The sequence below is a fragment of the Ailuropoda melanoleuca genome, chromosome 7, assembly GCF_002007445.2.
Source record: "Ailuropoda melanoleuca isolate Jingjing chromosome 7, ASM200744v2, whole genome shotgun sequence".
NCBI lineage: Eukaryota > Metazoa > Chordata > Mammalia > Carnivora > Ursidae > Ailuropoda > Ailuropoda melanoleuca.
Genome location: NC_048224.1, coordinates 82984366 through 83056454, shown reverse-complemented (window position 1 = coordinate 83056454; position 72089 = coordinate 82984366). Strand labels below are relative to the sequence as shown.

The 72089-nt window shown below is 39.4% G+C and overlaps 1 protein-coding gene across 1 annotated transcript; it reads left to right on the top strand.

The window, feature by feature from the left end:
- The first annotated feature begins 15797 nt into the window (after window positions 1-15797).
- CDADC1 (cytidine and dCMP deaminase domain containing 1) lies at window positions 15798-63602 on the top strand. The gene is made up of 10 exons (XM_002919118.4): window positions 15798-15928; window positions 16651-16748; window positions 23161-23235; window positions 34283-34460; window positions 41130-41699; window positions 46817-46866; window positions 50272-50441; window positions 52064-52253; window positions 55752-55812; window positions 57739-63602. The coding sequence occupies exons 1-10, from the start codon at window positions 15847-15849 to the stop codon at window positions 57807-57809; spliced, it is 1545 nt and encodes a 514-aa protein (XP_002919164.2). The 5' UTR covers window positions 15798-15846; the 3' UTR covers window positions 57810-63602.
- Window positions 63603-72089: the final 8487 nt, after the last annotated feature.

Below are 72089 nucleotides of genomic sequence, written 5' to 3'. Positions count from 1 at the left end.
TCAGACACAACTGAAGGGCTTCCTACAATACAGATTGCTGGGGCCCACTCCACAAGACTGGACTCTGTAGAACTGAGTTGGAGCCTGAGAATGTGCATTTCTGTCCAGTTTCCAGGTGCTGGTGCTGCCGCTCATCTGGCATCATCCTTTGGGAACCACTGATCTGAGTGATAAGAATAGATGATGTCCTCACCAAAGAGAAAGCTTACAGAGATCAAAAGAGAGGCCTGGGGATACTACTAATGGTCCCATCGCAGGCTCCAGAAGTCACTGAACCAGGCAGAAGGAGAGGAAAAAGAAAAAGGGACAAATGTGAGACAACACAAAAAGAGAGTTTTGAGGAGGATTGGAGACCATAGGGTCACACACCACAGAGGACACAAAGCGAATAAAGTAGGGTTGTCAGATGAGATACAGGACCCCCAGTTCAATCTGAATTTTGGATGAACAACAATTTTTTTTAGTATAAGTTTAATAAGTATGATGTACTTATACTAAAAATATCATTCATTATTTATCTGAAATTCAAATTTAACTGGACACTGTTATTTTGATTTGTTAAATCTGGTGATTCTAGAATGATGGCAATGGAAAGGCCACAGGATATGGCAAAAGGAAAGAACCCGGAGAGCCTTTCAACAGAGCATTGGGGCAGGATCCAGACAATGGTAAGTTACACAGAAAACAGTTGCTGAGCAACAGGGTTTAGGGGGGTCCGGCATGGGGTAATCCTCAGTCAGCGTAAACTCACATTATTGTCCTCAGTTCATATCCTACTAGCTTCCACTTGTTAGAATCAGTCTTTCTCCCTGTCCACCCAGTGTGTGGTGGCCTCCACATACACACATGGCAGAGGCTGCTTATGGAGCAGGGATGCGGTCAGGCATGGGGAGTTTCCTCCCCAAATCAAAGCCCCGTGAACCAGACTTTTAGAGAATGTTCCTAAGGTATCAACACACTCAGATCTTCTTGGAAAGTCAGGCTTTACTGTCTGTTGTGTTGAGAACAACTGGGCAAGACTGTTCTTTTTTCTCCAACAATCACTGCAACTGCTTTCCGGATTTGACAATGTCGTGTCTGCCTTTTTTCAGAGAAGTGAAGAAAGGTAGCATCATGGAAGGAAATGGGCCTTCCTCAAGAGGCAGGCAGATAGGATACTTTTGAAATTTAAGTGGCGCTCCTGTAAGCATTTGTTTTATATAGAGACAGTATGAAGAATGACACACATGCTGGAAGGAGTAGCTTTATGGCAGGTCAAGCATTGGGCTCTCAGTACATTAACGGATTTCTATTGCATTGGTTTCATTTGTCATTCTTAAACATGTCCTACCTTAACAAGAGCGCTTGGGGGAAAAAACCCAACAGCAAACATCTGGCATCTTCACGGCAGCCAGCAGCTTGACTATGGCGTCACATTCACGAGTGAACTGATGGAAAATAGTGAATTTTATTATGATTTTCAGTTTGAGGATGCCACAAATATGGCGATGAAACATGAAATTCAATAAAACTTTCTGAGAAGTTCTACAGGACTTGCTAAGTTAACCTAGAATCTTAAGTCACCTTTGAGGTTATTCTAAACACTCAAGTGTTCTCACAGTGGAAGACATGGGATCACCGCCTCAACGGGTCAGAGAAACACCACGTGGACACGTAGAAAGTGACTTACTCTCCGTGGAGCTTCATTGCCTCAGGCTCCAGGGCAAACAGAGGGAAAGAGAAAGAGCTTCTGTCCACCATTTATGGTGTTCTATAGCTACCTGTTATTTATATATTTTCCCTAATGTTTCTATTCTGCTTAAGGTCCTGTGGATTCTTCCCAGGATAAAGACTGAGGAGCATGGATGTAAGCATCACAAAACATACCCCAAACATGGACTGAACAGAGATCAAGTCTTGCGATCTTATGGGTGTAACTCAATACAAAACATGACCTGGATTTCATGATAGACACACAAAAATGTGTTAGAGTTTCCTAAAGCTAATTCAGAAATCACTGAAAATATCTGAGAATGTTTTAGGATGCCTTTTGTCAGTTATTAGCAGGTAAAGCTGTAAGATACATCCAGGCCCTTTAGTCATTGAAGACAAATTTGCCTACAGGCCTCCCACTAACCTGTTAGTCACTGAGCGCTCACCTGTAAATGGCCATGGTCTGAACGCACATATGGCCTGTGTTCTCCAGGATGACAGTATTAAAAATGCAGAGTTTCATTTCTGTGTGATTTCTGCGGGGGGCACAATGGAGGGGTTGAAATCATTTGGGGCCTGACATTTACTATCGTTGATCTAATGACCAGGATTTGAGTCATCAGTTTTTGGAAGAAAAAAATGTTGAGGGTGTAGGGGGTAAAATGGGGGGAAAATAATTTATAAAATGCAATGAAGCGTCTGAATTCAATGCAAGTACAGTGTGTTTTAAGTATATTGTTAAAAATCTGTAATGGTTGGGGCGCCTGGGTGGCACAGCGGTTAGGCGTCTGCCTTCAGCTCAGGGCGTGATCCCGGCGTTATGGGATCGAGCCCCACATCAGGCTCTTCCGCTGTGAGCCTGCTTCTTCCTCTCCCACTCCCCCTGCTTGTGTTCCCTCTCTCGCTGGCTGTCTCTAGCTCTGTCAAATGAATAAATAAAATCTTTTTAAAAAAAAATCTGTAATGGTTGTTTATATAGCGTCAGAAACCGTGCGCTCACCTAAGGAGGATTTCAGTGTAGATTATGTCTTCATCAACGGGATGTAAACAGATAAATTACTTTTACTGTAAATGGAAGAATGAGCCATTGTTGCCCCCCGCATGTTGCTGCTGAGTGTGTTCTGTTACCATGCCCACACCCTAACTGGGCCCTCAGCTTTTTAGCAGATGTGCGGTAAGCACTAATTTCCAAGCACAACAGAATCTGTGTCCACAGACACTGATAACTGATTTGTCTGGTTTTCCTTATCTTCTTTTTTGACCAACATCTATCACATCATCTTGATTTATATACATAACCAGGAAAACGGGTCTTATTGCAAAAATTAAGTTTTGTGGTTTATCTAGGAATAATACAGAAAATATTGCTTTTAGGTGAGGACATTTTTCACAGTTTATTTCAATCTAATAAAATGTGAATTTTGTTTGGAAAACAAAACAAAAAAGAAATACTGCAGAGTAACTGTCTAGGTTATTTAGATCCCTTTAGATGAGATATGTGTGATATACATACCAACTAAGAACAGACAACTTTTGTCATAGGATGGAGGATGTAAATGTGAGTATATTACATTTAGGTTGTTGTCAAGGACATCATATGTATTGTTTTCTGAGTATGCAAATATTAGCTTCATTTCCTCTTCCTTCTCAAGGAACATTAAACTAAAGAATCCTCCAATCTGAACATACTCTTTATTTAAATAAATTTGTATTCCAAAAAGAACATAAGGCAATTTACAAAAATGCGCAAAATAAGATAAAAATTAAGTTAATGGGGAAAGTAGGAAATAAATACAAATGAGGGTAGATAAAATAAGATTATACCAGGGAGAAAGTGAGGACACAAAACTCATTCCCGGTGTCTGGTTAGGAAGGTTACATGATTCACAGCAGACAGGAGAATTTATCCTGTGGGTACTCCAAGATGACATCCTGTAAGCTAGAAAACTATGTCTTCAACAAAATCTTTACAGCAAACAGTACTCAACTTCATGGGGCTTTTTCTCATAATGCCAATGAGAAAAATTACTCCACATCTGGAAAATGATAAAATGAGGATTACTTCTCACATTTTTTTTAAAATTAATGGCACATACTTGATAGAAGTAGTGACAATTTATAGCCCTGAAGGTGAGAAGTTATCTTGTGGAAACTGATAAAGGATTAGGATTTTATAGCCCAGTGGAAGAGGTGTTAGAGTCAGCCTGAAGAAAGTTAACCAGGAATATTGTATTGAGGGGGGTCAGAAGACTCTGTCCCAGAATGTGCTACTTTGGCATGCAGATTACTTTGAGCTGAAGATAATCAAGGCCCAGCAGTCTCAGGAAAAGCTTTTTACCTCCTTCTTAACTGCCTAAAAAAATTAGAAAGGGGGCCCATACCAGGAAGAGAGCTATAACCAGAGAAAGCTTTTTCATCTGAGCGACTTACCTGCATGGCAGAGCAAACATTTGCTTACCAAACATTTGCTCCTCACATCTTCCCGTGAATTGTCTTCCTCCCCTTTGAAGCTCCAGCCCCTAACCTTTTCCTTAGCTCAGGATAGTACACAAGTCCCCATTGCCTTGCTGGCTTTGAGTCTCGTATCTTTGTGGGGCTCCCTTATATACATAATTAAAATTGTTTGTTTTTCTTGTTAATCTGTCTTTTATTATAGGGGTGAGAGGGTTCTCAGCCAAGAACCTAGAAGGGTAGAGAAAAATTGTTTTTCCTCTCCTACAGTATTACTTATTTTACTTAAGAGTCCCTTCCTCTCCAAGTGTTTAAATATCTGCTCTTCAAATGCATGCTGAACTGCTCTCAGTGAGATCACCGGAGGTTCTCTGCTATAAGCCAACTGAAGGGGTGAGTTAGAGTTATACCTGTCATTCCTATTGCCTGTGGCTGCTTTCACGACATATGACAGAGACTGAATGGTCCCCAAAGCCTGAAATATTTACTCTCTGGGCCTTTAAAAAAGTATGTCAACCCCAAGCCAAAGAAAACTTTGATACTTATGCCTTAAGCAGTATGCAAATTTTGCTTCTTAACATCAGCTAATGTTGGTAGATAATGTGATACCAAAAAGCACTTTGCAAAAGCAATTCTACAGAGAGCCAAAATACTACTGCTAAACACCAGAGACTCGGAATCTCTAGCGGCTGGCCCCGGGAATCGGGGTTTTAACGTACTCTCTGGGTGACATTTACACATGTGCAAGTGTGAGACCTGCTGGAGCCCTCTGGTCCTGGCCAGTGGTTCTGTCCGGCTTCTGGTTCCATAGGTCTGAAGTGGGGCCCACGATTCTGCCTTTCTAACAAGCTCCTGAGTGGCACTGATGTTGGTGGTCCGACGGCCTTAGCTTCCTCATCTGTAAAATGCAGGGGACAAAAGTCTGAATCACAGAATTGCTGGGAGTATTAAATGAGGGAGTGTACATTTATATCCTGCTCCTACATCTTTTAAGCTATACTGCTTGGGGAAGTTACTCCATGTCTTGGTTCCTCTAAGTAGCGATAATAATAATGATACCCACTTCACAAGGCTGCTGGAAGGCGTCTGGAAGGTGTAAATAATATGTGTAAAGTACCTAGAACAGAATATAGTAAATAGTAAGATACTACTGCTACTGTTATCAGTACTGTTACATAAGGTGTCTGATACATAGCCGATACTCCATCAGCTCCTTCTCTACTCCCTCCCCTTTTGTCCCTCTAATGTCTTCTGTTAATTTCTAACATGTCTAATTACAGAACCTCTTCAGGGGTGCTGATTGAGAAACACTCAAACCAGTCCAGAGGGTGCCACACACATGGGGACCCAAAAGTGGCTTGGATATGGCCTGTGGTGCCCAGGCTCACCTGCCCAGGCTCTGGTGGGTGGCCTTGTGGCAGGGGGCCTCAGGGCAGTATGGGAAGTGGGCTTGCCAGTCCTTCCCACCTCATGGAAGGGTTCCTGGACAGTCTTACTTTGTAGCACATTAATCTACGTGGCATCAAGTTTACTTTTCTGAGGACACCATTTGGGACAACATATGGTAAGCCTGAGATGTCATTTCTCTCTGGCAGCACTGCCCTCCGTAACAAAGCAAATGTTCTGTGAAGGGCATCTGGATTTTGTTTCAGGCTTCTCTTTGCTTCCTTGGGGTTTAAGTGCTGCCAGGAACTGCCTTCTGAGAATTGTTTAGGAAACCTTAATTTCTGGATTCAGGGTGGTGTTGACGGTTACATCTTTGACTGAAATGACCAAATTAGGGCCACTCCTGTCCACTAGGTGCACTGGCCACCAGCAGTCTCTAGCAGTCCTGTGGCCACCTTATCTCCAGGCCTGCAGAAGATAGTCACTGGTTATGATGTGCCTTCCATGTCGGACAGCAAGGTTGAGTGTGAGGTACATTTTCTTCTACAGGTAGGGTACGTGGTCTCGGCCAACACCAACAGTATCACAAACCCAGTACAAATACCTCGTCTTTATGATCGGCTCCATGGAACCCCAGCTCGTTTTGCTGTGAGAAGATTCTGTCCAAATAAACACACCGCTAATGTTTATATTCCCAACACAGGACCTAGGATAAAAGGAGAAGTTTCAGGTTTTCTAGAGAGAATAAACAAATGAAAGACAAAAAAAAGGGAAGGACAATAATTAATGATACTGAGCATCTATTCTTTGCCAAGCACTGTGCTACTTGGGATCCTTTAGTCTTCAAGAAAATTTGTGACTTTTAAAAAAAATTTTATTTGTTTATTTGTCAGAGAGTGAGAGAGAGAATGCACAAGCTAGGGGATTGGCAGGCAGGGGAAGAAGCATGCTCCGCACGGAGCAGGGAGCCCAATGCGGGGCTCAATCCCAGGACCCTGAGATCACGACCTGAGCCAAAGGCAGACGCTTAACCAACTGAGACCCCCAGGAGTCCCTAGTCTTCAGGAAAATTTGTGATAAACGTATTATCACCGTACTTCCCTCCCTCCTCCCCTTCCTGTCTTCTTTCCTCCCTCACTGAATAATTCAGTCAAAAAGCCATTTTACAGCCTCCCCTTTCCTCCCTTCCTTTCCTTTGGAGGCCAAAGGGGCTATGGAGGCAGCAGCAACAGGGGTGGGGCATTCAAGGAGGCAACCAGTGTGCTAGGGAAATTAGATTAGGGGACTTGGGGCAGGGGAAAAGGAAAGGAAAAGAGAAATAATGGGTGGCAGATTTCTTGCTGTTTGAGAAGAGATTTACAAATACAACAAAGGGAGAGGCTAGAATTAACCCTGATGTGCTGGACTTTGGAACTGATGGTGTCGATGTGAACTCTGAGAGAGGTAGATAGCTACTAAAAGAGATACATGAGTATGTGTGTATATGTATATAGATATTCATATATTTTCTAGATCTAGCTTCTCAGAGGTCTAGTAGTAATGACATAGCACACTTAACTGCCTAGATCTTAGTTTTTAAACACTAAGAGGAACCAGGGCTCCTTGGGGAAATGATCAGCTCTACTTCTGGCACAGGGAATGTAGAAAATGCGTCTGGAACATCTTGTTGCCCTAGAATGTAAGGAAGTGCTCAAAGACTTATGGGGATGTGTCAAAAGGATAAAAGAGGATTTCATAAAATATGGGACAATTTGAGCACTAAAATAAATGGTAACAGATTACAGCTCATTGAATAAAATAGGAAAGACAAGTCCATACAGACATAAATGAACGAACAAATGAATGAATGAATGGGGAAGAGGGAAAAACTCTTATTTTAGAACAACAACTATATGTAGGAGGAATGATGGAAATAAGAAATCACCACCGGACAGCCATCACAATGGTGGTTAACTCATGTGGGAATCACTAACAGATGCTAAAGTTGATACGTGGAGGTTTAATGGGTATAGGACATTGGCATAATTTGGGAGATTTCTCTCCACAAAATACTGACCAATTACAGAGGGAAAAATAATGACTTTGCTGGTGACTTCAGAAACCTGATAGGCGCTAACTTGCCAGATAAACAAGGTTGGCGTCACCATTTCTGGGACATGTGAACACTGAGTTGCCCCCTGATGTGATCCATGGAAAAGAGCACAGTATCACTTCTGTAGCATTCCTACCAAGAATGGATGGCCTGAGTCTGGTGGTGAGGAAGCATCAGAATGATCCCGGTGGAAAGGAATCTTACAGAATGAAAAGCCTAGATCCTTTAAAACTGTTAATGTTGTGAGACAGAGGGAAGGACGAAGGAAATGTTCCTTGAAGGAAAATAGTGAGGGTCAAAACTCAGCGAATCTGGATGGGAGCTGAACTAGAATGGAAATGACAGGTGTTGAAACACTTTTCAAAATTTGAATGGCGTCTGTGGATCACCTGGTAGGGACCCATCAACACTGATTTTGTTTTGGGCTGTTGGATGAGCATGTGTTAGAGTGTCCTTGTTTTGGAGAAACGCATACTGGAATTTTTGGCGGGGTTGGGCACAGTGTCTGTAGCCTGCTCCCAAAGACTCAGAAAAAGAATGGGGTGGGGGTGGGGAGGTGCGCAAATGTAACAGAAAGAATTTTTTTAAAAAAAGGTACAAATGTAAAATGTTGAAAACAGAATCTGGAAAGGGGGATATGGAGTTCTTTGTTCTGACCAGACGTGAAGTAACAGGCAAAGGATCCATGATTAGTAAAGGCAATTTACTGATATTGCATTATTGTCGGGGTATCTGCTGTACCTGCCTTTTCAGCATGTCCCTGAAACAGGATCATGCATCCCATCTCAGGGGTGTCTGGCTCAACACGAGACTCGCTCTCAGAGTCATCATGTAGTTCTACCACCTGTTTTCCTTCTCCCAGGAGAAAAGAAGATCCAAAGCCTGCTTCTTTAGCCTGGATCTCCGAGCCAATCCACGGGAACAGTGCTATCACATGTAATGTGAGCCAGAAGGAAACCTTTGTTGTGGCAAGCCACTGAGATTTGGTGGATATTTGTTACCCACAGCTAACAGAGTCCCAGCTAATTCACAGTTCACTAGCAAAGAGCATGGGTGGTTAGAGACATCAGTTTATCTATCTGACATCAAAGTCCATGTTCTTTCCACAGATTATCTATTGATTTTTAAAACCTTTTATTGATTAAGCTAGCCTTTGTTGTGCTCACCTGAACTGAGCTTGTCCATTTCTTAGCACTTAGGTAGCATTTGTCTTATATTCCTTTTTAGCCCTTATTCTTCTTTGCAGCAGAACTATTATTTCCAGTAATACTGTAGATAAGATACCCCAAACAAATTTGTTACAAAGCACCCAAAAATGCTAGATAAAATATGGCTGCACCAGCAAGAAATTAAAGAAAATAGAGTATTTAAAGAGTTCTGAAATACTACAGGACTGAAAATGGAATGAAAACAGCAATCCAAAAAGAAGGAAGGGAGTGACAAAGCTAATGGTTGTTCTAAAGGTAGATTTTACTCACACAGATTAAAGACAATTAATATATTATAATATTAAATATATAATCATATATATACACATATATAAGATACAGATACTGATATCTTTTTATTTTGAAAGAATTTAAAATTCAAACAAGATGCAGAAATAATAGAGAGCTCCTATGTATCTTTCTCCAAGTTTCTGCAAATGATATCTTACATTATCATAGTACGTTGGGAAAACCAGGAAGTGACATTGGTACAGTACTATTGATTCAGGTATAGACCTTACTGGGATTTCAGTAATTCTTAATGCACTATTTTTGGTTTTAGGTGTATGCTCTATGAAATTTTATCACATGTGTAGGTCTGAGTAACTATCAACACAAAGAAACTCCCTTGTGTTACCTCTTTTTTTGTGTGTAAGTAATCTCTACTGCCCAATGTGGGGCTTGAACTCACCACCCGAGATCAAGACTCACAGGCTCTGCCCCCTGAGCCAGCCAGAGACCCTCTTTGTGTTACCTCGTAATAGTGGTACCCTTCTCCCAACCATAACACTTGGCAACCACTGATCTGTTCTCCATCACTAATATTTTCACTTTGAGAATGGCATAGAAATATAATCATACAGTGCATAACCCTTTAAGATTGTTTCTTCTTCTCACTCAACACAATGTCTTGGAGATTTACCCAAGTTGACACATGTATCCTTCCTTTTTATTGAGTAGTATTCCACAGCAAGGATGTTCCCCAGTTTGTTGTCTGTTCACTCACTGAAAGTTATCTGGCTTGTTTCCAGTTTTTGGCTATTACAAATAAAGCTCCTATGAAACTCATGTACAGAATTTTGTGTGAACCTAAGTTTTCATTTTTCAAGTATAAATACTCAGAAGTGTGATTGCTGGGTGATACAATAGGCACATGTTTATAAGAAATTGTCAAACTGTTCCAGAGTGGCTGTGCCAATTTATATTCCCCCGAAATCCATCAAAATTCTAGAGGAGAACATAGGCAACAACTTCTATGACATCGGCCAGAGCAACCTTTTTCACGACCACATCTCCAAAGGCAAGAGAAACAAAAGATAAAATGAACTTATGGGACTTTATCAGGATAAAGAGCTTCTGCACAGCCAAGGAAACAGTCAAAAAAACTAAGAGACAGCCCACGGAATGGGAGAATATATTTGCAAAGGACACCACAGATAAAGGACTGGTATCCAAGATCTACAAAGAACTTCTCAAACTCAATACACGAGAAACAAATAAACAAATCATAAAATGGGCAGAAGATATGAACAGACACTTTTCCAATGAAGACATACAAATGGCTAACAGACACATGAAAAAATGTTCAAAATCATTAGCCATCAGGGAAATTCAAATCAAAACCACACTGAGATACCACCTTACGCCAGTTAGAATGGCAAAGATAGACAAGGCAAGAAACAACAATTGTTGGAGAGGATGTGGAGAAAGGGGATCCCTCCTACATTGTTGGTGGGAATGCAAGTTGGTACAGCCACTCTGGAAAACAGTGTGGAGGTCCCTTAAAAAGTTAAAAATTGAACTACCCTATGACCCAGCCATTGCACTACTGGGTGTTTACCCCAAAGATACAGACGTAGTAAAGAGAAGGGCCATATGCACCCCAATGTTCATAGCTGCATTGTCCACAATAGCCAAATCATGGAAGGAGCCGAGATGCCCTTCAACAGATGACTGGATTAAGAAGCTGTGGTCCATATATACAATGGAATATTACTCAGCTATCAGAAAGAACGAATTCTCAACATTTGCTGCAACATGGACGGCACTGGAGGAGATAATGCTAAGTGAAATAAGTCAAGCAGAGAAAGACAATTATCATATGATTTCTCTCATCTATGGAACATAAGAACTAGGAGGATCGGTAGGGGAAGAAAGGGATAAAGAAAAGGGGGGTAATCAGAAGGGGGAATGAAACATGAGAGACTATGGACTATGAGAAACAAACTGAAGACTTCAGAGGGGAGGGGGTGGGGGAATGGGATAGACTGGTGATGGGTAGTAAGGAGGGCACGTATTGCATGGTGCACTGGGTGTTATACGCAACTAATGAAGCATCGAACTTTGCATTGGAATCCGGGAATGTACTGTATGGTGACTAACATAATATAATAATAAAATTTTTAAAAATGTAAAAAAAAAATTTATATTCCCCCAACCAATATAAGAGATATACAGCTGTCCGCATGCTTGCCAACATCTGGTTCTGTCTGTACCTTTTATTTTAGCCATTCTAATACATATGCAGCCATATCTCATTATGGTTTTTTTCATTATGGTTTTAATTTTTACTTCCATAATGGCTAATGATGGTGAACATTTTTTTCATGTGCTTGTCATTTTATACCTTCTTTGATGAAATGACTATTCAAGTCTTTTGCCCATTTTCTAATTGGATTGTTTACTTATTTTTGAGTTCAGAAAGTTCTTGAAATTAAGATAGTGAGAGAACATTTCATAAATTTGTACATTTAGAAAAATTATTTTATTATAAAGTTTATAAATTTATGCCAATCAATTTTAAAACTTATATAAAATGAACAAAATTCAAGAAAAATATAGCTTACCAAAAACTGGCTGAGAAAAGATAGTCTGAACAGTCCCTTAACCCATAAAGGAATTGAATTAGTAGTGAAGTGTCTTTCCACCTTACAAAGCACTAGGCCCAAATGGCTTTTCCAAGTAAGTTTTAATAAACATTCAAGGAACGAATAAATTCAACCTTATACAAATTCTTCCTGAGAAAAGAAAAATGGGAAACACTACCTAATTCATTTATGTGGGTAGCCTAATCAAGACATCAAAACCAAACAAAAAGACCATGATAAATTATACACTAAACTCACTCATGAACATAGATTAAAAAATCTTAAATTAAAATATTAGCAAATTTAATCCCGCAGTGAATAAGAAAGCAGCACACAATGACCATGATGAGTCTACCAAAGGAAGACAAAGTGGATTTAAAATCAAGCAATCGGGGCGCCTGGGTGACACAGCGGTTAGGCGTCTGCCTTCAGCTCAGGGCGTGATCCCGGCGTTATGGGATCGAGCCCCACATCAGGCTCTTCCGCTATGAGCCTGCTTCTTCCTCTCCCACTCCCCCTGCTTGTGTTCCCTCTCTCCCTGGCTGTCTCTGTCTCTGTCGAATAAATAAAAATCTTTAAAAAAAAAAATCAAGCAATCAATTAGTATAATTCACCACATTAACTGACAGAGGGAGAGGAACTATAGGATCATCTTAACAGACATAAGATATGTTTGATAAAACTCAACGTCCATTCATAATAATTCTCAGCAAGCCAGTAGAGAAAGAACTTTCTCAAGGTGATACAAGGCACCTACCGTGAGCATTTAATAAAGTTCAACGTCTGATTAAAAAACAAAACAGAAATAGAAGGGAATTTGCATAATTTGAAAAAAGTACAGCGAAAAAGCCTACAGCAACACCATACTTTAAAGTTTAAATTTAAAATCATTTCCTGGGGCGCCTGGGTGGCTCAGTCAGTTACGCGACTGCCTTCTGCTCAGGTCATGATCCCAGGGTCCTGGGATTGAATCCCACATTGGGCTCCTTGCTCAGCGGAAAGCCTACTTTTCCCTTTGCCTGCTGCTCTCTTGTGCTTGTGCGCACTCTCTCTCTCTTTCTGACAGATAAATAAATAAAATCCTTTAAAAAATTATTTTAAATCATTTCCTTTTAAATCAGGAACAAGAAAGGATGCCTGTTACCATAACTTCTATTCAATATTTCCCTGACATCTTAGAGTGCAGTAAGACAATAAAATGATATAAAAGGTTAATATTAGAAAGCTATAAATAAAATTGTCATTATTTATAGATGATATCGTTTCCATCTAGAAAACAAAAGAAACTAAAAATAAATAGTATTAGAATTAATAAGAAATTTTAGCGAGATGGCTCAATATAAGATAAATATATAAAAATTACTGGCATTTCTATTTATTAGCCACATTTACTTACGAATATAATTTTTTAAAAAGATTTCATTTACAGGGTGCCTTGCTGTCTCAGTAGGTAGAGCATGTGACTCTTGATCTTGAGGTTGTGAACTCAAGCCCCAAGTTGCAGGTAGAGTTTATAAAAAAAAAAAAAATTCCATTTACAATACCAACAAAAAACCCTAGAATTAAATCATAAAATATATGTAAAATCTTTGTGGAAAAATCATAAATCCTTTTGAAACCTTTTGAAAACCCAATCTACCATGTTCACACGCATATGCTATGTTCAGGAACAGGAAGCCTATATATCTCAAATTGATCTATAAATTCAGTGCACTTCCAATCAATATTCCAGTGGGATATTTGAGGAATGTGACAATATGATTCTAAATTTACATAGGAGATTAAAGGGCCAAGAAATTCTTGAAGAAAATAAGGTCTTTTTTGGGGGGAGGGAGGTAAATAAACAAATGATATGCAGTACAAAGCCCCAAAACAGACTCAAATAAACAAATGATATGCAGTACAAAGCCCCAAAACAGACTCAAATAAACAAATGATATGCAATACAAAGCCCAAAAACAGACTCAAAAAACAAATGATATACAAGGCCCCGAAACAGACTCATGTGTATGGAAATTTGATATATGACACAGGCGACATTGCATATCAATGAGGAAATAGTGCTGGTAGTGACTGCCCAAATGGAAAATGAAATTGGACCCCTTCCCCACACCATGCACAAAATGAATTCTACATGCATGTGGATGTAAATGTCAAAGGAAAAACTTGTGATATTCAGAGGAAATATAAAAGAATATTTTTATAACCTTGGGTGGGAAAGACATCTTGTAAAGATACTAAGACATAAAACCCATGAAAGAGAATTACCGGTAGGTTTGGCACTTTAAAATAAATAACTGTGCACTGAAAGATATAATAAAGTAAGTGAAAAGCAAGTGGCAAATGGGAGAAGATAATTATCATACACACTCCCAACTGAGAATGAATATCCAGAATATATAAAGAATGCTTACGAATGAGTAAGAAACAAGAAACAACCGAAGAGAAAAATGGTTAACAGGTATTTCATAGAGGACACACATATGGCCAACCAACATACAAGATGTTCAACCAAAGTGGAAATCAGGGAGAATCAAAACCACAGGATATCATTTTCTTTTCTTTTTTTTTTTTAAAAAGATTTTATTTATTTATTTGACAGAGATAGAGACAGCCAGCGAGACAGGGAACACAAGCAGGGGGAGTGGGAGAGGAAGAAGCAGGCTCACAGCAGAGGAGCCTGATGTGGGGCTCGAACCCATAACGCGGGGATCACGCCCTGAGCCGAAGGCAGATGCTTAACCGCTGTGCCACCCAGGCGCCCCAGGATATCATTTTCTGCCAACCAGATTGGCAAACATTAAAAGTTGACAATACCAAGAATTAGTGGTGATGTAGAACTATATAAATTGGCTCAATTTCTTTGTAAAAATTTTCAGCATTATCTGGTAAACTTGCCAATAACAACCCAACAATTCTACTCCTAAGCATAGTCCCTAAACATTTTGTTTATAGCAGTATTATTTGCAATAGCAAAGAATTGGAGATGGTCCAAATGTTTCCTGGCTCAATCATGGATAAATAAATTGTGGTATATAGTTACAGTTAAATACTATATAGTAGTGAAAATTAAGGAACTATAAGCCATACCCATTATCACTGAAATTTATCATTATCACTGAAGATTACCACTTCAGTCCTTTACAAAATGATGAATTTTAATAACGTTCCACTTTTGCTTTCGAAAAGCTGTTTTAATGTCTTGGTATTTGTCAGTATTTCAAGTTGTGATAACAGAAGGGGTTGGTGAGGGAAACTGGGCTCTGAGTCACTGGGGAGGAGATTCATTTTGAGTCATGCCTGAGACACTCACAAAATAATCAAATAAAATTAAGTGGGCACAAACCTACAATGTCAATATGGCACTCCCCATACTTTCCAGGGGCCACTTGCTACTTCCTCCTACCCCCACCTTTCTCATATTCACATTTGGACTTTTTTTAAAAAGACTTTATTTATTTGTCTGTTTGTTTGATAGTATCTGAAACAGACTCCACGTTGAGCACAGAGTCCGACAGGGGGCTTGATCCCACAACCACGAGATCATGACCTGAGCTGAAACCAAGAGTCCGACTGAGCCACCCAGGTGCCCCTACAGTTGGACCTCTTGAGGTCATAGGTTTGAAGAGAAGTAGAACGTCCCTGTGGTAGTCCCAGGCACTGAGTTCCTAAGTACTGGCCAATCTCTGATAACACCTACCCGGACCGCCCAGCTCCCACATCCCTAACCCCTCCTCCCCCTTCTCTAAGATCTCCACCGTGACAGACAGCTGGGAGAGCGTTCCATTTCAATTCCCCTTCACACTCTCAAGTCTGCGCAGGCCTCACCACTCTATCAGAGTGTGCACAACCTGGGACTTCCAAGCCAAAACATCGACAGCTACAGTCAGGCCTCAAAGGATTCACTGCACAAAGGTCCTTACCTATGCAGCCGCCCCTGGAGGGGTAGCCCTCCGCCACCGCGTCCACGCCTCCCTAATACGACACACGAGGCGCCCGGAAGTGGCCGTCGGGCTCGTACGTCACTGGCTGCGCCGAGTTGGCGGTTGCCGTAGAGTTGCTGGGTGGAGGCGGGAGGTGGAGCTGCTGGGGCCAAGATCATGCCAGACAGCGAGAGGTATTCTGGGCAGCAGAGGCCGCTAGGTTTGGGATGAAAGAAGCAGGGCAGATGCAAAATCTGGAGAGCGCGGGGGCCGGGCGGTCAGTCAGCACCCAGACTGGCAGCATGACCGGTGAGTGCCTCGGACCCTGCTGCTGCCACCCCAGCCTTTCGCTCTGCCCTGAGCCTCTGCCTCCTTGTAACTCCGCTTTCCCTGCCTGCCCCTCTTCGCCCGTGCTTCTGCCCCGGGATGTCTCATTCCCGCCCTAGGCGCCTTCTCGCCTCGGTCACCAGGAACCCCTGGCCTGGCAGTACCTGCTTTTGAAGTCGCGCTCATTCCCTCTTACTCCCACCCCCGCCCTTTACTTTTCCTCCCAGGACCTAGAGCTAGGATCTCGGATATTGAGTCAGTGTTTCTGACTTGATTTCCAAATTAACCACACACGACGCTTTCCTGTATTTCAACTGCCTTCCCCGCGAAGGTCACCGCACTGCCCTTCTTGCAACACCACAATTTAAAGAAAAGCTTGCCCCACGATGACATCAGACGCAAGGAATTTTCATAACTTCCTTTGGATTGTTCCCATAGTTACATGTATCAGATGTACCATTTTTTCCCCTTGCCCTGTGAGGGCTGGAGAAAGGGCCCAACTTTGAAAAGTGCCGGAGGAGGTCACCGAAAGTGAGGTTGTAGCCAGGCTCCTGCCCTTTGATTCTCTTGTCCTCTCCTCCTTTTTCACTGCCTCCTACTAAAGCAGCCGAGTTAAGGCTGCAGCATCCAAATGGCATTGAGGATGAGTTCCTGTTTTCATCATTAGTAAAAATTTTAAAGTGTCTGCCCTCCCTTTTGTACAGGTCAAATACCAAGGCTTTCTAAAGTCAACCTTTTCACCCTGCTCAGTCTCTGGATGGAGCTCTTCCCAGCAGTAAAAGCCCAAAGACAAAAATCTCAGGTATATTTTGTTTCCTTAGTTTTTCCCACTTAGCAATGGTTTAAATTTGATTTTTCCAGTTTCTGTCACACTTAAAGAGCAAACTAAAAACCTAAAAATTTGCAAAATACTTCTGTGGCTTAGTGTGATATCTGTAACTCATAGCTGTAATAGCTCATCTTTCTAATCTAAAAATAGAATTGTTACCCTCTTAGACTGTGCCGTGTTTATCAGGTATTAATGGTATTTATATGTTGGTTTGGACAATTAGATGCATAGTTCATGCCCCAGTTGTATACTATTGATGTTTCCTGTGGGTAGTTTCCTCCTTCTTCTACTGAACTGTAAATTACATGAAGATGGAGATCATGTCTTATTTTACCTTATTTTTATTACTGTGTCTTATTTTACCATGTCTTATTTATACTCCTTTAGCATCTAGTTTTGTAATAAGTAATCTGTGAATGCTAATTGGTTTCTTGTTCCATGTAAATAGTCTCTTTTTTGAATCTGAAAGAGGTGATCAAAACAGATTAGGAATATATAGAAATAATAATCATAAAAGTCTACATCTTCACTTTCTCCAACCCTTGGGCAGCAGGGTGCTACCTTCTCATCTTTTTCCTCCATGGCATGGTGCTAGGTTCTCACCATTTGGTTTGGTTTGGTAGATTAGGAAGTTTAGAATGTTTTAGGGGGCCAGGGCTAGATATGGAAAATAGTATTAGGTTGTTTAAGCATTTAAGACATTTTTTTTAAAAAGGAAAGGGGGAAAAATTACCCATGGTTTCTCACCAATCTAACAACATCACTTTTAACATTTTTAACATTTTGGTACTTTCCTTCAGTCTTTTTTTAAATGCAGGATTTTTGCTTGTTTTTCTCTTACAAAATCGTGCTTGTATTCTGCATATGCTTATGGAAGTTTCCAACTTGCCAGTGATTGTGCTGAAAGATTGCTTCACATTTTCCACAAAATGACTTTTTGTAAATCCTTAAATACAATAGTACTCTTATGAGGTCATTCATAACCATTCTCTTTTTTTCTTTTTGATGTCTTCGTTATGGTGGATAAGGTTGTGTGCTTGGCAATGGAGATACATAAAGAAAGATTTGGTTCTTATTTTCTAATGGAGACAAAAATTAGGTATTTAAACAAGATGTGATTAGATGGCAGAGTCCAGTACCCAGTATAAGCAGAGATGGTACCAAGACTGAAGACTGCAGGCCAGGCTCTGCATGGGGAAGTGAGGGAAGGATGCACAGGGAAAGCTACATTTGCACTGAGACATGAAGAATGAGTAGATATTTACCAAGCCAAGGGACCCTATATGGAAAAGCGTGGAGGAGTGAGAGAACTTGTGATCCTCATGGGGGAGGGTGAAGTTGGGTGAAGAGAAGAGACCGAAGATGAGCTTGGAAAGGTATATAAGAATCAGAAAATAAAAAATATTGTATGCCTTGTAAGGGAGTTTAGATTTTTATAACGACTACACTGACGAATTTTAACAGGGAATTAAAGATTTAACTTTTTAATGATTAGGACTTTATCTTTTTAAAGCACTTATAGGTTCACAGCAAAATTTCCGGGAAAGTACACGGATTTCCTGTATACTCCCTGCTCCCCCCTACATGAATAGCCTCCACCATTAACCACATCCTCTCCAGAGTGGTACATTTGCTGCAGTTGATGAACCTACATTGACACATCGTGATCACCTTGGTGCTGTATATCCTGTATACATCAAATGTATAATGACATGTATCCATCATTATGGTATCATACAGAATAGCTTCATTGCCCTAAAAATTCTGTGTGATTCACCTATTTATCTTTCCCCCACCATCCCCAACCATGGCAACCACTGATTTTTTTTTTTAACTGTCTCCATAATTTTGTGTTTTCCCAGAGCATCATATAGTTGGAATCATACAGTAGGATGTAGCCTTTTAGTTGGTTTCTCTCACTTAGCAATATGAATTTAAGGTTCTTCTGTGTCCTTTCATGGCTCAATCACTCACTTCTTTTTATTGCTGAGTAAGATCCATTGCCTAGATATACCACACATAATTTATCCATTCACCTGCTGAAGGATATCTTGGTTGCTTCCAAGTTTTTGCAATTATGAATGAAGCTGCTAAAAATATCTGTATGCAGATTTTTGTGTGGATGTGAGTTTTCAACTCCTTTGGGTAAATACCAAGGAGCACGATTGCTAGATTATATGATAAAGAGTGTTGTCAGAAACTAATAGACGGTCTTCCAGAGTGGCTGTAGCATTTTGCATTCCCGCCAGCAATGAATGAGAGTTCCTGTTGCTTCACATCCTCTCCAGTATTTGGTGGTGTCAGTGTTCTGGGGCATTCTCATAGGCATGTAGTAGTATCTTGTTTTAATTTGCATTTCCCTCATGACATGTGATATGCAGCATTTTTTCATATGCTTATTTGTCATCTGTGTATCTTCTTTGGTGAGGTGTCTGTTAGGGTCTTTGGACCATATTTTAGTCAGGTTATTATTTTTAAGTTTTTAGAGTTCTTTGTATATTTTGGATAACAGTCTTTTCAATTTTAATAAAGTCCAGTTTATCACTGATTTCTTTCATGGATCGTTCCTTTGTATATCAACATCACCATCGCCATCCCCAATGTTATCTAGGTTTTATCCTATGCTATTTTTTGTGGAGTATTTTAGTTTCATGTTTTACATTTGGGTCTGTGATCCATTTTGAGTTGATTTTTGTGAAGGGTGCAAAGTCTGTGTGTATATAGGGAATTCTCTTTTCCTGATAAAATGCTAGATCTCGGAGTAGTTTTCTCCTCCAATTACTATGTGAAATGTTTAAAAAATAGCAAAGCATTTTGCATTTTTACTCCCTATTAATCACTCCCTTAACCCCCACCCTGGCTCCATATATTATTAATGACTTTGAGAAAGTCTTCATTTCCTTCATGATTTTGAAGTCTTTTATTCTTTCTGCCTCTTAGTAGCTTAATATTATTTTATCAAAGTGGAAGATTTTCAAACTGTTTGGGTTTTTTGCAGGTAAAATTGTCTTGAAGAGACAGATTAGAACAAATGCTTAGAGATTTAAGATTTTTTATTTTTTTAAAGATTTTATTTATTTGAGAGAGAGAGTGTGCATGTATGTGAGCAGTTGGGGGGGTGGGCAGAGGTAGAAGGATAGAGAATCTCAAGCAAGCTCCCCACTGAGCATGAAGCCTGTCACATGGCTCTACTTGGGGTGGATATGAGGCTCGATCTCACCTGTGATCATGACCTGATCCAAAATCAAGAGTCAGTTGCTTAACTGACTGAGCCACCCAAGTACCCCGAGATTTAAGACTTTTTAAAAGTGCATTTAAAAAGCTGGGCTTCTTAGAGATTTGAAGACTAATTTTGAAGACACCTTTTTTTAAAATATGAAGATCAGATCTTATTTTAATTCATATATATATACACACACACATATATTTATACACACACACACAAACATATTATATATAAAGAATAAATCCTCTGCTGAAATTAAGTTCTTTTCAACAGGAATATGTATTAAATAAATTCAGTATTAATTGCACATTATGGTCATAGGGTTGAGTAAGATCTTTTTCCTATTAAGAGAAGAAAAATGTTCTTTAAGCTAAAATAATAAGTTTGTTTCACTTAAATTCTTTATTCTGCTTCTGCTATACAAAGTAAGTCACAGAAACTCTAAGATGCAATTTGACATGTAATTATATTGGAAGTACTGCCTTTGACATTTTACCAACCTTTTGTCTTCTTTAAATATTTTTATTTGTTACCAAAGTAATGTATGTTTATTGTTTATAAAATGGACTGAAGAAAAAAATTTTTTCATAGTTTGACTATCTAGCGACTACTGACATTGTTGTGCTGTTTTTCAATCTTTTCTCTTTCTCTCTCTCTTTAAGTTATTTGAGATCATTTACTCTGGATCCAGTCTTTTTCACTTAAAATAGGAAAATGCTTATGCTGTAATACTGTTATCCACACTGGAGCAGCAACTTAGTATAATGGTTTAAGAGTAGCCAGTGGTTTTGTAGTTAGCCTGTCTGGGTTCAAATCTGGACTCCACCTCATACTAGTTATGTAATCTTGAGTAAGTTCCTTTCCCTCTCTCAACTTCCTCATTCCATAAAATGGAATGTAACTGGTACGTACTGGTACATAGTACAGGGGGCTTTTATGAAAAGTGGACGAGTTAGTATTTGTAAAGCTCTTAGATAGTGCCTGGCACAAACTTTGTACTATATGTGTTCGTTAGTATCCTTTTAATGTTGGCTTAACAGTCCATTGTGTTGATGTACCGTGTGTATTCCCTTAGTACTGGACATTTAGATTGTCATTCATTTTTACCAGCCTCAGTGTATTTTAACTTACATCCACTTCTAAATATGACTGATACCTGAGATTTTCTATGTTGTCAAATATTTACACTGAATGGATGCTCTTTGAGGATTGTTCAGCAAAGTTTACATTAAGTATAAAATCCAATAATTTTTAAGACTCCAGCCCAAAACTAGATAAATGAGTGGGAGAGAAACTAATTGTTTATGAGACTTCTTGGTAAAAGCACAGTTAACTAAAAGTTTTAGAATAAAAATTAGCACCGCTGAAAATGGCCGTCATTTTAAAATAATAATCTCTCCTATTGGTTCATAGTTTTTCATTTTAGTTAAGTTAAAAATATCTAAATTGCCTGAATGTTACTGTAGTATAAGAATTAGAATAAGTGTATTGTTGCCTTGTTTTTTACACATCATTTCTGTCCCTCTCTCCCAATTCTTCCCATTGTTTACTTACTGTACTTTTCCAGAACAGTAACAGGGTAGCATTAATGGTTAAGACAATGGACTTGGACTCAGGTCCTGGCTTTCCCATTGACTAGCTATGGAGTTATTTAATCTCTTTCAGCCACAATTTCTTCATTTCTAAAATGGAAACAATAGGGACTACTTTGTAAAGTTATGAGGATTAAATGAGATAGTTTAGAGCCTCGAGCTTGGGAAACACTGTTAGGTACTTTATTATTATCACTCATATAATCATCACCACTACTGCCGTCTCACTCCCACCATTCCACTACCAAGATCACTTCTTCCACTTCTGTTGTGCAGGAATAGAAACGTGATTCCCAGGACATGGCTTTTCTTGTCAACTTTTTAGAGGTTATTCCCTTTCTAGCATCCAGCATTTGTTTCATAAGACTGAATTCAACATTCACCAAGTTTGCCATTCCCACTTTCAAACTTTCTCCAATTTATTACATATCCCTCCTACCTTGGGGCTCACAGAATCCTGCTATATCATTCTGTCTTAATTATCTACTCTTTTCATAGTCACTTTCCTGTGTCGTAAGCTCTATAAGGGCTGCATCCTGAGCAACTAGGTCTGTGGCTGGCGCATAGCATGGATTCAGTAAATATTTGTTGAATTAATAAATGAAGGAGTCTAGCCCCTGGCTCAAAACTTTCTACTTCCAAGTTTTACTTTTAGAAGAGACTTGTGGACATCCATATGTTAGTGTCCTATTGCTTCTGTAACAAATTACCACGAAGTTGGTGGCTTAAAACACATATTATATGTAGTTATTATCCTACAGTTCTGGAAGTCAGTACCCCGAAATGGGTCTCACTAGACTAAAATCAAAGTGTCAGCAGGGCTGTTTTCCTTCTGGAGGCTCAGGGGAGATTCCATTTCCTTGCCTTTTCCAGTTTCTCAAGGCTGCCCACTTGCCTTGAACCATGAGCCTCTTCTTCCATCTTTAAAGCCAGCAGTGGCAGACTGAGCCTCATGTTGCATCACACTGGCACTGATTTGCCTCTCTTTCACTTAAAAGGACCATTGTGATTACATTGGGTCCACCCAGAAAATCCTCCATCTCAAGGTTATGATGATTAGCAGCCTTAATTCCGTCTACAATCTTGCCATAGTAACAAGTGCCATAACCACAGTCTTCAGGGAGTGGGACAGGCAAGTCTCTGGGGGACCATTATTCTGCCTATCACAGTCCACATCTAATGCCTTTGCTGCATAGTTCCTTATTTTCCCACTTCCAGTTAATTTACCCCTACTCCCCTTTAGCCCTTTTTAGCTATGGCCACACTCTGGACTATTCCTTAAAACTGCCCAACTCCAAAATCTTAAACTACAGAATTCTATTTTCTGACCACAACTTTCAGTCCTTCTGTAGTTTGGAAAAGTATGTAGGGGCCTGATTGTAAAGGCCTTATTTACTAAGTTAAGTAGGCTGAACTTGAACCTGAACAAATCGTGAAGTTATTGCAGAGTTTCATCAGGAAAAAAAAAATGAATGATCCCAAAGCAAGAAAACCAGCCTTCAAATATTGAACTAATTCTATGTTTTGTGCACTAATCCTTTTTTCCCCTTAATCTGCTTTTAATTAGGAAAAGGAAGAGGGAAAGCATGGACCCTTAGAAGATAATGAAGAGATGGCCAGGATATCTACTGACAAAAAACAGGTGAATTTTTATGATTTTTTAAAAAGATGTGTTTGTAATAACAAAGCAAAAGCAATGGTATAAAGTAGAATAAAAGTCCTTCTTATACTCAAGTTTCCCATTTCCACTTCTAAGGCAGGTTCTTATATACCCTTCATGTCCTTCTAAAAGTTTTCTCTGCATTTACAAGACTATACATGTCTCTCCTTAAAAAAAAAAAACAAAAAAAAACCACCCCAGATTATTTTATAATACGTTCCTACATCTTTTTTTTTTAATTTTCAAATTTGACTCTTGATACATTTCCATATTTGTTTGCATAAATGTGTTGAGAAACACTCTTACGCTGTTCTTTTACACGGTTCTCTCGTACTCCAGCACATCTTGCTGGTTTAAAGAATGCAAGGCCCCAACTGCTCTTTATCTAGGCCATTTCTCAGAGCTGTGTTTGCAGCAAGCAACCTTGAGGGTTGAGCTCATGTCTCCCTCTGGGACAGAGAGGAGGTTTGCTTACTGTCTGTGATAAAACAGCAATCCCCAGGTTCAGTGTTCCTTTCCTATAACACAACCCACTTCCTGTTCAGGAATCCATCTGGGCCATCTGCATGAGCCCTGTGGGACTTGTGGGCAAAGGAAACATCACAAATATGGTGCTATATTGCTTGCTGTGCTGTGAATGATCAAATTTTCTCTGACCCCGGAGTTTCACGTGTTGTGCCAGGATCCATGAAGCAGTAGTGGGCTAATTTACTAGCTTGTAAGAAGGGTAAAATCAAACCCAGACCTGAAAAGATGAACTTTTTTTCTTTTTAATATTGCATACTGTTTCCTTGTTATTTTAATCTTTTGAATTTTCCAGAGAGATTCTGATTTATTGGGTATCTAGTGGACACAAAACATGTATATTTTGAAAAAAGTTACCTTAATGATTCTGATGTGCATTTCTGGAGATCTCCTGATAAGTTCTGAGAGTGAATCTCTAAAATGCCCAACAAGAATATAGAAATAATTTGTCTCTGAATATTTAGATGTTTTTAATTCTAAGAAAGGAGAAGGCAAAAAAAATAGTGATTCGCCACTTAATATACTAGTTTGTTTACCAAAACGTAGACTGTCCTCTTTTGCTTACATTTTAATGTAAAACCCTGTGACTAAGATAATACAGAGGCCTTGCCAAGATGTTAGCGAAGTGAAGCAGGATCCAGAACAGTGATTCACTAAGAAGATTTAGTCTCCTGGGAGTTGCAGTGAGTGGAAGTGCAAATGGAATGCAACTTAGGCTTTTATTTGCTTGTTTTGCTTTAAGTTTGGGATGGAAACATTTTGGCCTGAGCTAAAAACAAAATGAAAGATAAAAGGTATTTTCTGAGGTGAAGAGGACTCTAGACAAAAAAGTGTTAAATAAACTTAGCCTAAAAGGTTGTTCGTTTGTTGTTGTTGTTGTGGTTTGTTTGTCTCTGCGCCTATGCTAAGGGGTGGGGGAGGGATAAAAGATGGTTCTGATCATAAATTGATGAGTATGCTCCTGCTTATTAGGAATAGTTTTGGGGGTTTTTTAGGAATAGTTTTTTGGGTTTTTTTTAAGGTTTTATTTATTTATTTGACAGAGAGGGAGCTGCAGAGGCAGAGGGAGAAGCTGACTCCCTCCTGAGTGGGGAGCGCAATGTGAGACTCGATCCCAGGATACCCCCATCCCAGATCATGACCTCAGCCAAAGGCAGATGCTTAACCGACTGAGCCACCCAGGCGCCCTAGGAATAATTTTTTGAAAAGTCTTTTGTGGCCAAGGTTTCTGGCTTTATTTCTGTCTACTTAACTACTGAGAAACTATCTAAAGCTAAAATCATTTAATTGCAGCCGTTTGCGTTTGTCACAATTGGTTCATTTTTATTTTATTATTTTATTTTATCTTATTTTATCTTATCTTACTTTATTTTATCTTATTTTATTTTATCTTATTTTTTAAATATTTAATTTTTTAAAAGTAGTGTCTACACCCAGTTTGGGGCTTGAACCCACAACCCCAAGATCAAGAGCTGCATGCTCTACCAAATGAGCCAGCCAGGTGCCCCGCAATTGGTTCATTTTAATAAAATGAGCTCTAGCATGCTGAGATTTCTTGATAAGACCTTATCAGTTCTTTTCCAAAGTTATAATTGAAAAAGAAAAACTTACCGGAACTATTCAGAAGCAGATACTAACGTATACTTTGTATTTGGGGAACATAAAACTCTTAAGAAATTTTGGAATTGGAAGGGGAAAGGGCTCATAAATTCATGGTAAATTTAAAGCTTGTTTTAAGAGCCAATATAGATCCTTCATGTTTTAGATATATTTTTGGAAGTATATTTTGTAAAGGAAAGATTTCTGTATTCCTTTTAAATGTCCTTATAGTTTAGGAAATTGTTGGTTCACTCAGAAAAGGAATTCTATAAAATTTTCTCATTCTTCCTTTTTAGGCATTTTACAAAATATCATTCTCCATAGTTGCAAACATTTATACTCATAACTGAAACTGAAATTTGTCTGTTTTAGTTAATAAAGCTCTGGTCTGATCTATAAAGTAATTTCAAGATGTGTCCTGTTGGGGATAACTGCAGAGTAAATCCCTTTGAAAGGGAGTAGGGAATAACAGGTACCCTATTCTCAGCCCAAGTTCTGCACATACTGTAACAGTCAGTCCCAAACCCAGAGATCGGGTTTACATTCCTTAACTCAGAGTCCTTTCCTGTGAAAACAGCATAGACTATTTTGTGCCTTACATAGAACTGATTTTTAACTTGGTCTGTTTTATCTGATATTAATACTGTCACACCAACTTTTTCGATTAGTATCTGTGTAAGTAAGGACACTTTAGGTTTAAAGTAACACCTCTTTAGAATCCCAGCCTGTCCTGAGTCTCCAGGGCTTAGACACAGAGTCCGCCCAGTCCCTGACCGCTCTGGCTTTGAGTTCTCTTCGTTTTAACACCTGAGTGGGTGTCTTTCTTTTGAGCTTGACTATGCATTTAAAACTTTTTTTTTTTGGTAAATAATCTATATATTTGTAGGAGGTGGGACCTAACCACATTAGTCTAGACTGCCATAGTACGAAAAATTGGGAGAGCCAGTTTTTAGAGGGAAGTTGAGAATTACCTTTATTGAGTCAGTATTTCAAATTTTTTTAATGTTTTTTTATTATATTATGTTAGTCACCATACAGTACATCCCTGGTTTTTGATGTAAAGTTCGATGATTCATTAGTTGCGTATAACACCCAGTGCACCATGCAATATGTGCCCTCCTTACTACCCATCACCGGTCTATCCCATTCCCCCACCCCCCTCCCCTCTGAAGCCCTCAGTTTGTTTCTCATAGTCCATAGTCTCTCATGCTTCATTCCCCCTTCTGATTACCCCCCCCTTTCTTTATCCCTTTCTTCCCCTACCGATCTTCCTAGTTCTTATGTTCCGTAGATGAGAGAAATCATATGATAATTGTCTTTCTCTGCTTGACTTATTTCACTTAGCATTATCTCCTCCATTGCCATCCGTGTTGCAGCAAATGTTGAGAACTCGTTCTTTCAGATAGCTGAGTAATATTCCATTGTATATATGGACCACAACTTCTTAATCCAGTCATCTGTTGAAGGGCATCTCGGTTCCTTCCACAATTTAGCTATTGTGGACAATGCTGCTATGAATATTTCAAATATTTTTAAATTTAAGATGACCTCTGCTTTAGTTCTGCCTTTTACCATCTGTGGCTCTTTCAGAAAGTCACAATCTCTTTGGGCTTCACTTATCCATGTATAAAACCACAGGGTTTTCTACATTTTTCTTATTACCACATAGAAGCTTGATACCAAATAGTTAGAGACTGGATGCTTTAAGAAACAAATCAAATCAACTTGGTTCTCGCCCTTTCCTAGGTTAAAGTGTATTTATTTTTCAGTTGGACAAATTAATGAATAATTAAACACTTCATTGTTCAGTTAAGAATACCTAGATTTAGAAAATTTCTGGTATAAAGCCAACATTAAACTTTCAGAAAAGTTTTTGGACCTAATGAGAAATGTTCAAACTGTGTTCAGATAAAGAACTAAATAAAACTTTCATTTTATTAATAAATCAAGTATAATCTATGATATAATCATTAGATAATGTTAAAAAAACAAAGTTCAACTGAGTAAGTTTAAATATCTGATTGCTTTATTCAGCGATTCATGAAACAAGCAGCATCCCATCTAGTGAAGAGAGAGGAGCTCTGAATCACTGCAAAAAGGGGAGACTTCTACAGGCAGAAGGGGCGGGAAAAGGAAGTTGCTAGCAAATAGTGGATTGTTTCAGGCAAAGTTACTTTCGTTTGGGGGACTGCAGGAGTTGATCACGTGAATTTCCTCACTAGCTAAGTAGGAAATTCCAGTCTGACTGGGTAAGATTATATTCCTGGGAGAGGCCAAAACCTCAGTTAGGTTGGGCATTAAGTCTCAGTGTGATGATGTGGGCTTGGCATGAATGACTCCATTTGGGGCCTGTTGTCGGTTGCTTGGACCCCTCCACCTGAGAAATGTGATCAAAACTTAAGGCATTAGCACCATTCCTGGTGGTTGCTCTGAAATTCTTACAGCTTTTGCTGATCCTCTGTGGTGATATTCACAGGTCATGAGTTTTGGTTTTGGTTTTGGTGTTTTTTTGCTGAATCTTTGTGGTATTCTCAGACCATGACTTCAGGTTCACATTTTTAAAGTTGGTCATTCTCTTCATTGCTTTTCTGATATTCCAGTCTTAGGGAGATGATTTGGTGGTTAGTGACTGTGAACACACATTGCAAGCTGTATTTGAGAGAATACAGCGTGCCAGAGAGACCACTATGATTATTATTACAAACAGGGCAATCCCCAGTATCTAGAGTGTGTTTGGAACTGTGGTCCCCAACACCCAAACCAATCAAAATTAAGTAAGTTAAAGGAAGACCCTGCTGAAGGAGTCACTTTCTTAAGCCAAGTGGCTCGTTCAGTGGTTTTATAGCTGAGTTTCAACTTTCCCACAAGCAGTAAGTGGTGTTGGTCACAGCACAGACACCTCCTTGTTCAGCCAAAAAATAAGGCCCATGCTGTTACTGAGAACAACTTTGGCCAGAGGGTCTAAGGATTTTGTTGGGCAGCTGTTTTTTTAAGCTATTTTTTTTAAAGATTCTGTAATACTTTAAAGAGTTAAGGAGAGTTTCCTGATCATAGCCTCATTCATACTCACTCCTAACCAGGGAATTACAGATCTGCCCCAGGGAGCTAATTTTTAATCACGTATACCTCCTGTAATTACTTTTTGAGTCTGAGGCTCAGAATTGGAAAGGTGACAGCCATGGAAGCCAGGAAAATTTAAGGGTCTGTAGACTGTACGAGCAGTTTTTATTCTGGTTACTCTTGCTTCATGTCCCTCTCTTTGTGCAGAGCTTGGATGCAAGTTTCCCTGGGTTTGGGATTGTTAACAAGAGACAGGGTTTGTTCCGGAGAAGCTGAGGCATTGGAAATCAGGGAGAAGTTTGTGATGGGCAGAACTGCAGAATTACCAGCATCAAGGCAAGTCCAACAATCATTTGGAAGTTGGATTAACCCCTTTGTAACGGCCTGAAATACTATTATCTTTCAAGGCCAGAGCAAGGCAAAATGTGGACAAAATCATAAAGACCTTCATGCTGTAAGAATTAGGAGAAAGGGGGGCGCCTGGGTGGCGCAGTCATTAAGCGTCTGCCTTCGGCTCAGGGCGTGATCCCGGCGTTCTGGGATCAAGCCCCACATCAGGCTCCTCTGCTAAGAGCCTGCTTCTTCCTTTCCCACTCCCCCTGCTTGTGTTCCCTCTCTCGCTGGCTGTCTCTCTCTGTCAAATAAATAAAATCTTAAAAAAAAAAAAAAAGAATTAGGAGAAAGGATGGTCAGAGAGGGAAGGAGGAATGGAAAGAAATATTCTTGATCCCACATCTTGGGAGAGAAAGCAGTGTGCCTCAATGTTGGCTCCTCTTCCTAGTGAATTTGATTTTGAGGTCTCCAACTTTGTCAAAAATATCAAAAGGTTTTAAAACACTTGGTCAGATAAGATCATAGGTCACTGTGAAACAATACTTAGTTATCTACTTTAACCATAGTGACAATTAAAGACTTCAAAGGCAAATACATAAAGTTAAATTGTTATAAAAAAAATAGCTCTTTTAATAGCAAAGAATCCGGTTTTTTAAGTAATCAAAGACCTGATGAAGACAACATGAAACACATAAGATTATTTTGAGAAGGCACAAAATCTTTGTTTTATGGGCAGATTACTTAAAAGGTAAAGAAAAACCTTTTACAATCTCTTATCAAGAACAGACCAATAGTCCAAGAAAGCTTTATCCTTTTAACAAAGAGAAAACCAAATTTTAATTTTGTACCAGCTTACTTTTGCTATTAAAATACATTGATTTAAGTACTACATAGTGGCTAACTGAACATAATTTAAAAAAATACATTCATTAAAAAAAAAAACTTAATCTAATTCTAATCTTAGCCAGCTTGATCACACACAATATTCCTTTCCAAGGACTCCTTTTCTACAAATCTTCTACAACCCTTTTAGTATCCCTTCAGATTTTGTCCTATGTCCTTCCTCTTTCCCATTCTGAAATAACCAGTCTCACTTTAGGACAAAATTACTTTCTTTTCCCTCAAAAAAAAAATGCATTCCTAATGCCTTCTTTTACTGAAAACACACATCCTACTTTCCTTGCATATGGAGGGTTTTTTATTATTATTTCTAGTAGCTTTAATTAAATAAATTAGAATGTTTAACCCTTAAGAGCCTTAATTTCTAATAAAAATAAGTAAATAATTGTGAATTATCTTTTACATTAGCATTCTGTGGCTTGGCAAATTTATAAATACTTCTCATAATTTCTAGAAACATATGCCTTCTTGTAGTAAATTTTTCAGTGTGGCACAAAACATGTTTAATAACAAACCCTAAAATGTTTAGTTCCTCTGTAAAAGGAAGCCAAAAAGTATATAAACCTATGTTCAGGAATTAATGTTTCAGTCTTTCATGTTATTGGAAATAATCTAGACATTCAGTGACTAACCATCATTTAATTTAACTTAGCAAAACTTTAAGGTTTCAGGTTACCAAAAAGATTAGGGAAAATTATTTAAAAAGTTTGCCCAAGAACTTTTATCTCACATCTATTTAGTTCACTTATTTTGAACAATTATATTTAGATTGGTTATGAAATTTCATCATTCCAAGTTATTTCTCTACTTGACAGATTTGGTAACAGAGATAACATGAACTTTTTTGGCTAGTAAAGCCAGGTAGAATAAAATTGTATGACTCCATTATATTCAGTGTTGATAACTCTAAAGACATGTCTATTTTAATTAAACCGACAAACTTAAATTAGCCTTAATACTGAATATTTTTCTAGATCCTGTGAACCTGAAACACATTTGTGTTAGTTTCTATTATATTTTGGAGAATTTTATGAGTAATCCATTTAAGTCCTTAATTTTCTTTAAGCCAATTAAATGGAACTTTGTTACAAATTAATTTTGACAATACTATTCGGAGGTAGAAAGTACCACACATCTACAACACATTTACATAGATGTACATAAACATACAGAGAGATGCAAACAGAGACCTTAGAGCTTTCATTTGAAGATTTTAGCCATGAAAATAAATAAATAAATAAGAATCTAAAAACAAATTTTAGCCATGAGACAAGTATGATAATGCAAAACTCACTGGCTTATAAAAGAACAGTTGGAATAAGTTAAATTTACCTGTTCAGATGGCTAAGGCTTTTTCTATACTATTTGTGAAGAAGACATTTAAGATTTGTATTTGTCCTTGACAAGCATTTCATGAAAGCTGTGAACTAAATTTTGGGCAAGGGAGCTTCTGTAGCAGTTTGTATTTATAAAAAGCCCCTGCCCTCCTCCCCCACCACACACTTCTTTTCTTCAGTCTTAGGAATTGGGGATGGTTTAGATTAGAGTTCCTGGGGAAGACCTGGTAAAACATGTACGTCTCAAAGGCACAGGGAAAGAACGTTAAGTTCCCCCAAACTACTTATAAGCCTTTGGAGATAAATATGGGAGGTTTGGGGTTGGTAAAAAGAATTGGTTGACTTTGAATTGTTTCTAGGGCTGTATTTCTGGTTTTGCAAAGATCTGTAAGATAAGAAGAGTTGCTTTTAATTTCTCAAGGAATTGGATTGTAATTTAAATGACCTCATAGGTTGATCTATCCATCCAACCACATTATCTTCAATTTGCTCTTTTATATCAGGGAAAATATTTGCAACTAAGATGGAAGTCAAAAGATTTCTGTGTTCCGGATTTAGAGCTGTTTGTCATTGTAATATTTTAGTGAATCCTTCCACAAAAGCGTGAAAAGGGTTTTTTCTTTTCCTCTCGGCTCATCTCATCGTTTTTATTTTAGCTTAGGGGAGAATGCGAAGAAAAACTCCAGTCAGGCTTTGAATATCAGCTTTTAATCTGGCCAACTTCTGACCACAGGACAAGCTACTTAAAAAACATCCTTTTAAGTAACGTGTCAATTTTCAGCTGAGACAAACAGTAAATATTCCTGGCAGTATTAAATAACTCCTTGGACTCAAAAACATCCACAAAAAGGGTTCAAAAGATTCTCTCTCTCTCTCTCTCTACCGGTTACCGTAGACAGAGATCCAGGAGAGCTGACTCTGGTAAGAGTTCTCACCCTTAGCCAGCCTCGGCCAGTTTTTCCTAGGATCCCATCTGCAAACTCCTGGTGAGGTATCAAGTAGGGTGTAGCTGTGGTATCTACCAAAATTTGGCAAGGTTTTCCATTCATTTTAATTTTAGTTTCCCTTGGCTGTATAAGGGAATAAGGTAGCAATTTACCTGACACTCCCTTGGAGCCCTGTCAGCCCTCCTTCAAGGATAGATATGGGGGTGTCTGTAAGGCCACTAACTTGGTGGACTTTTGTTTATGGTCTTGTAGTCTCCTCAGAATGGAAAGAAGATTCAGCCAGAGGATTACTAGAATGAATACTCAATTAAAGGAGGGTAGAGGATAACGATAGGAGTTACCTCAGTTTTATAGTCCTGTTTTATGTACCTCTTGTGTCTTTAATTTTTCATGGGTGATTTGAAACAAATCTTTCAATGAAGGTATTTTGGAATTTTTGAAGCCTTTTGGAAAGGCTTCTACATGCCAGTTAAAACAGGTATATACCATTCTGTTTGTTTGATTTGGGAACCTTTGCTTTTTGAATGATCTTATCTAATTGGACCATTCCTCATGATGTCCATTGCATTCTAGGCTGTTATTTACCTGAGGGCTTATCGCAGTTTGGTAGGGCCCTAGCCAGAAAGGGAGCTTAACCCATATTTTCTGTCCGGCTGTAGCTAATGGTAAATAAGGTGCAACCCACATTTCTGTCCGGCCATATTTTGGGGCCTAATGGTTGTTACCAACCTAATGATTGTTACCAAGCCAACTTCTTAGGATACAAAAGAGCTTGGTAAGATTTTGTCATTTTGTAGATATTTATAGCTTCCAGGATTATAATTTTTAGACTTAAAATAAGTAAGTGTGCCAGAAGGTGGTATGCTTTGCAATTTAAGGATCTATCTCTCTCTCTCTTTTTTTTATGATTTTATTTATTTATTCTAGAGAGAAAGAGAGAGCAGGGGGGGGAGCAGAGGGAGAGGGACAAGCAGACTCCACACTCAACAGGGACCCCAATGCAGGGCTTGATCTCAGGACCCTGAGATCATGACCTGAGCTGAAACCAAGAGTCACATGCTCAACTGACTGAGCCACCCAGGTGTCCCTTTATCTATCTATCTATCTCTATCTATCTATCTATCATCTATCTAACTAACTAATTTATGCAAACAAGCTAAGTGGGTTTCTCAGAGCCAAACTAATAGCTAAGAGGGACGTGCTGCTGGGTTGGGGTTGGGAGTTGTGTGGTGTTTTACCCTGTACCTAGTTGCATCAAAATTTTCTTGAGGTTGGTGGGTGACCTAGTGTCAGTCTAATCCATTCTGTGACTAACTTATCCTAACACAGGAGTCTTGGAGTCTTAGAGTTAGGTGGCGATCGCTCTAAGAGCTTTAAGTGCTCTACCCATGTCCACCAATTTTGCAGCTTTTGGTCTCCCAAGATTCCAATTAGCAATAGCCTTTAGACAGACATGTTTACCTTAACACACCAGCAGTAATCAAGAGATGTGACCTTAGCCTGGCCAAGGGAAGGCCCTGTGCACACCACTACCAATTCTCAACATGGAATCTGGGACTGGGAAAGGACTGAACTAGCAGACCTCAACAAACAGGGACTATAGCCTGGGATTCCACACAATGGGGAGCTGTAGACTGAACCACCAGGAGTTCCTAGTGTGGAATCTGGGGGCTAAATCAAGGGATGGGGATTCTAATCAAATGGGGGATTTTGGACTAGAAAACCAATCAGATTAGGAGCCCAGTGCAAAGACAGCAGAGCTCAGAACCAAGAAGAACTTACCCATGGCCCTTAGATATGGCAAAAAGGACAGAGAGCTCAAAGGGCTCACGGGTACCATGCTTGTGTTTCTTGTTGTCCCTGAAGCCATCAGGAGTTTTCCTTTGGATCCAAATGCTGCTACCAAATCTATTAAAAACCAAAATTCAACTGAGTAAACTTAAAGATGTAATTGCTTTATTCAGTGATTGATGAATCACACAGCATCTAGTAAATAGGGAGGGGCTCTGAAGGGCTGCAAAAAGGGGAGGCTTCTACAGGCAGAAGGGACAGGAAAAGGAAGTATCTAGCAAATAATGGATTGTTTCAAGCAAGGTCACCTTCCTTTGGGGGACTGCAGGAGTTTATTAGGAAGATTTCCTTACTAGCTGACCAGGAAATTTCAGTCTGACTGGTTAAGGTTATATTCCTGGGAGAGGCCAAAACTGCAGTTAGGTATTAAGTCTCAGACTGATAAGGTGGACTTAGCACAAGTGACTCCATTTGGGGCCTGTTTCTTTTTTAATAGATGTTATAACTAATACATTATTATTTTGTATTTTAATGTAGGTGAAGAGAACTGGTCTTGTGGTGGTGAAAAACACGAAAATTGTTGGTCTCCACTGTTCTAGTGAAGATTTACATGCTGGGAAAATCGCTCTTATAAAACATGGGTCAAGGCTGAAAAACTGTGATCTTTATTTTTCCAGAAAACCCTGTTCTGCTTGTTTGAAAATGATTGTAAATGGTAAGTGTAGATAAGGCTTGGTTGGTGATTAATAGTATTTAAGAATAACCAAGATAAATTGCCTAAACACCACTGAAATCACGCAGAAATATAAATACATATCAGAATATAGTTTGATACACTGCTAGTGTCAAAAAACATGGATTCTGGTCTCAGCCCTGTCACTAACTATGTAGCTGACCCTTTGTGTATTAGTAGACTAATGCCATCTACTATAACAAACACCAAAATTTCAGTGGCTTAATATACTAGACCTTTATCACCCACGTAATAGTCCAACCTAGGTGTTGCTGAACAGCAGACGGTTTTTCTCCATGTGGCTGTTTCATGGGTGTGGGCATCTTCTGTCCTATTGCTGCTGTCGTCTTCTCGAGCCTGAGTGTTCTGCACCCAGTGGCAGACTGAGACAGAGAAGGCACACTGCTCCTAACAACGCTGGCCTGGAAGTCCCATGCTTCGTTTCTGTTCCCATCCGCTGTGGGCTCTGTAGCTCCTGGCTGGGCGGCTGTCTCTCAGTGACGCTCTTTACTTCGGAAGAGGAAGCACAACGAGCCATCTCTGCTACACCAGGCCACTCACTAAAGCTCCTTATGCTTGTGATTCTGTTTTGTACCCAGGTAAGTATGCAGGCCATTCTCCCATTTTAAAAATACTACATCTTTTACAAAGGCACTGTGATATTGTGACTTAGAATATGAGTTAGATATTTGGTCTTCATCCCATTCCGGGCACAAAGCAACTAAAACCCTTGCAATTTCCTGAGTGATGACAGTGATAGAGGTGTCTTTTGTTATTTTTAACAAGCCCCCTTCAGCCTCACCTGAGTTTGTTAGTGAAGTGACTTTTGGGAAACCCCATAGATGGGGGCCTGGTTGCCAGCAGAACCAGCCAGGGTTGGAGCTTTCAATCTCACTCCTCAGGCCTCTGGGAAAGGAGAGAGGGACTGGGGTTTGAGTTCAGTTACCAGTGGCCAATAATTTAATTGATCATGCCTATGTAATGAGGCCTCCTTAAAAACCCAAAAAGACAGGGTTTGGAGAGCTTCTGGGGAAAAAAGCCTTAATATAGTTGTTGTTGTTGTTGTTGTTTTTTAAGATTTTATTTATTTATTTGACAGAGAGAGAGAGAGAGAGCACAAGCAGAGGGAGTGGCAGGCAAAAAGAGAGGGAGAAGCAAGCTCCCGGCTGAGCAACGCGCCCATAAGGCTCAGTCCCAGAATCCTGGGACCATGACCTGAGCCGAAGGCAGACGCTTTACCGACTGAGCCACCCAGGTGTCCCAAAAAAGGCTTATACAGTTTTAATCCGTTCCCTCAATTTGCTACTTGGGTTATTTGGATTACAACTTAATGTAATACATCAGCTAGTACCAAATGAGTGATAAAGGCTATTAAGTGATACCTGAATTCAGAGGTGAAATAGTGATCCATGCAGGCTGGCATGTAGTGAAAGGCTGGGGCTTAAGCTGGATCTTGACGGGTCAGATGGAGAGAAGGAAGAACACGTTCCTGGTCCCAGGGACAGCACATGTGGGGTCATCAGTTTATGAGAAGCAAGTTTCTGGAGGTCAGTGTTCGAAATGGAGAATTACTCTTGGAAAGAGTTGTGGCAGATGGATGATAATGATAGGTTGGGACTCAAGTAGAGAACTTTGAAAAACTGTATGGCCTTTGAGCTTTATCTTATAGAACCGAGTTCCTAAACTCACTTGGAGGAGGGGTGATTTTTATTTATGTGAAGGTCTTAAGAATAGTGATCTCCATAGTAAAGACAGTGCCCTTGAGCTACAAGTGAAGCACTTCCAGGAGAAATGGTCATGTGGCTAGAGTCTTCTGCCTGCAACAGGAATTCCAAGCAGGTAGAGCCTGAGTACTGCTGGATTCTATAGGCTTTTCCCCTGCCGTTATGAGTAGGGAAGATAGGTATGAGAGTAGTGGGGACATTTTTTTTTTTTTTTTTTTTTTACCAATTGTGCAGATTGGATATTCTTTTTATCACTTGTGTTGATTGACCTATAAATCCCATTTTAGATAATATGGAGCCGCTGAAGCTTTTTGAGCAGGTTGTAACATGATAAAATTTATTAGTTACTTTTTAATTTTTTATTATTGAATTGGAACATGGAGAGATAAGAGCTTGATGACCAAACTCTTACTTTAGGCAAGGTGTAAAATAGGGTTGAGACGGTGGCATTGATAATTGAAAAAGAATGTGAAAGGGCCAAAACACTGTCGGTTGGTCTCTTCTAGAGAAAGGGAGAAAAATGAATAAAACATAGTTGTGTTTTGTGCTGAGCTGACTATGCTGAAAGCACTCTTACTAGCCTCAGACCTATTAGAGAATCTGAATTAGAATTAGAAAAATAGGGGAGTGCAAGTAACTCCCCACTGCTTGATGTCTTTGAGTTAAGACATTTGAACTTCGCGAAGCAAATAATGAAGTGTGGAAAATCAGGAAGGACCTACAATAGAAATGCTTTTATGTTAATGTTAGACCCATATATAAATAAAATTGCTGTTACATTAGGCTTATAAATTTGATCTTGGGAAGGGTCATGGTTTAACCGCATGCTAAATTAGTATTAGGTCAGTTACAAGGGAAATATTTCTATTTTTTTTTTTAAAGATTTTATTCATTTATTCGACAGAGACAGAGACAGCCAGCGAGAGAGGGAACACAAGCAGGGGGAGTGGGAGAGGAAGAAGCAGGCTCATAGCAGAGGAGCCTGATGTGGGGCTCGATCCCATAACGCGGGGATCACGCCCTGAGCCGAAGGCAGACGCTTAACCGCTGTGCCACCCAGGCGCCCCAAGGGAAATATTTCTAAAGCACAGTGGTTCTCAAAGTGTGGTCTGTGGATTCCTGTTGGTCCACAAGGTCATACTGTTTTCATAATAAACCTACACTTATACTAATAGTACCAAAAGAATGGTGAGTAAAACTGTTGCTGTGTTATGAATCAAGGCAGTAGTAGTCCTTGTATTCTTTATAGCCATGAACTTGGAGTTAAAAAAAGAGGGTTTCTTGTAAGAATGTTCTTGATGAAACAGTAAAAATTATTAATTTTAATAAATCCCAATCCTTAAGTATACATCTTTTTAATACCCTGTGTGAAAAGTTGGAGGTGGACCCAAAGCACTTTTGCTAGAAACCTAACTTAAGTATGAAGGTTGCCTGAAGGAAAACCATTTACGTGTGCAGATGTTTGAGTTGTTGTAACCGAACTAACATGAGTTCATGAGTTGGCTCCTTGGTTAGTCCGGACAAGGTGCAGTTGTCACTCCAAAGTAAGGAAACTTTATTTGCAGCAAATAAGGAGATCATGGGGAATAACTTCCAAATCCATGACTCCTGAGCTGGGTGAATGAGTTCCTTTTATTTAGGGTTAGAGTGAATATTCAGAAAGGGGCGTTTTGTCATCATATGCAAAGGCTGTGCGTTGGTGTAAAGGAAACATGCCTTTCCTTACGTTGTATGTTAGTTAATGAGGGTTGTGCTCCTCCTTGGGCAGAGATTCTACATAATGAGGCAGAGGTGAGGGTCAGACAAGGGGGAGGGGCTACAGGCGAGCACCTAGAGCTGTTTAAACAAGATGGGGTCTTGGGCTCCTTATCTTTGGTAAGGAATGCAGGGCCTTCTTTACTTCTGAAACAGCACTGGGAGTTTTTACCACTGATTTATTGTGACTGATACGGTTAGGCTATTCCAGGCCTGGTAGAGACTGTTAGTTTTTGCATTCCCTTTGTTCCCTTAAAATCCTTTTTTCATTTCTTTGTAACTCTGAGACTTCCCTGGAAGTTCTGCAAGAAGTGTGCTAGGGCAAGTAGAGCAAGTAGAGTGGGTAAGGAAGGCACAGAAGGCATAGATCATGGAGATCGGAGATCATAGTTGGCGGCCTGAAATGACTTCTCTTTCTTTTTCTGGGGATCCTCTAACTCTTTCTGCTTATGTTATGAACTGAATTATTCACTGTTTTTCATGGAACACTGTGAACAAACTATAATTTTTAAGACTTGGCTGTTGGGCAGATATTCTCTCAAAAATGAATGAAGTGAACCTGTCACTCCCAGGAAGACTGACAGTATTTGTTACCAATGATAAAGTGTGACTCTTCAAGTGAAAATCAGAATTTTGAAAAAGTCACATCCATCATGAGCTTACAGGTTCCCAACACTTAAAGACTCTAATGATGTGGTATTAATGATGGTGATGCTAATGAATAGGACTTTTTCTTAATATTGTAAAATTGGTAAACCAGTATTTTCCAAAAGACCAACATATGATGCTACAAAATCATGCATGAGTGAAAGAGCCATTCTGAGTGCACAGTAAACCAATGGACTTTAACATAATTGTACAAAAAGTTTGTTGATACATTTCAGATTCCACATTGTAACTAACTTTTAAGAAATTATCCCTTGTCAAATTTTTATGTAGTATCAAAGAAAAATACTCAGTTATCTGAAATTTCTGTTAAAAATACTCCTTTTTCAACTATACATGTGTGTGAGGCTGGATACTTTTCATATACTTCAATGAAAACAAGCTATCACAACAGATTGAAAGCAGGAGCAAATTTGAGAATCCAGCTGTCTTCTATTAAGCCAGATAATAAAGAGATTTGTAATAAAACAATGCCATTCTTCTCAACTAGTTTTCATTGCTGTTTTGGAAAATACAGTTATTTTTTATTAAGCTGTGTTATTTATATTAATGTACAGTAGATTCTCTTTTGTTATTTTTAATGAATTAATAAATCTTTCTTGAAATTTGTTTTAAGTTTCTAATACAGTAAATATCAGTAGGTATAATCTACATAAACAGAGCTTTTTGGGGTTCTCATTAATTTTTAAGAGTGTAACGGGATCTGAAACCAAAAAATTTGAAAACCCCTGCTGTAGCATTTGCCATTGGTACGTGAACATTTGTTCAAAGACTAGTCATCCCCTCTTCCCCTTAAATCAGGATTGCTAGAAGCAAGGCACATGCTTAGATGAAATACTGACTGTCACCACTGAGTAGGAAATGAACTGTGAGAACGCCAACAGAGGAAAGGTGAAATGCAGCCAGAGGAAACGTTCTGATACCAGCTCTGAGGCCTTCAAAACTGTTTTATAACCCAAGCTACAGTAAGAGTCAGGAGGAGCAGGGAGTAGATAGAAATGTGCATTTGTTCAACTAAGACTTTTTAATTCATCTGTTACTTTGAATGCAGGACACCCTGTGGGCCATCTGTCTTTTCCCTTCTAGGCACAATCATAAAAATCTCTCCTAGCTGAAATTGCATGAGATACTAGCAAAGGGGTCTCTTTGTAAAACACTAATTAATTGATGAACATTTGGGTGCTTAACCCTGTATAAAGCATCTCATTGTTCCATCTCCAATACAAAATATTTTTTGCATCTGTTTGTTATCTAGTTTTTCTCTTTTGTAAATTGTCTTATCATCTTGTTTTGTCTGCCTTGAGGCCTGTTGTTCTTGTCAATTCATATGTGCTGTTAATGAATTAAAATCTTTTCTGTATATTAAAGATTACTAACTTGTCACATTAATTGAAAATTCTAGTTTATTGTTTTGTCTTTAATTTTGTGGGTTTAAAAAAAAATATTGCTCCCCACCCCCCAACACAAACACATGCACTGCTGTCCTCACATTGTTTTGGCCATTTTGGTTATTTCTCTATGTTTACGGTTTTATTTTTATTTATTTATTTGTTTATTTATTTGAGAGAGAGAGTATGAGCTGGCGGGAGGGGAAGAGGGAGAAGCAGACTCCCTGCTGAGCAGGGAGCCCAACATGGGGGCTCAATCCGAGGACCCCAGGATCATGACCTCAGCCCAAGGCAGACACTTAACTGACTGAGTCACCCAGACACCCCTATATTTTTACTGTTTTAAACAGTGCTTCAGTAAAATATGCACACATCTTTTTTTTTTTTTTTTTTTTTTTTTTGAGAATAGCTTCCCAGAGGAAGAATTCAGAGCATAGGTGCATTTTTAATGTATGGATGAATTGTTTATTTCAAATACAAAACTCTTGACAATATCAGTTGTTGGCTATGATATTTCTCAAAGCAGCCATTTGATTACTTGTAAGACTCTGGTATATAGTCCTGGCACTGGGCTTTGGGACCACACTGAGCAAAGCCAGTGATTCTACAAATACCTTCCATGAGCTTTGTTAGGGATCAGCCATCTTTTCCCATAAAGAGCTAGATAACAAATATTTTAGGCTTTGCAAGCCAAATGGTGTCTGTACGGGTACTCAGCTCCACTACTCCTTTATAGTGCAAGAGCAACCAGAGACTATGTGTCAACGAATGGGTGGGTCTGTGTGCCAATAAAACTTTATTTATAGACACCGAAATTTGAATTTCATAAAATTTTCTTGTGTCACAAAATACTATTCTTTTGATTTTTCCAACTACTTAAAACTATAAAATCCATTCTTAACCTGCAAGCTGGGAAAAAACAAACAAACAGGCAATGGGACAGATTTGGCCTGTGGGCCATAGTTTGCCAACCCTTGGGCTATAGTATAGTTAATTTCATAATAGACATTTATCATATTGGGACCTCTGGATCTACCACAATGAGAAGGTGGATTTATCAAGAAAACCCTTAATTTCAACATGTGTCTGATAACTGCCTTTCATGTTTTGTATTTCAGCTGGAGTTAACCGAATTTCGTACTGGCCTGCTGATCCAGAAATAAGTTTGCTTACTGAGGCTTCTAGTTCTGAAGATGCCAAGTTAGATGCCAAAGCGGTGGAAAGATTGAAGTCAAACAGTCGGGCCCATGTGTGTGTCTTACTTCAGCCTTTGGTGTGTTATATGGTGCAGTTTGTAGAGGAGACTTCTTACAAATGTGACTTTATTCAAAAAATTGCAAAAACATTGCCGGATGCTAACGTTGACTTTTATTCTGAATGTAAACAAGAAAGAATAAAAGAATATGAAATGTTATTTTTGGTTTCAAATGAAGAAATGCATAAGCAAATACTGATGACTATAGGCTTGGAGAACCTATGTGAAAATCCATACTTTAGCAATCTAAGGCAAAACATGAAAGACCTTATCCTTCTCTTGGCCACAGTAGCTTCCAGTGTGCCCAACTTTAAGCACTACGGATTTTATTGTGGTAATACCGAACAGATTAATGAAATTCACAATCAAAGTTTGCCACAAGAAATTGCAAGGCACTGCATGGTTCAGGCCAGGTTATTGGCATATCGAACTGGTGAGTTATATGCTTAGTGCATACATTGGGGCTGACTGACTGGGTTGTATTTGTTTCAGAAGTAAAATGGTATTCATGTCCTCTATCGTAGAGTTCATTTACTCTTAGATACTAAAGTTTTGCTGGTAGTAATATGGTGTAGAAGTTAGTGAGACCCTTGAGTAGACAACTCTTAAAGCAGTATTAGGATTCCTGTAGCCTTATATTCAGTGCTACCTTTTTTTATAAATCAGGGCCTGATATCTAGATCCTTCTGCTTCCTGCTTTTGTTATCTCGTTGATCCTTGAGCCCTCCGCTAGAGATGGGACAAAAAGAGAAAGGAGGGAGAAGCAAAATCGTTAATTTTTAGTTAACTCTTTAATATTTTGTATGTATTCAGTATTTAATAAAACTTTTAAAATCTTTACAATAAAAATATGAATTCAAAGTAACTAACAGAATTAAAGTAAAGGAATATTGATTGACAAATTCTTCCAATTGCTGGTATGTCTTTAATCAGCAAGTTGAGAAATCAAACGTTTTTACTTTATTAAGTTGTGCATGAATGTATATGTGAAAAAGGAAAATGTTACTTGGGAATTTTCTTTATTGTGATGAAAGATGGCGTCTGTATTTCCAATTATAGAACAGTGTTTTCACATCTTACCAGGCATAAGATTTTTCAAAGTAGAGTCATGATCACTTTTTTAAATGCAACTTTGAAATAAGGGGGGGGGGAAATATAGGCAGGAGGAGCAGTAGAGTAAGATTTGGTGAACGGAGGATTTTTTTTAGCTTTTTCCAAGAAAGAAGGATAACAAAGAAAATCTTAAGAAGAGGTCCATACAAATGCCACTGGTCTGCAGTATATTCTAAACAAAGACCACCATCAAAGTACTTTCAGTAGAAATGGAAATTCTCAACTGACAGCATATCAGAATCACCATTAAAACTTTTATTAAAAGTACAAATGCTTAAATTCCAACCCAGACCCACTGAACCAAGTCCGTAAGGATGTGGCCTAGGCCTATGAATTTTTGAAGTTCTGCAAGGGATTCTGATGTTCAGCAGGGTTAATATTCACTCACTTCTAACTAAAGAATTTGGTTCTACTACAGGTACAACCTATATGACTCCAGATAACTGCTGTGTAAAAATCTGATTTAATGTAATTATGTTGCATCATGGGCTATGCATTAGTGTCTTGGCCAAAACCAGTTTTATAAAGAATTTTTCTCTAACCATTCTGGAAGGACAGAAACATAAATGGGAATAGCTGTTACAGCTATAATTCACCAATTTCCCTTTGCTAATAAGAATTCAGCTGATTCCGGAGTGAGATAGGAATGTGCTATTCTTTTACTTGATCTCAGTACCTCCTGCTTCTCGTAGGATAATCATACCATGTATGATTCCAGTGTTTAAAGATGTGGCAATGTGTAGCTACGAATCTGCATTTATGTTCTTTATAGGATACTCTAATTATAAAGTTATCCACTCTTTCTGTGCGGAGTTTTGTACATAAAGTTGTGCTTTTGCACTTGATGGATAACTTAAAAGATATTTCAAGGTTAATTTGTTGATTGTGTATGACTTTTTGCCTAGAACCCAAATCTTGAATAGGATGCAACTGTCTGGTATGCACTCCGCTCAACTCTCAGCTCTTCCAGGGAAGAGAACCATGTGTTCATTATCAGTTTTTCCTTAGCGCTAAGCACAGTGTGTTGAATGGATAAAGGAATTCATTTTATATCCAAAGGTAAATGGTTCACAATCCCTTATCCAAAATTCTTGGAGCCAGATGAAAAGGAATCCAGAATTTTTCAGATTTTAGAAAGGTAACATGGCTACATATATTGTATATTACACAGTACTCCGAGGGGGCCTGAGGCAGTACATTGTAATCAAGCACATACATATGGCGTAAAATCTATGAATATTTGCACTAAATATTTGGTCAGGGGTGGCAACAAAATAAGTACGTCAAGCTGTCCCAGAAAACACTTGATATAAGGGATTGATGAGGAATTCTGGACCTGTATTCTTCATTGATGATAAATTATAACAATAACAATTTATTGAACGCCTAGAATGTATCAGGCAGAGAGCCAGGCAATTTATATTTGTATCTCATTTAACACTGAGGACAATCCAGCAAGGTAGATATCCCCATGATAACATGTGCTCCTAATAACTCAGACTTTTAATTTCACTCTGTTCAGTTTGCTTTGACAACTTTATTTCACTCTAGAGGTGAAGACACCATTTCATTAATCCATTTTATTTAAAAATATACATATGAGTAAAATGAATTCCAAAACCTCTAACAACAGAATTCTTAAAGTAACTAAAAAGTAGGTGCCTAATAATTGCTTTTTGAATGATGAATAAATAGGACCCATGGAGAAGTCATTAAAGGACATTTCGAGGTAGCAAAAAAGTGACAATGTTCATTTAGACTCTGGCGGGGGGAGAGGAGGGCATTGCATCTTATTTATCTGGTTCAAGTGTGATTTTTTATCTTTTTTTGGATCCTCCTTTCCCTTAGACTTAGTGTTTTCCAAAGCTGAGGCCTATGCCTTCCTCCTAAACCACGGCATTGATGATGAATGCAAGTTGGAGTAACAAGAAAGTTAACTGTTTCAAGTCATAACTTAATGCCTCCCAACTTGCAATATGCCTCTGAATCAGAGGGGATGCTCATGAAAAACGCGGGTTCCTGAGCCCTGCCTGCCTCCTTTGGAGAGGTTGCTTCAGGAGATTTTCGTGGGAGCCAGGAGGCCTCCCTTTTAACAAGCATCCAGTGATTCTGATGAAGTGGGCTATGGACCACACTCAGACAAACTGACATCACCACAGAATCAGGAGCTGAATAACCACACCTGTGTTCCAGAACCATGGGATAAAGAGTTCTCTGACTTTCAGTGATCAGAGTCTCAGGAATTTGGCTCAGTGATTATAAGCTGACCTTTCCTTCAAAGGTGTACAGAGAAAACCTTGTGAATGAGCAGATCATGGGGAGCGATTTCTATGAAAATTACAGACATGAAAAGGTTCTTGAGAAACTACCTCATCTGTCATCCAACCTTGGAGCTGTGTGAAATCTACTCCATCTAATATGGATGACATTTTATTCTGATTTTAAAAGACGTAATAAAGAATATTCTGTTGGCGTAACTAAACTTAGCTAGGCAGTAGAGCTGCATACTGATGGAAAATCACATTTCCCCCCTCCTGACAACGTTTAGTCAGTCCCCAGACTGAAACAGAAAAAGTTGCTCCTGAGACTAAAAAAACGTCACATGAAAAATACTTGTGTCTATGGTAGGAAAAAATAGAATGAATAGAATAGAATTTCTATTTCTGTTTCTATTTCAGTCTCATTTTTTTGTTTCAGGTTTATACATGTATTAAGAATAATTTTACTTAAAGGTTTTGGTTTTTCAGGCAAATACAATCTTGTCTTTATAACATCTGCTTCTTGCCTTAGAAATGAGCGTAAAGCCATAATTGTGTTCTTTTCCCCTCATGTTACATCCTGAAGGTCTTGGAAGGAAAAAATTTTGTTTACACCAAAATCTCTTTCATGAATCTCCACTCTAGAACAAACCTTCCCATACCCTCCATTCCTCATTCCTTCCTAGCACAGCACACAGGTGTTTCTGTGTTTGCTTCCTCCTGTCTCCCTCCCCCATCGGACTATAAATTTCATGAATACGGGGACCTCCCTCACCACTGTCTACTTGGGCATTTGATAAAGGGAAATCTTTGATGAAATTCTTAACATCAAATGGAGGGGGAGGTTTCGTCTGGAGGGCTACATTTTAGTCACTGCATTTCTTTGCCTGTTTTCTCATCTAGAAAAGGAAATGCCTGCTTTACCTTTAGGGTAAAAATGAGATGATGGGTAAAAAAGTGCTTCAAATAAACTACACAGATGCTTTGTGATATCATTTTGAAAACTCAAGCTTACTTGAACTGAAGATGGGGGATTTCATTATGTTATCGTAACTTCTAAAATTAACTTATTTATAAGGCAAACTTGTTTTTAATGCCTAGGTAGGACAGAGTTATCATTGAGGGGATTAACTTTTAGGAAATTGTAGGGTGAGACTGCAGTTTCATTTAATCCTTACCAATATGAAAATGCCCTAGAGTAAGTTCAGAGATGATTGGTACTGTCTCTGTGTAAGTGTACCTACTTAACTACACCAGTCCCTTATTAAGATTTCGATAAGTACTACGTTTTCATAATTAGTGTATAATTGTCTTAGAAATTTGAAACTTACCCTTGTATCAGTAGAGAGGAAAAGTCAACCCTTGATATGCAGAATTTCTATTTTGGTTTTCTGAAGCTTTCTGTTTCAGATTAATGGTTTTAAGAAATACGGCTTTATTTGTTGCAGAGGTTTTGGGTTCTGCAGGGAAATTATAATTTCGTGTTTATAACTTCTGCCACTTGATTCAGAAATGAGCACCATTCACTCAGCTGGCATTCTTTTCCCCTTCAGGTAAACGCTGAACAGGGAAAGGGCCTTCATGTATATGTATACGAAAGCCCATAAAAACCTATTTTTGCTTGTATTATAATTTTGAACTTTTTTCCTAGCAAAAACATTTCCACAAAGTGCATTTTCCATGATTAGAGTATAAAAAGATGGTAGAAGACAGATTTGAGTGTTGTGAATTATTGTTACATTAAATCCATTAGTTCAGAAATTTCTTTTTAAATCAACTTCATCATCTGTTAGAAATAGTCTTTTAGAAGCTGACTTGGAGAATCTATAAAATTACACTCCGTTCTGGTTACAGCTTTGAAGTGACCTGACCGTGGGCACTGCCGTTTTAACGAGCTCTGGATATAGATCATGTGTGACTAGGTTGGTAGTGAAGCTGCCTAGTTATTTAGTGCCTAGTTCCATATTCCATGCTTAAATGTATTTATTTGAGTGGTAAATTTTTACTAAATAAATTTATTTAGAAATGAAAACATATTTGTTTCTATAATTAGTGAAGATGTCAAAGATTGTTGCTGCATTATGAGTTATGTTTCAATAATATGCATTTTTGGATACATGTATTTCTGAAACTAACAAATTATTGATCTTCACTGAGTTAAATGACATTTATCTTTCAGAGGATCATAAAACTGGAGTTGGAGCAGTCATTTGGGCAGAAGGAAAATCTGTAAGTATGAAAATAATTCTTTTTTTTTTTTTTTTTTTTTTTGTTTTTNAGTTTTCATTTACTTAAGAAATTTCTACACCCAATGTGGGGCTCAGACTCATGATTGAGAGTCATGTGCTCTTCCAACTGAGCCAGCCAGGCAAAGAAAATAATTCTTTGTAAACATTTAACCTTGATTTTGTTTAAACATAGTTTGATCTTTTTTTTTTTTTGAAGATTTTATTTATTTATTTGACAGAGAGAGACAACGAGAGAGGGAACACGAGCAGGGGGAGTGGGAGAGGGAGAAGCAGGGAGCCTGATGCAGGGCTCGCTCCCAGGACCCTGGGATCATGACCTGAGCCAAAGGCAGATGCTTAATGACTGAGCCACCCAGGCGCCCCTAAACATAGTTTGATCTTAAGTGCATTACATTTTATTGACCCGTAGGGGAAATATTTTGTATTGGTGCACTTACTAAATTCTGTGAACATTTGCTCATTCCCTCAACACTTGTCTAGATAGGTTCATTTATTTAACAAGCATTTATTAAACATTTTCCACAGGGTAGGCACTGTGCCACAGTGAATGGTGGGGAGCTAAAGACTACTTTTTCTGCCCTTGCTGGCCTTAAATAGCATTCGTGGAGACAGGAGAACAAAAAAGAGACTGGTATATAACTATAATTATAACATGACACTGGGAAAGGATGGAGGAGGAATCTCTGTGCTGCTTGGAGAAATGAATAAAATATTCTTGGAGGAGGTAAGGTGCTATTTATTAGTCTTGAAGAATGTGTAGGAAGGCATCAGGCAGAGTAAATTAGTATGACTGGGATGATAACATGCAGAGGTGGAGGGTGCGAGAGAGAATGTGGGAAAATTCAAGTGATTTTGTGTATAGTATGTACTCTACTATACGTACTATAATATGCTCTAGAGTAGAATAGCAAAAAATTAGACTGGACCATGAAGAAATTTGTATGCCATGTAAAGAGTTTGGACTTTATCTTTTCAACAGTGGGATACTCTAGTGCTAACCAGTAGAAATAAAAGGCAAGTCACACACATAATTTTAAATTTTCTAGGAGCCACATTAAAAAAATAAAAAGAAACAGGTGAATTAATTTTAAGAATATATTTTATTTAATCAAATGTCCAGAAATATTAGTTCAACATGTAATCAATATAAAAGCTATTGATAAAATATTCTGCATTTTGGGGGAGTATTAACTCTCTATATCCTGTGTGTAGTTTACACACACAGCACGTCTCAATTCAGACTAATCACGTGTGGCTAGTGGCTACTGTATTGGACAGCGCAATCCAAGAATATTTTAAGTGGGAAAATGATTTGATCAGATTTACATTGTAAGGGGAATGAAGTGGGGCTGCACAGCAAATAGGGAGTTAATAAAAAGGAGGTGTATGAGGACTTGGAGTTGTGGGGGTGGGTTGGAAGGGCATGGAATCAAGAGACACTTAGTAACTATAAGGCTGACGCAAAGATGAGTAAGGAGCCTAGGTTTTGCCTCACTAGACTTTATAGCAAGTAATTTGACTATTTCCCTGGATGTATCATAATTCCCTCAAGTACTACCTAGCCAACAATCTCGTATCTTCTCTGCTAACCTATTCCTTCATCAGTGGTCACCATGCCGTTCCCTGTTACTACACACATGTAATAATCACCGAGTGCTGTGAATTCTACCTTCAAAAGATCTCGACTCATCTCTACCCCAACTATTGCTACCTATCAGAATAGGTTCCTCCACCAAAAACTCCCATAGCATTCTGTGCAACTTTTTTGTGACACTCATCACAGTTGAAATTATGTGCACAATTTCTTATCTCCAGATTATAAGGTTCATGGGGGCAAGGATTCTCTGTCTTGTTTATAGCTGTATTCCTGGCACCTAGCACAGTGCCTGGCCTATGGTTGGAACTCTCATTTGTGTTTATATGAATGCCCAGCAACCTTTGGCTTGACATCTTGTTCTCAAGTGCTTGTAAGAATTTAAGTTTCCAGTCAAGCTATCTATAGTGGGTAGCATGGTAAAGTGGAAAGACATGGGTTTGGAGTCCAGTCACCTGGGCTTGAATTCTGGCTATTGAATTGCTAGCATTGTGACCCTAGATAAGTTTAATCTCTCTGGCCTTCTGTTTCCTTATCCATAAAATGGAAAAACTAATGGTACTACTATCGGATAGGTTGTTGTGAGAGTTGATTAAATGAAATAATACATATAAAACTCAGCATGATGTTTGACATGTAGTAAATGCTCAAGAATAATTTGTTATTATTACTAGTGACATAACATTTATAAGCTTTTGTTGGCTCATCATAACAATGATTTTTATCAAGCTGCCATACTAATGAGTCTGTTGAAACTATCACATGAATAGTTAGAATATATTGAAATTTACTGAGATTTATACCATATTCCAAATTATTATAAACACCTATGATTTATAAAATATTTCACTCTAGTAACTGATAAAGCATTCATATTATACGTAATATGCCAATGACTGTGAGAAATAAAAAAGAGCCACTTAAGTAAAAGGTTCCATTATAAATATATATATATATATTATATGTATATAACATATATATGTAAATGCACAATAGAGGCTCAATAAATATGAAGATTAAAGGAAAGTACATTTTTGGAAGGGGGGCACATAGGTGGCTCAGTCGGTTGGGTGTCAGCTTGGGTCATGATCCCAGGGTCCTGAGATCAAGCCCACATCTGGCTCCTTGCTCAGCAGGGAGTCTGCTTTTCCCTCTCCCACTGCCCCTCCCCCTGCTCATGTTCGCACTCTCTCACTCTCTGTATCTCTCTCAAATAAGTAAATAAAATCTTTTAAAAATTTTTTAAAAAGGAAAGCACATTTTTTTATTTTTCAACTGTATCACAATAGCATATTTTTAGTTCAACAGTAGAAACTGTTCGAAATGTTTTTAGAATTTCTGACTTGTTAACCAGTAGAACAGAATATACGAAATCAACAATTACTTCTTGAGGACCTGTTATGTATGGAACACTCTAACAGGTGTACTTTAAGGCACAGAAAAGAGGCATAAAACATGGTTTCTGTTCTTTAGGATCTTATAACCTATTTGGGGAGAAATGTCTGAATCAAGTGAAATAATTTGTGAATTAAACAAGCTAGTGTTTAATTAACAACTAAAACCAAGGACTTGAGATTATATATTAGAAATGATCAGCCTTCTTGAAATTTAGCTTGGACAAGACCATACTGCAGTAGAAGGATGTAAGATTGTTTTTTGTTTGTTTGTTTTTTGGTCATGGAAAATAGAATTAGTTATATACAGTGTGATATGAGGCTTTAAAATACACTGCCAGGTGACTTTTTTTAGAATGCTGATAGCTCACCTTTGTTGGTTTGCTCACTATCACAGAGAAGTTGTGATGGAACAGGCGCAATGTACTTCATAGGATGTGGTTACAATGCTTTTCCTGTTGGATCCGAGTATGCTGACTTCCCACACATGGATGACAAACAGAAAGACAGAGAAATAAGGAAATTCAGATACATTGTACATGCGGAGCAGAATGCCTTGACATTTAGGTATGAAATTCTTTTGCATGTCTTTTCTTGAAAACCTAGCAAGGTTAAACCCTGGCAAGGGTTAGTTGAAATTAGTTTTCTTTTAGCTTAATTTATTTCCTTTTTTTTTTTTAATTCTAAGAAATGTTCTTTTCAGAAGTATAATTTTGGTTACATCTGGTGTTTGCTGCCTGACCTGAGGCCATTGTCAGAGGTCTCCAGGCCTTGAAATTTGTTGAATGAGCCCATTTTTTTCCTTGTCTTCCTTGTCTCCAATATAAAACTGCTTGAAGACTGTCATTAGGGTCTTCCATATTTCCAAATTGTAAGATGTCCTTTATTTTCTAAATCTAGAGCACATATATTTATGAATATATAGATTTTATTATGAACCAAATTGCTTTAACGTGGTTTTGTTGGGGATTATAACTGGCATTCCCTCCCTTCTGATGTTAATCTAGATTATTTCCACAAACATTTCTCAGCCTTCACCATTAAGGGAGTGATCTTAGGGGATTCAAAACTGAGTAAGACATGCCTTTTGTCCTTGAGGAGCAGTCAAGCTAAGATGATGGGTTCTCTGGGAAAGGCCAACACAAAGTCCTGGAAATTCAGGGACTGCTGCAGATAGAGGGGGAGCGAGAGGGGGAAAGCTATAAGGAAGAACTGGCATTTGAGCTGAGGTTTGAAGGCATAGTAGGATTTTAGCAATTAGAGATGCTTACTTGAAGGGAAGCCATTCTTGCTTTGGGAATAGCAGCAGATGCTTCAAGACCATCTTGTAGGCATATTGTTTAAATAGACCAGATGCATAAAATTCTGTTGCCTGGGTCTAGGCAAACAGAATGAGTCTGAACAAGGGAGATGGATCTGGAAGGCTGGCCGTGGTGTAAGATAGCTGACTGAGAGCAGTGGAAACCACAGAACCAGCAAATGCAACCCCTGTAGCCTCAGATGAGAACATTCCTTAGTCTTGAACTACCCCAGCAAACAATTCCTCTCTTCTGGTCCTTGTGCTCTTCATTACAGATTTACCTGCTTCGTTTGTATGGAGGCATGAATCTGTCAAAGCCAAATGTTTGTTAAAGTAAAGTATCCTGTCTCAGGGAGGAGGTAAAGGAACTGTAATTCAAAGCAGAACTTTATTATTAATTTATCAATTTAACAAGCATTTATTAAATATCCAGTAGGTACAAGATAAGGGTCAGATTTTGGGCTCCTATGATGAGCTAATGTCTACTCTCTCATGGTAAACTCATAAGGAGGATGTTAGTTCTAGCCCCTAACTGTGGCATTACAAAGCCCTTAATGTAGAAAGCATTGTTCTTGCTCTCCTTCCCTCCCTCTCTCTTTCAGTGTCTGTCTTTTCCCATTTTTATTTATAATCTAATACCGAACATCTTACCAATTGCTTAGAATAAATAAATGAATTTTAATTATAATGATCGTCATGTTCAGATTGTATATTAACATTTTATGAGTTTATACATTTTGTACATTCATTAATTCGGCAAGAATAAAGTTCATTATTGTTTATAATGTAAATCTGTTTAAAAATCACTCAATTTTAGTATTTAAGGATTTCCTTAAGTATAACTCCCCTTTTGGAAGCTACCTTTCTAATATTTATAAATTTTTTGTAGGTGTCAAGAAATAAAACCAGAAGAAAGAAGTATGATTTTTGTCACAAAGTGCCCATGTGATGAGTGTGTACCTTTAATTAAAGGTGCAGGCATAAAACAGATCTATGCCGGGGATGTAGATGTTGGAAAAAAGAAGGCAGACATCTCTTACATGAGATTTGGGGAACTTGAGGGTGTTAGCAAATTTACAGTAAGTAGATACACATTTTTTTCAAATATACTTTCTATTATACTGTTAGGTACCTTGCTGAATATTTTAAATTAGTGATTCCCACACTTCTAAAGAGTTCCAATAAACTATTATCACTGAGTTTATTTTTATGTGCAAGCACTCACCTAATTACAAATGTTCAGCTTAAAATCTGTCTTAATGAATTCTAGAGAGTTGCATATTCTTGACCTTACAGATCTTGAATTAATGGTCCCTTTGGTGCCATCTGGTGGCTAACACAACAAAAAAAATCCCTGACCCATCTCTTCCCTCGCCCTTCTGGTTTGGGTGGTAAATAGAGGTGAAAATAGTTTAGGATTACCCAAAAGACAGGAACACACACACACACACACGTGCACACGTGCACTCATGACACATATTTCTCATGGGAAAAATCAGAAAAAGAAGGGATTTAATATTTGATATTTCAAAAAAAGAGCTGAGATAGTTCATGGAAAATTTAGAACTTTAACTATTTCACTATGTAGGTTTTTAAAAAACTTCTTTTTAGAAAAAATCTCAAACTTACAGAAAAGTTACAAAGATGCTACAAAGAACTTTTTTTCCCAGAAACCTTTGAGAGTAGCTTGTTGACATGATAACCAGATCACTCTCAAATAGTTTATTATATATTTCCTCAAGCAGTAGCTTTTCCTATAAAACCAGCCACAAAATTCAAGAAATTATCATTGATACATTACTGCCATTTAATCCATAGGTGCCAAAGTTCACCAGTTGTCTCAGTGTTCTACAGAGAAAAAGGATCCTGCCCAGAATCATATGCTGCTTTTTAATAATAACTCTGGCATTTAATGTAACACTTATATACAAGAATTTGCAGTGGGTATAAAAGGCATATAATATAATGTTTATAAATTTCAAGTTTACGGGGGTGCCTGGGTGGCTTAGTTGGTTAAGCGACTGACTCTTGATTTTGGCTCAGGTCATGATCTCAGGGTCGTGAGATTGAGCCCCATGATGGGGTCTGCCCTCAGCCGGGAATCTGTTTGCCATTCTCTCCCTCTGTCCCTCCCCACCTGTTCTCTCTCTCTCTCCAAAATAAATAAATAAATCTTAAAAAAAAAATTCCGGTTTACATTCCTGTTTTGAGTCCAGAGTGGCTGGAACATATAAGGCACCAAAAAGATATTTTTTAAACTCTCTCTACATATGTATACATACACTTATATATTTATATTTATAACTTATGTTTAAAAGTTTAAAACCATAAAACATATTGTCTAGTTTCTGTGTGTGTGAAGTATCATAAATATTCACCCTTTCTATTTTTGTCATTTATTTTTGTTTTTTTATTTCCAGTTTTACTTAAAGTTTATCATGATTTTTAAAAGAAAAAGAGGGCCATGAAAGAAAGGAGAGCTGAGAGAGGTGCCTCTTTTGTAAAAGTAAACAGAAGCTTACATCCAGCTAGTCAAAGGGAAACCTCCAGTTCTGTATTTTTGTTTTCTGTGTCTTCATTCTTCCTGAGGAGTGGGAAAAAATAGGTTTTTCACTTTCTGTCCATAAAGATTAAATGATCTTGCTCTTCAGGACTGTGACCGACAGATTAAGTGAATTCTGAGATATGTTGCTTACTGGTGGAGTTGAGTAGCTTTGCCACTGTAAAGAGCATGAAGAGATCACAAGAAGGGGAGATCACAGAAACAGAGGGAGTAAGTCCCCTGAGCAGAGCTGGGCCAAGACGTGTCCAAAGTATAGGAGTGTCCAAAAAGTGATATATTTTTTTAAATATTTTATTTATTTACTTGACAGAGTACAAGCAGAGGGAGCGGCAGGCAGAGGGCGAGGGAGAAGCAGGCTCTAGCTGAGCAAGGAGCCTGATGCGGGGCTTGATCCCAGGACCCTGGGATCATGACCTGAACGGAAGGCAGACGTTTAACTGACTGAGCCACCCAGGCACCCCCTGAAAAATGATATTTTTAAGATTAAAGCAATTTGAAATTAATTTTGTTTAAAAAAGTTTTACTTTTCTCTTTGAGGTGTTACCATATACCTTGAGATAATTGGTTCTGTTCTGTGGGATTGTTGCAGACTAGGTTAGGGCTAAGCAACAGTATTTTCAAGAACAGATTTTACCAGTGTAGGCCCATGTCCATTTATTCAGAAATTTTTTCTATTTAATACATGTAGATTTTTCTCTATTAGGTCGTATTACTTTTTTTTATTTTAAAAGTAATATATGCTCATTGTAGAGGACTGGGAACATAAAAATGAACAGATACTCTCTGACAACTCATAGACACTGCTGTTAACATGTTGCTATATTTTCTGTGTCATTAATAATTCTTCAGAAATAATGTTTAATGATTCAACAGTATTCCATCTTATAAATATGACTTATTTTTATTCCCCTTTTGTGAGGCAACTAAATAGCTTCTAAGTTTCTCACAGTTAGAAACAGTCTTTTTATGATTATCCTTAAATATACATTCAGGGTAATTAGTTTCTACTTTGCCCAAATTAATAGATTTTAGTGGTTTGACATGTTTTGAAACATACCTTTTTTTTTAAGTTCATATACAATTTCCCACCCCTTATAAATCCTTTATTTCCTGGTGCTAGCCCTAACCATCCCATTTCTATAGGCGACCAACCAGTCCTAGATGTCCTCCCTTTCCAAAGACATTTTTACACATGCCAAAATGTTTGTCTGGTATCTTATTCCCCCCAAGGATCATGATATTAGCTAGTTGATCTGTTGAACTCACTGGTGCTTATGGAAGAGGCTCCGGGTACTGCACACTGAGTTGTGCCTCTCTAGAGATATTGCCCTGATGAGGCCTTTTTGGTCAAGTCGTTAGAGATTCTGACGATGGGGCTTCTAGCCAAGTGAGAAAGGAAGAGCTGTGCCATGAGGTACTGAGTACACTCAGTTTTTCTTCTCAGCTGTTCCAGGCTTCTTGGTACTATCTGAGAACCCGCAGGCTTCCCTGTTTCCTTCTGAATAGTTGCAATGGAAAACTGAAATCAGAGGAGATATGATATGATCTATGGTGTGATATAACTATATTAAAAGGCAAGATAATCTTGGTCACATTTTCGTTCTTTAATATCTAGGCCTTCTGTAGCTATTATAAGATGCTGTAGGACCTGGAGGTGGGATGTGGAATGGCGGAAATTTTATAGTGTTGCGCATGGGCAGACTCAGGTTTTCATTCTCTTGCTGCCCTCAGTGTGTAACCCTGGGCAAGTCATTACACTTTGCTGGTGTTCCACTTCCTTACCTCTAAAATGAAGGTAAAGGATTTTAAAGTTCTGTCCTTGTCTAAGAATATTGATTCTGATCCCAGAAGTCATCACTCAGGGTCATTATTAGGGCTAGGTTGATATGAGCACGCTAACTCTCTTTCCTTACATTTTTAAAAAAATGTTTTGATATTTGACAGCAGGGTGCGGAAATGCAATTTATTAAATCCTTCTTAAACATACATATAAAAGGTTTGTGCCATTTTGCAGTGGCAGCTGAATCCATCAGGAGCTTGTGTTGGTGAACAAAATGAGCCTGAAAGCAAAGAGAGTAAGTATTTAAAAGTCTCTCATTAAGCTTAACTTTGTTGTTGAGAAGAAAGGATACATAGCGAGTTTTGATGCTCAGGTATTGGAAATTGTTGTCGTTGCAGATAGAGCATGTTCTTTGTTCAAAGGCTAGGTTTTTGCCATTCAATTTGTTCACAAACGTTGTGTATCTACTATATGCCAGGTTCAGTGGAAAGTGCTGGTTTGTAATCAGTCTTACAGAATCTGCAGTTTAATGCAAATGATCATGTAAAATTGAATATATAAATTAAATGTAATTCTATGAAACACTAAACAAACATGCTCTTCTATACCAAACTAAGCTTGTTGGATAGTTAGAAAGGGAAAATGTGTCTAATTAATACAGGGGGCTGTAGGGCCAAATTAGAGGACATATACATTTTTATTTGAGTAAAAGCACATTTGTAGAGATTGGTCAGAGAATGGAAATCTTCTGGTTATTTGAATAATCTAACTAAAGTCATCACAGCTATCATAAAATTACTAGTCTTCACAGTTTTATTATTTACATATTAACAGATATTTTTAATGTAATGTCATCTTGGGGAGATCTTGCAATCCCTTGGGTAAATAATGTTGAACATTAGTTATTGCTACACGGTATTATCTTTAGAGATTTATTTATTTATTTGACAGAGAGCGTAGGTGGTGGGAAGGGGAAGGAGGAAGGGCCAGAGGGAGAGGGGGAGAGAGTCTTAAGCAAACTCCATGCTGAGTGCAGAGCCCTGCGTGGGGCTCAGTCTCATGACCTTGTAATCATGACCCAAGCAGAAACCCGTGGCTCAACTGACTTCTCCATCCAGGCGCCCCCACAGTATTATAGTTAAATATAAGCTATGTTATCTGTCTGCTTGGAGTCTAGATAAATGGAAGTTTAGTATAATAAGAAAAAAGTTTTTGATAATAACAATGATTTTATTTCCCTGAAAAATCAGGAAATGAAGAGGTCTTTAAATAATTTCTATTCTATAGTTTCTATTGTAAATACTTTGATTTTTTTGTGTTCTGAATTTAGCTTTATTTATTCAAGTAGTATATTTTTTATTTGCAGTCTGGAAAAAAATAAATACCTATCCACTCCATCTTTTCAAAAAAATTAATCAGAGAAAAAAAGTGAAAAAATAGAAAAATATATATGGATCTGTTTAAAGAATGTGTTTTCAGTAACAGTGTTTGAGGGGGTCAATTAATAATTCCCTGCTGTTCGGGAAAAGACACAATGAGCACTAACCATACAGAGATGGATTAATTTATCTATGTTAAAATTAAGAACATCTGGTCATCAAAAGATATCATTGAAAGAGTACAAAGGCGAGCCATAGAATAGGAGCTATTTGCCACTTACAATCAATAAAGGACGTGTATCCAGGGCTTAGTGTTCCTAGATCACTAAGAAAAGGAAGACATGCTGCCCTTAGCAGTCCCGAGATTGGAAGGAGAGGTTGTGATAGGGAGGGGGCAAGAGGAAGGCTTCTGCTTTGCTGGCCATGTTTTTTTCATTATTGACCTGGGTGATGGTCAAATGTAGGTTTGCTTTGTGACTGTTCGCTGAACTGCAAGGTCATGTTTTGTATGTATTTTTGAACAAATTTTTTAAATCAACAAAAAATCGTCCTATCTCTTTTTCAATTTTGTAACAGCTTTTTTTTGCGATAGAATTCATATATCATTAATTTGCCCTTTTAAAGTAGAGATTTCAGAGTTGAGTGAATCCACTCTTTAATAGGGCAGACACTGTACTGCCTGAGTGTTACCTAGAACCTGTTCTTCAACAGTTGAGAATTTGAAGATAAAATAAAATGAATGTTCCTTTTTAACTTAAAGTTGTTTCGTTCTTACAACCGCTATGACTGTAATACCCGTGTGTTTGAAGTTTTCCTGACATGAAGTTATTCTTGAACACTAGATGGTGTGTTGAGACCCTTACCTCCGGGTGAAGAACACCAAAACAAGAAGCTGTGTCTTGGAAACCACTAAGAAGTCCTGTCTGAACTGGAGCGACGCCTTGAGAATTTGTATCGCACTTTTAAAATTCAGCCTTGTTAACTCAGAAAATAAGGGTGGATTTTGTGAATAACTGAGGCAAATTTTAAGGACGCTAATTTATTATTGCCATATGGATGATGTTAATGAGAATATTTTTATTTTAGATTTGTGTGTTTTCCAGAATATGGTGGTATGTTCTTTTATTACATTAAATGAGGTAGCAATGATTTAATGAGACAAATTTAATCACCTGTAGAGGTTAATTTCTTTTTGTCTTAGCTTTATATTAGCCAGTTTTTTGTTTTTTGGGCTTTTTTTGTAAGGGACTGGTTCACTAAAGGTCACATCTCTGTAGAGAATTATACACCTTTTAAGATATATGAATTCTGGGGCGCCTGGGTGGCTCAGTCGTTAAGCGTCTCCCTTCGGCTCAGGGCGTGATCCCAGGTTCCTGGGATCGAGCCCCATGTCAGGCTCCTCCGCTGGGAGCCTGCTTCTTCCTCTCCCACTCCCCTTGCTTGTGTTCCCTCTCTCACTGGCTGTCTCTTTCTGTCAAATAAATAAAATCTTAAAAAAAAATAAATAAATAAATATGAATTCCTTCAGATTGTGAAGGTGATAATTGGTAAACTGCTCCAGGGAAATAAATGATGACCTGGCCATTTTTCAGTCAGTGGATGCCTCACCAAAAGTTCACATTTATACCTAAAGCTTTTTAATAATCAGAAGTTAATTAGGATAGAATCATAAAAAATGAAGGTGGTATACCTGATCCCCATTATAAAAGTATATTCCTAACAACATTATTAATTTTTTTAAAAATCTTTCACTACATAGAAATATCAGTGATTTGTTGGACTAGGGTGTTAAATCACTGATTTGGGGTAGCAGTGGAGAGGGAATATTGTTCTGAGGCCGTATTGCTATTTGATATCACTGACCCTTGAAATCACTAGCAACACCAAATTTGCTTATGATGTTAACGGTGAAGAAATATTTTAGTCTGGAATATTGAAACTACCCTTTGTCAAATTCTATTCATAAATGCTGCCCATTTTTCCCTTTATACAGTTAACAGAGTGTCTCATGGCTTTCAATAGAAGATCTTTTAAAAATATTCTTAAACCTTAAGAATACTGAAAATCTCAAGTAAACATTATGATCAGTTCCTTTTCATTCCAAATTGCTATTTGTGAGACTCTCATTTTTATTTCCTAAGAAACTTTCAGAAAATTAGTCCAAAGATGAAGGAACATGTTTTGCACTTTCCTAGAGTTAGGGAGGGAATGCACAGCCCGTGGCCCACACTCCTGGATGGGACATCCTGCAGGGCACGTGTCTTGGCTGTGTAGAGATAATCAGATTTGCTTCTGCTATTGTTCCCAGCCCTTCCACAGCACCACATGGCCTCACAAGGCCTCCCACCCGTTTCTCAGAATCGTACACAGGGCAATCCAAACATTGGCCGACGTCCCTATTTGTACAGCAGACTGCTTAGTTCCACTGGGAGTTCAAAGTCCTCATACCAGGCGGTGGAAAACAGCCATAAGTATTGAGAGGGGAGGAAAGATACCTTAGAGATAACTAAGGCTAATTTGAAAACGAGTAGTTAAGGTATTCTAAAATATTTATCAATATGGAAATCCTGAGATTTGCTTACATCCTCCCGGTTGCTTCAATATATAATTTATACAAGCTTAAATTCATGTTAGAATCGTTGTTTCTTAGCACTATGTCATCCATATCAAATATTTTATAAATCAATCAGCAAATATTTCTTAAGACCCAAAAGCCTGCTATTATCAGGTTTATTTATGGACGTTGAGGGGGATATCAGAAGGGAGAAACATAAAATGGAGAAAACTAGGACTAGAAAGTGGGAAAATTGATATTTCCAAGCACTATGACAATGTTCATGGTAATGCCATATTTCCTTCTTTAGAGCTGGTCAGTTTTCAACATTTATTGAGAATTTCCTATGTAGTACCAGAGGAAGGCTCTATGAGGGCTTTATATATATATAAATATATACACACACATATTTATATACATATATTTATATATACATATACATATAAATTATATGTATATAAATTTTATATATATAAAAATATAAATTTTTTAAGCTGATGAATCCAGTGCCTATGATGATAGTGCCTGGCACATAATAGGCATTCAATAAGTATTTGTTGATTGATTGAGTGACTACTGGACACTGGCTAGACCCTGGAGATGAGATGTGTAAGAAATGCTCCCTCATCTCAAGAAGCTCACAGTTTGGTGGAAGACAGAAGCATGTAACCGAGCAATAGAGACTGATTCTCAGAGTGGGGTCCCTGGACCAGCAACATTAGCATTACCTGGGGACTTGTTAGAGATGCAAATTCTTAAGGTCCCCTGAGACCTATTGAATCAGAAACTGGCGTGGGATCCAGCAATCTGTGTTGTCACAGCTCTCCAGGTGCTTCTGATGACCTTGGAGGTTGAGAACCACCCTGTGAATGCAACTATAGGAAGCTTCTAATATATGTAATTAAAACTACTAGAAATAATAAGAACAACAACTCTGTATTGCAGGGAAACCAGGATGTGTTTTTAGCTAAGAAAAGGTATGAGGTAGGGAGATGTATTTTAGTTAAGAGAAAAGAAAGTAAATTTTGTCCTAAAGTAAAACTGGTTATTTCAGAATGACCATTCAGAATGGTCATTACCTAATGGAAAAAAGAAAAATAAAGGACAAACTAAGGACATAGAGGTTTGGGAAAAGAAAGGAAGGAAGGAAGGAAGGAAGGAAGGAAGGAAGGAAGGAAGGAAGGAAAGAAAATTTTACCTTTTGTAGTCACGTTGTTTAAAAATCGAATTGTTATAACGGTTTTTAAAAATAATAAACTTGCTTTTTTGTTTTATAGCTTGCTAATGTAATTTTCCTTCATTTGCTAAAAGAACAAAGTTTTCTTGGGCTATTAGTCTGCTCTTGATAAGATATTGTGAATGGTCTTGTTTACCTTTTCAGTAATCTCCCTGGGAAGCAAAGATATTATGTTTTATTAAAGTAATTTCCTGTGCTTCATGTTGTCTTTATCAGATCTTTGATGATTTAACTGAGTCTTAACATTAAGAGCTGAATTTTACTTAAAACTATGTAACCTTTTTTATTTGCCTTTAAAATCTTTTGTCACTTGGTTAAATAGATAATTAAATATTATTTCAGATTATCTGTGATCCTGTTTAGTCAAGTGTCCCAATCTTTTGATACTTTCGACATACTTTTCAAAATCAATTTCTAAATAAAGTGTTTTGACCAGGAAAATAAGTTGGAATTTTCCAGAGGGTCCCTAGAATGTCTCAAAAGATTTATTTTCTTTCTTTATAAAAGAGATGCTAAATGAATTGGTTTATGTGATACGCTAAATTACTTGGGAAGGTTGTCAAATAAGAAATATCAAGCTTTCTTTATGTTGTATTTGTGTAGGTATCTATCTGCTTTAAGTGTTCCAGAAATTATATGAAATTCCTAGAAATCAGATTCCAGGATAATGTTCTCACTGTAATTCTAGTTATTATCTTAAAATGTTGTATATCCCAGGTATAATCAGATTTTCTTATCAATTGCATTGTAATGAACTATCAGATCTTTAACTATAGCCATTTTTAAGTCTTTTATTATTTACAGACAGTTATTGTTTCACTTGCATGCTTTTGTAGAAGTTTTCCTGCAAAAGTGCTTCATCTTCAAGGAAATTCATGAATGGACTCTAGCAAGTATTGTAGAATACAGGCTTCTGATAACTAAGAGAATCCAACTGAACTGGGTAAGAATTTCCAGAACTAACAGAAAAACTGGAATCAAACAGAACAAATATTAATTACGTGGGACTGAATGAACTGAGGAAGATGATCGTAATTTTTTATGATTTTTTTGTTTGGACATTGCTTTTTTTTTTTTAATGTTTGGTTTTTCCAGATGTACAGAAAACTTTTTTCTCTTAAGTTACCTATGATTTACAGCAATTTGTTTAATTGCTCCTTTATAAGCAGAATTGAAACAATTACTTTTTCTCCCTACTTCATGCCTCCAAAATTTAAAAACCGTTAGTGAGTATTCTTATTTTTATGGAAATACAGTTATTTGCATAAGTTCAGTATGAATCTGTTCTTATAATGAGCATGAGTGGAAACATTGGTTACATTACTGAAGCTTTGACTGGAATGCCATATTTGAGAGAGATACATAGACTCAGATGTGACCAGACAACCTGAAGAAACTAAGGTTGACTTTATGGAGCCAATAGACAACAAAGTGCCTTGGAAAAGGAGGTCTGGTACCTTGCTTACAGGGTTCCTAGCAGCCTTACTAGGTGAGTGAGGAAGGTCACTTCCTGGCAGGCTCAGGAACCTCAGGATATTTTGGGGACCTTGAGAAGAGAGGAATTCACCCTGATTTCTAGGTATTGCAGGTGAAGTCTGGTGGAAAGTCCTTGCCTAGGCTTCCTACCCTCAAGAGGCTTTTAGGAGTTCCATCTGAGATTCCTTATGAAAAATTCCGGCAAAGCAGATTTAGAAAAGCCTATCTCATCAATCGTTATTCTTGCTACACTTATGTAAATGGCCCACATGTATTGAAACTAGATTTAATTTGCAAACAAAATAGTCTTACTGTGATTATCTTTGATAGACAGAAAAATTATGTTTCAGTAATACACTGTATAAATATCAGATTCTAGTGCTGTTAATTAGTTTTGAGTTTTTGTTTTCCACCTGTAAGATGGAAAGACCCACTGGATCCTGAATTCTAGTTTCCTCTGATATTTGGCTATAGCTGCCCAAACTAACCTTTCCAATTTTCTCCCACTTTTGACTTGGAATCATGAAGAACAAAAACTGCCCTTTTCCCCGAAGCCTGGCAAACTGACTGTGAACAACCTGACATAAACTTCAGAGAAATGGCCGCAATGACTCATGTTTAGACAGTCTTCATGCCTGCCGCTGTGTGTGCCACTCAGAAGGTTTACCTGAATACCTGGGGATATTATCAGAGACATTCAAACCACAAAAGATGCTTTGACTCTGACTTCTAGAAATTTTCTTGACTGGCTGCCCCTGGGCTCAGAAGCTGGTTTATAATTTGTTCTATCATTAACCTTTGTTTTTCTTTTGTTTCCATAGAAATGCCTTATTAAACACCTAATTTCTCACACAATATAGGCCTAATGTGGGGAGCTCAGTTACATCACCACCTCGTAAAACGAGACATAACTGTTTAACTGAACTGAGCTATGTTCAAGACTTAGAGATGAATTCAATGAAATAGTGAAACAATCTACCAACTCAGCTTCTGGATTTTGAAGCTTCTCACAGTTTCAAAGGTGGGTCCATGGAGCGGGGGGGTGGAATTTGCCACCCCAGAATATGCCGCTTTGACATATGGATTATGTTGAATTAAAATTAAGAAATAGCCATTACAAGAAGGGCACTCCTTTGTCCCCCCCCCCGAAAGCAGGAAATAAATTCCCTGTGTGAAGGGTGCCCTCCCTGCACCTGGAGGGTGAAAGCACCCTCATCACCCGAGAGAGGGGATTCAGGACTGAGAAGGCTGTGTAAACCACTTTGTTACTTCCTCATTAATTTGCTACCCAAGCCCAAACCCCTTTGTCAATTCATCACGAATCCTTGTTTCTTTGTTTTTTGCAAGGTATAAAAGCTGCCTGCTTGGTCACTTCTTTGAGTCTCATATTTCATTGCGCTCCTGTTTGTACGGAATTAAATTTGTTTTTGTCCTGTTAATTTGTCTTATGTCAGTTTAATTCTTAGGCCAGCCAGAGAACCCTGAAGGGAAGAAGGGAAAATTTTTCTTTCCTCACACGTCTTTCCTACATTGGCTTTCAAGGGCACATCGTGGGTTCCTGAAAGAACATTCATGCTTACTGCCAGACCAGCGCTATTTTAAAGGCCAAGCCTCTCAGGACCATTACTCAGAAAGCTACAATTATGCCTGCTTCTATGAGAGACTTAGAGCCAGTCTGTTTCATACCCTTCATTACCCTCTGTCAAATTTCTTCATTCTCCTTAGCCTGGGATACTTTTCCTATTGGGAAAAAGTAAATAGATGCTCTAACCCAGTTCTGGTTAGCAGAGAAAGCTTATTGGGGCAGAATCTTTGTGGGTTTTCTAACTTGATTGTAGTTGAGCAGACTGGCCTACTAGTTATACTGTGGCCGTTGTGCTGACAGCGCAAAGGTACTGTGGGTGTCTAATGCTGTGAAATCGCTAGAATGTTAAGCTCACAAGCAGTGAGGCTCCTATGTAGCACGCCACCACCTCTGGCCAACCTGGTTTCATCTGTGATGCTAACCGGTGGTAGTTCTCTGGGCTCTTTAACATCCCAGGGACTTGTCACCCCACTGACAAGTATTTCTGAGAGCCTACTGTGTGCCTGGTGCTGTGGTGAGCAAACCGAGACACACCTTGCCCTCGTGGAGCTTACACTCTAGTTGGAAGACAGACATAAATGTCCATGAAGAGAAAGGAAAGAAAGATCCATTTAGAAGCACTAGTGTCCTGACAAAAACAGGCACATAACACTCCCGTTCTCTGCTTCTTACAGATTTCTGGTACTGTGGTTAATGAGGGCACCCTCAGCTGTACTTGGTGGATCCAGAAAGTTGTATTGGTTATGGGTTTTGGAAAATACTACATGCGTAACCAGGAAATATTTGGGGAAGCATCTAGAAGGAGAGAAGAACAATGATATTAACAATGCAAGTGACTATACTCTCAGATGCAAGTGTTTCTGTTGTCAAGAAATTCGCCATTCCTGGTTCATTTTGACACTGAAGTGGCCTTATTAAGGGACACCGTTTCTGCTGAAATTACACACTTGAGTGTCATCTGTGGAGAACTCATACGCTTGTGGGGGTATTAGGTGGAAAGAAGTGTTTTCTTTTACAAAAAGCAGAGGTTTGCTGTAGACCAGGAGTTTGGGTGACACACAGCTGGGCAGTTGTGCTCCCCGCAGGGCTGGCTGGAGTCGCTCGTGGCCTCACACAACCAGTGGGTCAGCTGTGAGCTGGGCAGAGCCGGACACTGGGACAGTGGAGGGTGGAGCAGCTTCATTCAGATTTCCGGCGTCTCAGCTTAGATGGCTGACACGGCTGGGGGCTTGCCAGGCCTCTCTCCACGTGGTCTCTCCAGCAGGGTAGTCAGGCCCTGTTACTTGGTGGCTCAGGGCTCTGAACAGGAATGCTCCCAGAGGACAAGCCCCGTGTGCACGTGGTCGGCCAGCCTCCCCTCACGTCAGGCTTGCTAAGGTCTCACTGACCAATGCCGGTCATGCGGCCAGGCCCAGAGTCCCCATGACAGAGGTCAGCACAGGGCATGAGAACAGAGACATGGTTCACTGGGGCCCTGAGAGTAACGGTCTACCACAGGCACTGAGCAGATCACATAAGTTGATGCCAGTTGAGACTTGAGCCACATGTCCTGGGCTCTGCAGAGTTCTGTCCCCAAGACTACTAATTGGGATGGAACTTTTTACCTCCCTCAAGCTTTTACAGCAATGATAACAGAACGAAGTACCTTAAAATTGAAGCTTTTTTTTTTTTTTTTGGTCAGGGGAGAGAACTTTATTTAAAGACTTATTTTTTTAAGAGGGAGAGAGAGCATGGGGGGAGGGGCAGAGGGAGAGAGAGAGTATCTCAAACAGACTCCTAAGAAGACAATAGTTCAAATCTAAAATCCAAATTTTTGGTAAATCTGAGAGAAGTTTCTGGATAACACTCGTGCTTTGCTGCACACATGTATGTTTCTGAAAACTTGTTTAAAAAGTGATCTTAAACATGTTGGCGAAAGCCACCATTCATGCTACTATAATGATGCCCACAGTATGCCCTAATTGATGGATATATTTTAAGATGAATACAGGGCAGGAAAGCTCCACCTTTCTTGGCTAAGGTTGCTACCAAAGTGACAGACAAACCTCAGTTCTTCCTGCCTACTTGATCCCTGGGGATTGGCCAGAATCAGATGTCTTTGGGACCTCTGCAGTCTCTTTGTTCTGGGAATTCCTCTTATGAAGTCTTCGTGAGTGGCCTGGTGGTGGTTTGGCACCTGCAGGATGGGTAAGACGCTCCTCCAGCCATCCTCTGGCCAACCGCCCCCTGCCTTTTGGTGACACGGGCTCTGAATAAGCTGAGGGGAGAGGAGGGTGACAGAGAACCCAGGGTCAGACCTTTCTTTAAAAATGCCTCAGTGAGAGAAACACCATCAACAGCAGAAGCAAATATTTACTGAATGTACTGCTTTGATCCAAGCCCCCAAATTGAGAAAATGTGAATGTGGAAGAAAAAAAGAAGGAGTAGTTCTAGTTCAAACTGCCTAGACTTTTTTTTTTTTTAAAGAAAGCAGACATCTCCAAAGAGACTTTTGTGTTCTAGGTGGCAAGCAAAATGATAGTAAATTAAATGTGTACTGTTTATTTCAGCTGGCACATTAACTTCAAGTTCATGTGGTGTCTCAAGGCAGAGTTGTTGGCTCTCTTTACATGCTAGAATAATCAACAATTTATGTACCTGACAATCTTTTCATAGCCCTTTACACAATCAGGTGTACTGATGGCTGTTTCAGAAAACTTTGACTATAATTTTACTACTGAAAGGGATTATAATGTTTTGCTGTTGTGACTGTGCTCATTTATTCATGTCTAAAATTCTCCTAAAGTCCAATACTTTTTCAGGGCAGTGAGGCATTGTGGCAGAACAGGTCGGGGGGCTTGCTGGGTTACATCTGTTAAAAATGGGGCATGCGTTTATTGGGACCCTCAAGACTGGTGCTCAGATGTCACCTCATCCTGTGTTTACCAACAGAGACACTGACGGTGAGTTGAGTGCAGTCACTTCCCATCATTTAGGACCATCTTGAGCATTGTCTGAGATTTAGTGCCCCTGGCCCATACCCACCAAATGCCACTTGAATCATCCAGAAATCTGGACAACAAACATCCCCTGGGGGTGTGTGCAGGGGGCCGCCCTTGGCTGAGAACTGCTGATCGATCCAACGACCCATGAATGGCTGCATCTCCCCTTCAACTGTCCTCCAAAGATAACAGGTCAGCCGGGCTCTGCTCCAATGCCCCATACCCCCCAGTGGTGAAGAAATCAGCACCTCTTAAAGCCACATTTGAACTCTATTCATAACTAAAATGTTATTTTTTTAATGACCTAACTCCACCCCCCCCACACTCCCTCATTTCCATCATTAGCCCTTGGTCTGTAACACAGACCTCTTTGTGTCTCATTCCCTTCTACATGCATGCTCTTCAGTCTCTGAAAGTAGCCATTGTGTTCCTGCTGTCCCATGACCGCCTCCCACCTCTCCTGGAAACTTACTGTGTCATTGTACATGGGTTTGCACTTCACAGGAAAGCACTTTTTATAGTACCTCATTTAATTTTCACACCGAGGTGTAGGGGTGATCACTTCCTCTTTACAGGGAATGACATGGAGTCTCGGATCCAGTGACTGACCCAAGGCTGCACTGCTGGTCATTGGTAGAGCCAGAACACGAATCTAGTTCTTCTGCAAATTTAGTGCCAGTCACACTTTTCCCAGCGTTCACGGAATTTTGGATGCCTTCTTTCTTTCCATCTCCAACTCTGCTTGTCTCCCATGGTAGCAGGTATCATGGCTCCGATTTTTTTACCCTTTTTTGTATTCACGTCATTTACCATATGGCTTTGCCTTTCTGCCCAGGAACAGGTAGAGAATATTTCTCAGCTCTTAATTTTGGGTTCAATAGAATGAAATGAAAATGCCATCATGCCAGTGCTGATATTAGACCTCAAGAACTTGCTCTTTTGCATTTCTGCCCTCACCAGACACAAGGAACAGAGCCACCTCAGCCAGCCCTACCTGGATGAGGTGACCCCAGCCAACCCAAGGACTTGCAAGAAAAAGATAATTGGTGTTATTTAACTTGCTGAGTTTGGAAGGATTTGTCATGCAGCAGTGGCTAGCTGATACATTTCTTCAACCTTCAGAAAACAAAGGCTTCCCTTTCCCCATTGTTTTTCTTTCCTTCATTACTTGGAAGCCTATACTAGCTTTCATAACATCCTCATCTTTCGTTTATTCCACACACAATTGCTACCTTTCTGCCCTACTCTCCCGGTGGGAAGGAGCTCCCAACCCCTAATGGCCAAACACTACTTGGTCCCTGCAGGCTTTAGAGCCCTGAATCGTCCTGCACTTCTGAAACTTCTTTGGCTTTCATGACATGTCCCGTGTTTCTCATCTCCCTCCTGTCCTCCCGGGGATCTCCTCTCTTCCCTCTTTGCCTCTGGCTTTGCTTTCCTCCCTCCAGGGACCTCAGCTCTCTCATGACTTCATGGACTGCAGAAGTACTGACAGCTGTTTGCAACCCCACAGCTCTTCAAAGTTCCAGCGGTGTGTGCGTGTGTGCTTCACAGCTCCCCCAGGCGGCCCTCGGGGGTTTTTCACAGGGAATGATTGCAGGCTGAGTGGAAGACAGCTGAGCTTGGGGAGAGACCAGTGCCCAGGACTCCAGACAGGAAGGTATTCCAAGAATCCAGGCAAGAGGTGATGTAGCCAGACTCGGGTGTCAGGGTCACTGGAAACACTTGACTGAACACCTGTGCTTCCTGGTGCGGAGTTGGAGTTTTGTTTCTGGACCCAGGTATAGGACTTCACATTTATCCTCCTTAAATCTAATCATCGTTAGATTTAGTCCATTACTGCAACCTGTCACACTCCTTGATAATTTCATTATACTTGCTTAATTAGGCATCCCTCCCAGACCCCTGTCGATCCAGTCTTTTGGTCAATGTGTTACTTCTATCCTACTCAAGGAACAGATCACATTGAAAAGAAAGGGCCTGGCAGGAAGATCACAGTAAGGCCTGTTATTTGTTTTAGCCACCAGATGGCTGCATGTCCCAGAAATTGATGGAGGTGCAGCTTGTGAGTGAAACTAGGATTTGAGCATTATTGGATGCTTGGGGATTTGGAATTGGGATTGGGGGAGCATGGAGGGGACATGGAAGGACAATATGGCTCACTGGAACTGCATACATTGTAGCATCAGCCAGCAAGGAGGAGGAGGTTGGCAGGGGAAAATGAAACCAAGAAGGGCGTTTGGAACAATTCTGAGGTGCAATAGGGAGCCATAGAGGGTTGTAAGCAGGAGAGTGCCACAATCATGTTTGTGCCCTTAAACAATCATTCCAACATCAGTGTGGAGAACCCATCAGTGTGGAGTGATGGCTGGTGGTTGGATCAAAATGAGAAGCGATGAGGGTTTGAGCAAAGGTGACATTTGTGGGGAATAAGAGGAGGGGACAGAAGAATGTGACTGAATTGAGCAGACAGAGGGCGGGACTTCAGGGAGTTAGCAGGATCTGCCCAGCAGTGGTGCCCCAGGCTGACACCAGTGAAATTGTGATTCATACAGAATGCATCAGTCGTTCATGCAAAAATATCGATTAGATATATAGATATCTCTATATATCTTGATTCATATACATATGAATATACATATATATACATATGAATCTATATATATTATCGATAATATATTATAAATAGATATATATCGATTATATATATATATATCGATTAAGCACTCACTGTGTTCCAGGCACTGGGCTAGACCCCGGGGATGTTTCTGTGAAGAAAACAGACACGGCCTGGCCCCAGGAGTACTGCCATCTGGTGTGGGGGGCAGCCTGAAATGCGGGTGGCAGGCTCCTCGTGCGCTTGGGGATGCCCAGAGCAGATATTCAATCTGGGGGATGAAAAACCAGGTCAAGGCGCTGCCATACAGAAAAGATAATATAGTAAGATAGTTCCAGGCGGAGGTGACAGCCTGGAAGGGGAAAGCCCAGGGCAGGAACGATAAAGCAGGTGGCTTTCCTGGGACCTCCTGGGAGCCAGGTCAGGCACGCGGTGCTCGGAGGACGGGGGCAAGGGCTTTGGGTTTCCTCTGAGTGCTCAGAGCAGGGCCCAGGTCGGTCTGAGCTATGAAAAGTTTCCCTTGGACGTGCGTGGACCCGCGAGGGCCCGCGGGAAAGCCGGCCGCCGGGCAGCCGCCGTGAGGGGCGAGCCGGGCCCGCAGAGCAGCGCGCCGATTGGGGGCAGGATTCGGAGGTAGAAATGCGGCCAGAACGGCTGTGGGTGAGAGCGCAGGAGAGACCCCGCTCGCGACCTGGTGCGCGGCTGGTGTGAGCGATGGGGGCGGCGAGCGGGCACGCAGGACTCCCCAGCTGTGCTTCGGCCTCCGTACGTTTGCTGGCAGGCAGGAATGGTTAGCCAGCTTGGAGGTGAGAGAAGGGGTCTGGGGCCAGCGATGGGGCCACCGGCTTGCACACGGTTGTAGAGGTAGAGGAGCTCAGGGGCGGTGTGTGTGTGTGTGGCGGGGGGCGGGGGGTGTTCAGGAGAGGAGTGGTCCGAGAGACCCAGGGGTGGGGGGTGGGGGACAGGGCCCTGCGCGCCGCTATGAAGGGTGAGGTGGAGGGGCCCGAGCTGAGAAGGCACATGAGGGAGAAAACCAGGAGGAGGAGATGCTGGAGCAGGAGAGGACAGGGCTCTGAGAAGAGGCCACCTGTCAACCTGCAGCCCGGAGGGTGAGTTACAGGGGGACAGACGATCGCCCCTTGGACCTGGCAACACTAACGACTCGGTTGGCCCTGGGAAGCGTGTTTTCAGGACGGTGGGGGAAGCCGGGGTGCCGTGGGGGACCGGGTAGGTGGCGGGTGAGGAGGGGGCCCACTCGTGCAGAGACTTGAGAAGTTTTGCCCGGGGAGGTGCACGCGGGAGCTAGAGCGGGCAGCCTGAGGGACATGAGAAGGTATTTTCATTCCAGGTGACAGTGGGGGATGTGGAGAGCAGAGGCCAGGTGGCGCCCAGGGGCGGGGAGGGGCTGTGGACACCTGTGTGTGACTGAAGTCAACAGCGACTTGAGGCAGGGAGATCAGGCCTGCCTGCTCAAGGCAGTTCATGGCCAACTGGTTTTCTAGGGTGGTGCTTGGGGAAGTCAAACAGGCCTCCTGGATTTAACTGATGGAGGCAGAAGAAAGGGAAGCATTAAAGATCACATCCGTGTTTGTGACCGGAAGACAGAGAAGATGGCAGCGCCATCAATGGAAGTTGGGGATCTGTTTTTGGTGAACCCATCTGGTTTAAGTTATGATGACTTTGGGGTTTATGGTTCGGTCTAAAAAAGTGAAGTCCAAGAGGCAGTTGGAAGTGGAGCGAGAAGTGGAATGTTATGGCTGGAAACACACTTTCTGCAGGAACTACCTGAAAACTTGATGATGGGAAGAAGAGCAAAGACCCAAGCAGAGAGCGAAGGTTCTCCAAGCAGACAGTGGGAGAAGCAAGAGAACAGGAGATCTGGAATCAAAGCAGTCCTTCAGTGCTGGTGGCGATGGCATTGGTAATAGTAAGCTCAGAAAGGTGCGTGACCCTTTGACTTTAGGAATTTCTTACAATTATAAGGAAATAATCATGGATGGGTACAAAATTAGTTATAGTGATATTCATTGTGGTATGATTTGTAAAAATGATATTCTGGAACCAAGTGGAGATTGGTCTGGTAAATTACACAATGGGATACTACACAGCCAGTAAAAATGAAGAATTTTATGAAATAATGTATGCGTTCATGAGCTAGTAAGTAACAAAAACAGGTTGCAAAATTATCTATCATTGATTCTATTTTTAAATTTAATAGCTTTGTTGAGGTACTTCACATACAATTCACTCTTTAAAATGTACAGTAGAGTGATTTTTAGGTATGTTAAAGATAGGTGCAGTCATCACTAGAGTCCATTTTAGAACACTTTCATCACCTCAAAAAGAAACACTGTCTTTAGCGTATGTCCCGGTAACCCTCCCCCTGCCCTCTGCTCATGTAACCACTAGTCCTTCTGTCTCTTTAGATTTAATGAGTGGAATCATATAGAATCATATAATGTGATCTTTTATGTCTGACTTCTTTTGGTTAACATAGTGTTGTCAAGGTGCGTCCATGTTGTGGCAGGTACCAGTCCTTCATTTGTTTTTGTGGTTGAATAATGGTTTATTGTGTGGTATACCACATGTTGTTTATTCATTTTGTCAGCTGATGGACATTTGGGTTGTTTCGAACTGTTGGCTATTATAGACATTTGCGTGCAAGTTTCTGTGTGCACGTATGTTTCCATTTCTCTCTGGTATATACCTAAGAGTGAAATTGCTGGGTCATATGAAAGCTGTGTTT

Bases quoted from the DNA above. Each gene is read 5' to 3' on its own strand.
- CDADC1 (XM_002919118.4), top strand. From the start codon at position 15,847: ATGAAAGAAGCAGGGCAGATGCAAAATCTGGAGAGCGCGGGGGCCGGG. The intron at 16,749-23,160 runs GTATATTTTGTT...GCTTTTAATTAG, and splicing joins CCCAAAGACAAAAATCTCAG to GAAAAGGAAGAGGGAAAGCA. The intron at 46,867-50,271 runs GTAAGTATGAAA...TCACTATCACAG, and splicing joins TTTGGGCAGAAGGAAAATCT to AGAAGTTGTGATGGAACAGG.